Below are 53,630 nucleotides of genomic sequence, written 5' to 3'. Positions count from 1 at the left end.
AATTCGAAAGCGAATCATTTATGCATAAATATTAGAATCAAAATCCTCAACGAACATTATATTAATAAATAAAAGGGTTTTTCTTTAAAAAAAAAATATAACAAACTGTCAAAATATTTAAACAATAGATCTACACGTTCTTGTACTTCATATTAAATGACGATTTTCAAATTTAAACGATTGTGTAAATCATGATACATGATCTTGAGCATTAGTTGCAATGAGATGTCTCAGAAGGAAAGAATTCTACCTTCATCTCAGGTATACAATGCTTCAAGACTTCTTTGAATGAAATCATTCTTCCTTTAGTTATTGAATCTTGGGGTTTAGTGAAATCAAGATGGCCTCGGATGAAATAATTTTGCCTTTATTTTATTCTATCTTAGACATACATTGCCCTGAGATGCTCCGGGATGAAATACTTCTGTCTTTTATTCAATCTTAGGCCTTAGTGGCCTCGAGATGGTCTGGGACAAAAGAATTTTGTCTTTATTTTATTCAACCTCGGCGTATATTGTCTAGAGATACCTCAAGACGAAGGACTTTGACCTTTGGTTATTCAATCTTGGACCATAATTGCACCGAGGTGGTCCAGAATGAAAGAATTCTGCCTTTATTTTATTCGATCTTAGGCATACATTGTCCCAAGTAGGGTGTACGCGGGTTGGATTGAGGGACATTACCAACCCAACCCATCCCATATTTTTGGGTTGGTTAGGTTGGCAACCCGAATAACTCGAATAGTATTCCCAACCTAACCCTTAAAATATGGGATGAGTTGGGATTGGTTGTCGAGTTGTCATTCCTAAGTATCAACCAACATTTTCTTTTACCCTCATTTTCTTCAATTAATAATATATATATACAATATAATATAATATGAAATGAAACTATCAAAAACATCAAATTTGATAAAATATTTACAAAATATAGTAAAACTTCATATTCTATCAATAACAAACATTTGATAGACACTGATATCATTTTATTAGTTTCTATCATTGATAGAATTCAAAAATTTTGATATAACTTATACATATTTTAATTTATTTTGATATTTTTAAAAATGCCACTAAATATTTATTTTGGGTTGGATTGTGTTGTCGGGTTTCCATCCCTAAATATTTATTTTGCTATTATAAATATAGTTATAGATATATAAATAAAACAAAAATTTTCAACCCACCTTTTAAACTAACCCATCCCAACCTTTATATTATGGGTTGGGTAGTCTGGGTTGTTGGGTTATTCGGGTTATTCTTACACCCAAGCCTTGATATGCCCTTGGATGAAAAACTTCTACCTTTAGTTATTCGATCTCGAGCCTTAATTGCATTGAGATGGTTAAGGATTAATAAATTGCAAAAAATGTTTTTTTTTTAATTTACTTTAAATAAAAGTCCTACAAAGTTACAAACATAGATTAGATTAATTTGTATGACATACAAGTTTCAATTTCAAACATTGAAGTTTGAAAGTCCATCAAAATAATTCCTTCCTACAAAGTTACAAACATAGAAGTTTCAAAGTCCACCTAACATAAATAAAAGTCCTACAGTCATACAAACTTCATCAAGAAAACTTTTTCTTCACGTTCTTATTCTTATCATTCTTCTCCTTGATTTTTGCTTCTATACCCTCACTGAAGTCTAAAACAAATATCGTTATTAACATATTAATGACATAATCAATATATTTGAATTTTGAAGTATAAAAATTAGAAAGAATGCTCTACAGATACGAACCTTCTTCAATAGTTACAATGTCCCTCCAAATATTTTTTAAGATCAGCATATTCAATATTAATTGCTTTTGAACGAGCTAACGTGGAATGAAATGGATCAATCACTCTGTTACTAGTACTAAATGCAAACTCAGAAGCAAATGTGAATACCAGAATTGCTAAAATATCTCGTCTGATTTGACTAAGAACCTTATATCTTGAAGAATTTTCTTTCCATAACCAAGAACATGAACCATCTTAGCTAAAGACTACTATGGTGTCTTTCCACAATCATCAGCATCTCCTTGGATTTTTTTGGTTTGTTTCTCATTGCTCAGATCGCTAAGCTCAACACATTCCTCTCAACGTATTAGCTAGTTTTTCACCACCATGTGGTCATTTCACTCCATGGTTGCCTTGACTCATTATGTGCACATAATTAGCTAGATCATTTATAAGAAGATGACTAATTATTTACTCTCAATCATAGTATACAATCTTCATATATTACATAAGAACCCAACTTAAGAAACTTTATTTAGAAATCATTCAAAATTTCCTTAAAGACATTAACAAAGTATAACACATGCTATCTGTAAATTTTTAACAACTTAAAACACATGCTTCCAACACATAATGTGCACATGAAACATATAAATCACAAATCACTATAAACATGGGAAGAAAGCTTAAAATCAATCTTAAATTTCCCTCCAACTTTCTACTTCGCCGGAAAGCTTCTCCATAACACATCTCCTAACCCTTTCTTTTACTAAATCTCAGCTTAACCTTCTCTTTCTTCTAATTTTTTCCCCTTATTAATACTAATCCTAAGTTAAAATAATCATCTCTTACCTTCCCAAAACTCGTTAGCTCCTGCTTAGCTGAAAAATGCATGTAATCTTCTTAAAACACCTAAATTTCAACTTCACCGAACACTTAACTATTAATGATTCCGGACGAAATTAGCTTGAGGTCACGTTAAATCACCATTTAAACCCTTTTCTGTCCTTAGTCTCACACTTGACATAACCCCAAGTTTTTCTCAAGATTCTTCCATTACCCCTTTTACCTTCAATCTCGGTGGACTGGTGTCCGAGAGTTCTTTCTTGATGTATTAACAAATCTTTTTTTTGTCTATAAAATGATAGGTTTGTCCTAAATCTTATATGAATTCCACATTACTACCCGAGATTCAACTTTAAAACTCTTATGTTCTTTCAATCTCTGTCTGCCACGGCCCTGAGATGCATCTGGATTTGCTTTGTACCTTCCATCTTGCATGAGATTACTCCAAGTTGTCTTAAGATTCCCTTTCTTTTTTAGGCTTGGGTCTCACAATAACCGTCAATTATTAGTTTGAGATAGAACTTTATGTTTAAATATAGTTTTAATATTAAAATGAATGCAGAATCATATTCGAAAGCTTAGAACTGATGGAAATTATCAAAGTTCTAAAAAGTCAAACTTTGATTGGCTTTATGTTCAAATGAGATTTGAATTTCGAAAAAATGAATGTGGATTAATGCTCAAGTGATTGAAATTACTCAAGACGAACAAAATGGTAAAAAGTCAAAATGTCAACTTTTTTACTTCAAAAAGTCAAAGTTTGACTTTGATTCGAATGGTCAAATGACCATGTTGCCCTTGGAGTAAAATTAATGAAAAAATGCAACATTTTGTTGAATAATCCCACTAACACTTAGTGGAATAAGTAGCTACATTAGATGTAGACACCTAACCCACTAAGTTCCACTAATAGTTATGTTCAATGTTGATTTTATAAACTAATTACATGCATTTTTGCATGTAATTAAGTTATAAGTGGGCTCCATTTTATAAGAGAAAAGACTTTTGGTATTTTTTGGTATTGATTTGACTTTATAAATTATACCAAATTATTTCTCTTTCAAATCTTAACTCTAAACTTTATCTCCAATTTCCATCTTTCTCTCCTAATTTTCTACACTTATTGGGTCCCATCACTCGGTTCCAAGTTCAGAGAATAGGGGTCAACCTTAGTGGGGTCTCTAATTCGATTTCGTGACACTACAAGAAAACAGAGCTTTTGCGACGCCAGAAACGATGTCGGTGAAAGCAACGTCGGCGTTGCTGGACTTTTTGTGACGTCCGTGTTAACACGTTGCTAAATACCACTTTTCTCGACGTCTGGATAACGAACGTCGCGGAAAGTGTACTCATTAATTTATTGTATCAGCTTTTTGCGACGTCAGTAGCGGACACGTCGTGGAAAGCCGAACGATTCGTTTTGGTCAAGATTTTCCACGACGCACGTCTCCCCCACGTCACGATACATCAAACCCTAATTTCGTATGATAAACTTTCGACGATGCACTTCTTCAAGACGTTGCAGAAAGAGAAATGATCATTTGAAATCATAAACCTTTCCGTAACGTCTGTCCTTGCACGTCGTCGAAAGTAGAAACATGGAGCAGATTGAAACCAACTGTTAGACACCTAAAAGTGTTTGGGTACATTGCTTACTCTCATATTTCATATGAGAAAAGAGGTAAGTTAGATGATAAAACAGAAAAATGTATTTTTGTTGGTTTCAGTGAGAACTCCAAGGCTTACAGATTATACAACCTTGTAAGTAAGAAAGTTATTATTAGTTGAGATGTCAAGTTTGATGAAGCAAAATTCTAGCAATGGGATGCACCAAATGAAGGCTAGAATTTGTTACTTGTTGTCATGGGTGTGGCAAAGAAGATGCTCAAGACTTGGAACTTGAAGAGACTCAACCATTGACTTTACCTTCTTTATCATACTCCACAAGTGATGAAGAAACTACTCCAATGAAGATAAGAAATATTCAAGAGATCTATAATACTTCAAGAAGAATACTAGATGATGAACATGTTGATTTTGCTTTTTTTGGCAAATGTTAATCCCATATACTTTGAGAAAGCAATTCAAGATGGAAAATGAAAAGATGAAAATGGATCAAGAGATTGATGCAATCAAAAGAAACGAGACATGGGAGTTAGTCAAATTACCAGAAAATAGAAAAGCAATTGGATTCAAATGGATCTATAGAACAAAGCTAAATCAAAATGGAGAAGTGAAGAAATACAAGGTCAGACTCGTCGTAAACGGTTACAAAAAAGTTTGGTATGGATTATGAAGAAGTTTTTTCACCAGCAACTCGCTTGAAGACTATTCGTTTGTTGTTAGCTCTTGTAGCAAAAAAATGATTGGAAAGTTAGAAATTAATAAGCTAGATACATTTCTAATTTCAAGATACGTGCATTTCTAGATACATGTAATTGTTCAAGTACATGAATGGTATATATGCATCTACTTCATTTATTTTTTGTCTTTTAGGAAATTTTTCTTGAGTACTATATAAAGAGTTCATTTCCTTCATTAGTATACAAGAGAAAAGAATCAAATCAACCGAAGCATATTGAAGTTTAGAAAGAAAGTGAGTTTCAAGAGAACAATATTCTTCTCTTGTGTGTTCTTGAGTTTTCTAAGAGAACAAGTTTCTTCTCTTAAAAGTTTGTGAGATTTAGAGTGGGCTCATCAACGCTTCCAACAAAAAGTAAAAATATCAAAGCGGTGGAAGCTTGAAAACTCAATCTCCATCTCAGAAGGCAACTGGTTTTACCAAAACTTCATCCTTGTTTCATTCTATTTAGAGAAAGGAAGGAAGAAGAGAGCACCTACGAATTCATATGAAAATAGCGAAAACTAATGAACTCCTAACGACGACATATTAAAAGAATGGTCGACAAGTTAGACGAGTGGATGTTTGACAAGAGAGATAAGTGAAGGGTTTGCATGAAAGAGGAAGGGGGTTGTCTAAAAGAGGGGAAGGTTTGAGGGACTATTTTCAGAAATAATGTATTTTTTTAAGTAACGACAAAAATAAGGTAGGTTGAAAAGAAATTGTATAAAACAAAAACTTTCAAGTATCACGTCTTCCATGACATGTTATTGTAAATATTGGTGGTTCTACACATAATCATTAAAAGCTCCTTAGTTGGTCCTTATGATCTTGTATTAGAGATGTTTGTGAATTATTTATAAGAATTTTTTAGAGCCAACTCAATTGTTACATGTGATACTTGAAGGTAATATTTAATACTTGTGTATATTTCTCGACCATTTTTATTTTTAATACATGTTATACGACTTCTTTAAAACTAATTCATTAAAACATTTGGTTGTACATTTTAAGCTATTTGAGTTGAACAAATTTTGAAAAAATAATAAGTTTATATTTTTTTTCTTTAAACTTTCAAGGATTATTTTTTACCTTAAGTTTGTAATATGACCATAGTTTTGGTGCAAATAAAAATGCATTTTCATATAGTTGTATATTTAAAATTGAAATTTGTATGAATTAAAATTTTGATTTACAAACTAAGCATTATCCTAATCTTTCTCTGCAACATCATCGCCTTGCTGTCATCGTCTACATCGAATGTGTCTTTGATATGTGTCTACAACATAAAGTCTTCTGGTCTATTGAATAATATGTTCTATATTTTTCAAGGTTTTATCACACATTGAGCTCAAATCTTGTACATTTTATTACATCAAGTAAGCATGTACAATTTTAAACAAAATTATTCTGAACGATTACAAATAATATAATTAAATAAAGTGCATGTTATAAAATTGTAAAAAAAATCATATTAAAATGCTTACCATGCAATAATAGTAAGCTCCATCATGTGTGATAAATTGTCTTGTAATTGACGTGAATCAAGGAAAACAGTCGTTTGATACAGTTGGCTCATGTGTTGCTTCTCCTTGTGCACAAAGATCAAATCGTGAGTGCTACATTGTAATATATTCCACATGAATCCTATGTCAATCTTGATCATGTTTGCCTCTTAAATAAATTTGGTGTTGTGTCGAGTTTATAAGGCACAATAGTGGTTGGATTTGAAGCGTATTGAACTGTCGCAACACCATGATTTGGTAGGCGCAAATTAATCACGAAGCAATACCATTATATCGGGTGTGTAAGGCGTCCAACTAATTTGTTAAAAAAACCATAAGTAGGCAATAAAACGTAAGTAGACAACTTTCATATAATACTTTACTACCTAAGGGTGCATCAAGTAATCAAATATTTTTTTATACTTCAATAACATATTTTTTTATTATTTCGATGCAAATAGAACACCACTCTATCTAATTAGTGAAAAAAATTAAGTTATAGAGAGTGAAATTTTTATTAAAATATATATATAAAAAAAATAATACATAAAACTGCATTGTGTCTCTAATCCTTGCATAGTTACTAAATCCTCGTTTAGTACAAGTTTTTCTATCGTTTGTCCAAGTGTAAGTGAAACGATAAGTTTCCTAGGTGAGCCAAGGTCAAACACAGAGAATTGATATCAAATCTTAGTTATAAAGCGTACTCCTTCATCTAGGTGATATAACATAACTATACAGTATAAAGTAAATGTGTGTCTAAGTACTAAGTCTAATATCTACATTAGAGATTCTGTAAAAGGTGGTAAGAATGGTGAGAAGATAGGGAATGAACTAACTTGTATCGAGGAAAAATGTCAGAATGTCTCCGCGTTGTTAGTCGGTTAAGCCATGCGGCCATCCTTGATGCGATAAAGATCAATTAACTAGCTTTTAATTAAGGCGAGCACCTATCAGTGCCTTAAATGCCACACTTGCTCACCTCTTGGGAAGTAAATGAGTAAGCTTAATCATGCGATATCTATCTAGAAGTTGTTACTTACAAAACTTACATTACCTCTCTTCTAATGTGACAACATGTCGGCGTCAAATTATCACACTTGTACGTTCTCCTTTCAGGATACAAATGATGGAGGTTTAATCACCAGGATGGTGTTTGTCTCCAAACTCCTTCTTACACGTGTTAGCTATGTCCTTGCTACTTGTTCTCTTGTGCTTGTTTATTTTCTCTTCACGAAACTCACCCAAAAATGTGTTGGTTATGAAATTGAGATGTTCATGGGACTTTCTGTGTGATAAGTTGTGTTGTCTCTAAGAAAAAAAAACTTTCCTATAATCAAGGCACACATACTTATGTGTTAGTTAGGATATTTGTGGTGTGATGATGTCATTGATGCAAAATGCTTTTCACTATTCTCTTCATCATGCGAGTGGACATGATCACTGCATGCAAAATGCTCTTAATGTCCCCACCAACCATTTTCAAGTTCGTGTTGTGCAAGTTTTCCTATTGCTTGTCCAATTCTAAGTGAAACAATAGGTTTTCTCAGATGAATCAGGGTCGAACATAGGGAATTGATATCAAAGCTTAGTTATAGGGTCTACTTATCAACTAGGCGTTATGACAATTGAGTTAAAAGAATATAAAAAGAATCATAACTACTTATTTACACCTAAAGACTCATGCACAGAGGAATAAATTATGGCAAGATGGAGGAGTAAGCGAACTAACTTGTGTTAAGGAAGGAGGTGAAGGAAGATCTAAGGTTATCAGGCGAATAAGCTATACGACCACCTCAATGCGATATAACTCACATACTAGTGTATGATTAAGGCGTGTCCCTCTCAAAGTCATTTAGCGTCAGACTTGGTCTCCTTTCGTGATCCAAATGATCACTAAGCCTAGTTAAGCGAGATATATCTAGAAGTATTTGCATATATTACTTGTAGAGCTTCGCGTTTAAGATGGACAACCTCTCGATGCCTATTGTTCACACTTGTTCACCTTTTATGATACAAATGATGGAAGTCATCTCGTCAATGTCTAGAAAATTCTTTCTTGTACATGTTAGCCATGTCTTTGCTACTTACCCTCTTGAGCAGTTGGCGACATACACTGGCTAAGGGATGAATGTAGCTCGACTAATGCGATAAGTATTATAAGCAAAACTTCTTGTCAAGCATGAATCATAAAACCAAACTACAAATAACACAAAGACAAATGAACAGTAAAGAGATGAATGGATTGAAAGGTGAATAAATATACATTGTATTAAAGAATGAAGGTCTTCGGCCATTGTACAATATGAACACATACAATGTAAAGAAATAGAAAAATGGAAAGAAAAGAAAAGATAATAAAGTTAGGGAGGATTTGGAATGGGATCTTCTTCATTCAAACTACAAACTTCACTCCACAGACTAATTAGAGAAGATGAAGAAGTGTTTCACATATGGTTGTGGTAAGGCTAATCCTTGCCACTAACTCTTTAGGTTTTGATCCACTAAGACCTTTAAGACCCACACATGCCTTTTTTTTCTCGGTGGTGATGGAGCTTCTTATATAGACATCTTTTGGCGGGAAATCTAATATTCTGACATGTCAACATCGAAAGTTGTCCTTTTCGTCAAGTTACATCACTCCAACGATCACTTTTGTCTTCTAGCAAACCTTTTCTCACGTGGTGATTTGATCTTCTCGCCTTGCTTCTGCGCGAGTTCCTCTACAATTTGTTAGCTTATTCTTTTGTTAATAATCATGCATTTAGGCACTAAAAATAGAGTAAAGCAGACATGAAGCTTATGTAAAATGTATTTCTAAATAATTATATATTTACAACATAAGCTACATAGTTTGGCACACTTACCATGCGTTTTGGTCTCATTATTCTACCTAAAAAACCATAATAGCTTGTATTTCTACAAGTTATCACATCCTCGAATTTAGAATAATGCTTGTCCTCAGGCATCTCTTTAAATCATATTAAGACTTACCTTCCCCTTAGTATTTCTATAATAGATAAATGTTACAAACTTGACGGATATCCTCTTTTGGTAACATGTTTTTTATAACACCCATCTTTTGGTAACACTTGTCCAGTGATATTGAAACCACCAAAAGAGTTTTCAAGTCAAATCTAATAATTGTCCAAAGAAAGCGAGATACTATTTGTTAAACAGTTTGCAAGCGGACACGATTACAGGCATTGTGGTGGTTAATAATGCAAGCTCTATCATCCACAGTGGAACCAATTTTAACCGCACGTCGAAAATTCTTTGTAGACCATCATATATAATCATTCAAGCCTTTCAACTCTCTCAATTATTGTATTACAAAATAATTGTCAAGTTCAAGTTATTGCCATGGGATTTGTTTCGTAGACAATTCTATTATACTACAGAAACTTCTTTTTATTCCTGATTTCAATGCAGCGTTATGTACGTTGTTGCCCTACTTAAAGACGTGGATATTTCAGTGTATTGTCTTAGTGCTTCTGCTGTCAATTAGGATATATTCATCTGCTCTTCTATGTGTTTCTTTCCATTTACTTCCCTTTAGATTTAGCTTATGGCACATGTTTGTTACACCATTAAATTATTTAACTAAGACTTTACATTTTGATGTTGTTAGTTCGAAGTTGCCTTGTTTGTTCTTTACCACTTTTTTGTTTAAATAAATCATTTCTCTGCTAGTCCTTTTGAACTATTCATCTTCTTATTTGGGGCCCTTGCTTGATGTCTCCCATTCTACACATTGTTGCTTAATTTCTTACTCTTGTGGATGGCCGCACTAGATATACTTGGATAATATTTCTTTTACACAAGAAGGAAGCTTTGCTCATTAAGTTCTGCTGAGGTATTTGCCCTGAGTTGCTTTTTGACGACTTTTCTTTTATAGGAGTGTTGGACATGAATTATCATGTGTTTGTTTTCCATTAAATTCATTTTGGGGAGAGTATGTTCTTACAACTGTTCTTTTGTTTTTATTATTAATAGAACTCATTTGTTTTTTCAAGATGGTTGGTTGCACTATGCCTATGTTCCATAAAAGTTCCATCCTACAGCCATTGGATTCCTTTTTTGTTAGTTATATCCTCCTAATACAAAGGAATATGGGTTGTTCGATGTTGAGAAGAGAAGGTTCTTTCTCTCTAGTGATGTTTTTTTATGAGGCATGCTTTTCTTTTCATTCTATAAGTCCTGATATAGAACTTCCCTTTTCCAGATTTATTTTTCTCTACAAAGGGTTACTCCTCAATCTGTTTCATTAATTCATGCTACTTTTACTATTGAAGGAATATATATGTATACACAACATTGTTTAAAAAGAAAAACTAATAATAATACACACACAACATAAGAATAATGAAACAACTGAGACTACTCAGTTTTTTTTCTCTATAATTTAGCCTTCTTTATAAAATCATATTTCATTAAACTTTCCAACTTCTCATGAACTTCACCCCATTTGTACTTTGTCTTACTACTACTCTTAACATATTTTTCCACATTAGTTTATGATAAACGCAGTTTATATCCTTGATTAAAAAGCAAATCCCAACCAACAATTGAACCTAAATGTTGGGTAAGAAAAATGGTGTTTTTCCCCCCTACTTCAGAAATAGATTAATAGAAAACAAATCTAAATGGAGAAAATTTTTCCTTTACAGCAGGTGAGGAGTTGTAGTTGCAACATTAGGAAGGGCATATTAATGCGAGTATAATAATGTACAAAAAGGTAAGTGTTTTCATACAGACATGTAGTGTTTAATTATAAAAATTTAACTAAAGTATTGAGCATTTTAGAGGCAAATAGAGGAAGTGAGTTAGTCAGCCTCTAGTTCAGAACCAAACTGCTCCAAGCGAGCAGCATCTGCTTCAAGATCCCTCACCATGGCATGGTTCACTAAACCATCGTCCTCACTTGCATGAATTTGTTTTCCTCCAAACCTGTCCAAATCATTATTAACTGTAAGCCATCTTCAAAATATACTCCCTCTCCACCATCAAAGCAATTTTACTTTCCATTTTCGTTTCAGTTTACGAGCTTCTAAAATGTACAATATGATCTGAAACTTCTCTAGTCTTATTTAATTGTTATCCTAAGATTATTGAAAACGTTCATTTCAATCCTCCACTCTAAAAAACAAACTATTTGGGAATGTCATATCAAATGTTTAGCGTAAAAGTTCAAGGACTACAACACATTTTATAACCATTTGGTTTTGGTTTTTTGCTTGTAAAATAAAGTTCATAAATGTTACTAAACTGAGGAATTTCTTTATATGGTTCCAACTCCCTAAACTTTCAAAATCTAACCCAAGTTCGGAAACTTAAAAATAAAATTAAAAAAAAAAAGGGAAAAAACAATTATAAACTTGATTTTGTAATATTTGGTTTCAGAGGTCAAGCGTTTCTTCGAGACAATGAGATAAGAATTAAAGTAAAGAAGTTATGATCTCTTTATGTATCCTTGAACATTGTATCTCTTTTTATTAAAAGAAGAAAAAAAGAAACAGAATTTCCAAAATCATAAACTAAAATCAAAATCGTTGGCAATTAGAGTTTAAAAACCAAGATATTAAGCTCTTATTGGTATGGAAAAAAGAAAGAGATTTAAACCAAAAAGAATTAGCTTCTGAAAAAAGGAAAACTAAAGAAACAGCAAAATGTATTACCATCTGCCATTCATCAACTCTATACATTTCTGCGCATCCTTTCTATCCTTGAATCTTATTAGAACCACACCTTGTGGATGGTTTTCACATACCTGTATCCAACCAAAACCAAAGGAAAAAAAAATCAAATATTATCAACAAAGAACTCTTGTACCTTAAACCTAGGAGGCTACGTGTACTAAAAGGAGGTTAGCACGCATCCACGTGCAGTGTGAGTTGGAGGCCGACGCCCCGTGCTGAGGACAAGGTACATGTATGCGCAAGAGGCATATAAGAAGCATCGCCCTGTTGAGTTTCGGGCATAGAAAGCCTCGAAGCGGATGAAGAAGTGGGCAGATAAGAAGCATCGCCCCCTTGAGTTTCGGGCGGGAGATCGGGTCCTCATCAAATTACGATCGGAACAGATTCGATTGCGGGAACGCAAAGACCAACGCCTTGTGAGCAAATACAAGGGAGTGGAAGTGCCGAAAAGGGTAGGGAGTACATCTTACAAAGTAGCATTGCTCACATGGATGAAAATTCACCCACTAATTCATGTGAGTAACTTGAAGCTCTACCATCAAGATCCTGATGACATGCAGCGTAATGTCATAGTCCGACCAACCATCGACCTCAATTAGAAAGAGAATAAAGAAGTTTAAGAAATCTTGGCCGAGTGAGTGAGGAAGGGCCGAAGACCTACAAGAAGGATCCACAAGTACTTGGTAAGGTGGAAGAACCTTCCTGTGGAAGAAACTAGTTGGGAACGTGTCAAAGACCTAGAAGCCTGGACGCAGAAGATCGAAGAGTTCAAGTTTCACCAGTCGATAAGAATGTCAATTGTTTAAGTGGGGGAGAATGTAAGGAGCATACTTGTCCAGGGCGATGTTTGCCTATGGCCGTATGCTCAAATACCCTCGATTTATCTTATCTTTATGTCTTATGTTTAGTTTAACTAGTTGCTTTCCTTTTTATGTAATAAATCTATAGGATGACATTTCGGCTTTTTCATATGCAAGCCTACCCGAGCTAAAAAAGTCCAACACATACTATAGGAGAGACATAGTAGTTGAATCCCCACCCTTTGCAAGCAAACCTTTTTCCCTTGCAACTAACAGTCTTCATTGCATATTATAACGCTTATTTCAATGAATTGTTTTCTCTCACATTTTTTAAAAATATTTTCTGAAGAACACGATGGGAGGCTGAATCATACCGTGAGTTTGTCTGCGGTTTTTGGATTTCGATCAGCTGACTTGTTGACTGGGTCGAACAAGTGCCGCACAATCGCTCGTCCCGAATTTGAAAGTTTGCGATTGTGACAATGGACAAGACCCTTGCGCAAGCACAAGCAAGGCCCCAAGAGGGGCACAACACTGCACAGGATGGGCAATGTCGGCCACACGTGCACATGCCAGGCGAGCGTGCTGACACCTAACATACGCGCCAAGCATTCAAGCCATGGAGCATGCGCAAGGGAGATGATGCACCCAGAGCTCGAGTTGGCAGATGTGGGTTTTCCAAGCAATATGGCAATCCTATTCCTATGTCATTAAGCAATGAGGCACATTTGGAAACTTCCCTAGACCCTTTAACCATGATGGAAGGTGGAGCATGCAATTGAGGGAAGTTGGGTTTAAAAATAGTAAACGGAGCGGACGTGCTAAATTGAAGGAAGTAATGGACATGTTCCCTTCGCAAAAGGATGGAAATAGTGGGAACATGTTAAGTGGTCCTCAAGAAATGGGTTGTGAGCGGTTTTCACCCTACTAACTCCTAAAACCTAGCATCTTCCCCCATTATATAAGTGTGCTTTAGGGGTTATCCAAACACACACACATTCTTCATTTTCATGAGGAGGGTATGACTCTCCTACTGGTATAGTGCCAAGTGGTGTTTATATCAAATAAAAAGATACTATCACTATCAGCTTCTTCTCCTTCCTTAATTCTCAAAGTGTGATTGCCTTAACCAAACAACTCAATCTAGGAATTATGCTTACCATGAGGAACTTACCTGTAGAATGTTTTATTTTGGACAAGTTTGAATGTTGGTCAAGGCTTGCCTTGATGTCGCACGAGCCACAAGTGCCATCCGCACATCAACCAACGACGCTTCCACAAACCTCCTAAGCGTGCACACCCCACTCCATTGTGCCGCCTATGTACAGTGGTATCAAAGCCCACGTTATAAAGCTCTTTAACTCATTTGAGTGCCCTACTCACCTCACTGTTATAATGGCTGACAAAATCGAGATAATTATGTCCACAGTTACTCGAATGGAGGAATAACCACACAACTATGAAGAAGTGACAGTCCAAGATCTCTTCGCCGCCGAAGAGATGTGCACGAAGGACTACCTCTCCAACGGTTGGTCATATGAGTGTCATCATATAGCCTAGGTCCAAGAAATGAGGATCAACAAATTAAAAGTCATTAACGAGGTGGGCTTAGAGCTGTGAAGAAGAAAGTTCAAGCCATGGAGAGGCTCATGGGATACAAGACCAAATCTAGCACTTCTTCACAGTTGTGTGGTTCTTCCTCCATTCAAGGAACTGTGGATGAATTTGTCAACCGTTATAAGAGTGATGTGAGTAGGGCACTCAAATGAATAAAATAGTTTTATAACGTAGGCACTGATACCACTTTTAACAGGCAGCACAGCAAAGTGGGGTGCGAAACCCAAAGGGTGAGCGAGCTAAGGAGGTTTTCGGAAGCTTGCGCTGGTTGATGTGCAGTTGGCACTTGTGCCCCGTGCGACGTCAAGCCAAGCCTTGACCAACCTTCAAACTTACTTGGCCCAAAGAAACACTCCATGGGTACGTCCCTCACAGCAAGGCACAATCCCTAGATTGGATTGTTCGGATAAGGCATTCACACTATGGGAAAATTAAGGAAGGAGAAGAGGATAGTGAAATATCACTTTATTTGATATAAAAACCACTTAGCACTATACAAGACTTAAGTACAATAGGAGAGTCACACTCTCTTCTCTACTCGTGAAAATGATAGAATGTGTGTGTGTTTGGACATCCCCCCATAGCGACTTATAATATAGTGGGGAAGATGCTAGATTTTAGGAGCTAGGCCGCCCCAAAGCGGGAGCCAATGGCAGGCATGCCGATGCTCAAGAACTAAGGTTAAGACAAACTGGCCACAACTTTATTTTCTATATGCTAAATCCCTGCAAAGACTCACATTATCTTGATAGCATTTTTCTTTTCAGAATAATAGTAATTTATTAACAGAAAGACCAAAACGCGGAAAGGGGAAAAAAGTTTAATTACCTTAACTGAATCCACAGGACCAAATTTTGTGCTTTCCTCCTTGACATCTGTTTCGATTTCTGAAGCTAAATTCTCATCGGCCTAGAAAATACAATGTTCTACTTGTCATTCAAAATGCAAAACAAGAACCAATTGTTTCATCAATAATTACATTATATTACAAGGTTTTTACCCTTAGCTTCTGTCCAAATATATTCAGTCAAATTAGAAACTATTTAACTTGGAAATCATACACAACAATTAACCGATCTATATATGAACATACACATATACTGTTTATGTTCAGAAAATAATTTAAAAGGAAAGACTGACAGTAGACTAAGCTAACAGACAGGTTTCTGGTGTTCGTAAAAATGGGTAATAATAATATCAGGCTAAATGGTAGAACTAAAAGAAAAATGTCTTGGTTGTAGGTTTAGTTTCCATTTGGTTCTTAGTTTACAAAATGTTAAAATTTTTTATGTAGTTCTTTGGGAGCTTTTTTATGTAGTTTATTCTTTTAATAGTGTTGTGTTTTCTTCTCTTGCTGTAATTTTTTAGAGTTACCAGTTAGTAACTTTATTTCCTTTAAACTAAAGCAGCAGTGCTGCGTTAATTTTGCAAGTGTTGAAAAGTCCTAGTATAGATGCCTCTTTAGTTCAATGTTTTTCTTTTTCTGACTTATGGCATTATGCATTTTAGAATTTTTGTCTAAACACCACTTTTAGTGTTTAAGTTTTGAGTTTGATTTCAATTTAGCCCCTAAGATTCAAAATGTTACAATTTTACCTCAAGATTTGAGTTTTGTTTCATCTTGAACCCTAAATTTCAAGATTTACACTTCTAACCTCAATTACTAAAAATTCATTTCAACCTTTGGTGTTAATATTTATCAAATCATTCAAAATAATTAAGAAGTGAAATTTGAAAATTATTTTTAATGGAGATAAAAAGTAGTGAAAATTAATTATATTTATTTTAATTTTTAAAATCAATTAATAGGATCAACACTAAAAATCAGAGTTAAGAGTGAAGCTTGAAACTCATGGATCAAAATAATACTCAAATATAGTTGAAGTTAGAACATTTCTAGTGAGTAAATTGAAATAAACTCAGAACATAAAAGCTTTGGCATTACAATTTGAAACCTTACAACCAAATAGAAACTAGAACTTTGAACCAAATAGAAACTAGAACTTAGAACCAAATAGAAACTAGAACTTAGAACCAAATAAAACTAGACCCAAAATTTAAAGACCAAAAAGGTTTTTTCCCCAAAAATTAACATACACATGTATTCCTAATGATCTATAAATAAAATAAATAAACAGCATTTTAAATTTAAATTTTATGACTAAAAAAAATTTACAAAATATAGCCAAACTTCAAATTCTATTAGACGCCGCCTCTATCGGCATCTATTAATGTCAATAATTTTTATTAGTATCAATGTCAATGATAGACGCTAACAAAAGTCTATCAATGTGTAACCTTGATTGAATATGAGATTTTGCTATATTTCTTAAATATTTTTGTTCATTTTGTTAATCTTTCATGGTGTATGTTTCAGCTAAGGTTTTTATCAAAGGGTTGTGGCTGCACTAGAATTGGACAGATAAGCAAGGACCAAAGATATCCATCAACAGCAGCTTAGACAGCAGTGGCAGTGATCACAGCGGAAAAATCGACATCTCCAATGGCTGTGGTTCTGGTGGCAGCTGTGGCTGAAGCAAGACTGGTGCAGAAATAAGGTTATCTTGCACAATTTGGTTTTTGCCAATGGCAGCTAGGGTTTCGTCACCACACTCTAATACCATGTTAAATGGTAGAAAAGAGAACACAAGGTTTACATAAAAAAACACTAAACCAGGGAGAAAAAACAGCGATAGTCATTTATTATTTTCATGCACAATAAAAGTTACAAGAGAAGACAATTTTAAAGGTTAGCAAGCCTTAAAATAAATTTAGGGCAAAGTAAAATACGGGGCTATAAACTATCAACAAAGCTCCTTATTTCCAATAGAAAGGAATAAAATAACATACATCTATCATTATCTTATCACTTGTTGGAACGTAATTACTGGGAGAAAACAGAAAAGTTTATAGAACTAACCCTCATTTCAGCAGGTGTGAACATAAAACGAAGAATAACAGTTGCAGGAATTGAAACTTTTGCATCGTCTCGCCCACCTACACAAAATAAGAAGCAAAAGAAAAGCGAAATTATTCCCAACAGAAATTATTCCCAACAGACTTTTTTATGAGAAACTATTCCCAAAGAAACGGTTAGAAGGAAAGGAGGAGAAGCTGAGCCAGGGGGACGGGATGACTTAGGAAAATCCTTCTGTACTGGGTCAAATGGTAATGAATCCGTTCTCAATTTGTACCTACTTTATTCCATCCCGTTCCTTTTACACCCCTTTTGAACAAAGGATATATAATTCATCTATTGTCCGAATTCTAACAGTGGTCTCCTAAAATCCAGTCTAACTATCTTTATACCTTCTCATGAGGCTTATTATTAAAGCATGGATCCTATCCAAACACATGTAGATCAATATCCAAGGATTTAAACCCCAGCTCTCAATTATCAAAGTAAAGTGATGAAGCTGTTTAGAATCTGACGTATCTAGCACAACACTCACGGAACAGAAAAGAAACACTGATAGCCTAACTTACATGCTATGAATAAAAAAGTGCTATTATAAAAGTAAGAATAACAATATAAATAATCCAAATATAGAATGTTCTTTACATGTTCAATACTAGGAAAAAGTGAAAATCTTTTAGGAACTAAACACATACCCCAGCCAAGTATCTTATCTTCAACTTTTTTAAGCTTCTTTTTCTTCTTGTTGTCTACTTTTTTGGATACAAATTTATCCCCTGCTTGTAAAAGTTCATCAAATAAAATAAAATGTTAATAACAAGGCGCTTGGTTGTCACAACAATGAAGGCCAAAGATTTCTAGCAAGTAAAGAAAAAAAATGTGCGAGATGTTAAGAAATGAATAGTTAGGAAGTAAACAACACCTTTTTGTTCAAACTTAGCTTGAGTAACAGACATTAGCATTTTACCACCTGGACGAAGAGGTGTGCCATCCAAAATTTGCATAGCCAGCGCAACAGAAGGTTCCTATGCAAGCAAACACAGAGTATACCATTTGAGTCCAAAAGATAATATCACTTAGCAACTATACTAGGAGGACAGGAAATAAGAGACCAACGCATGACAAAATTACCTTCATATAGGAGACTAAAGCATCACCCTTCTTCTTCCCCGTCTCTCTATCAACATACAACTTAACACGAGGTTTTTTGGTTTCAGGATCCTGAAAAATAAATAAATAACCACATTTTAGAAGAACAGAACACATTTGTAAGAGAACCATATATTCAAAATACAAGACATGTTTCAATCAATAGCATACACCACTTGCACTGAAATAAAGAATCTTTGCTAACCAGTGCAACTCAAAACTTTTTCAAACGCCATTTCATATTGCGAATGATCTAATACTGATATACATTCATGAAGACACTGTTGGATATAGGAAATATTCTCCCATTAAATTCAGTAATTTTTACCTTTGAATTTTATCTTTCATGTAAAATGTTTTCCTTATTTTTTCTTTATGACCGTTATTCATCTTTCCTTGTATAATTCTTTTCCCCTCCTTAAATTGAGGGTAGTATATCTGTATAGAAAATAAGAAGAATTTTGTGTATTTAGAAAATACTATAGATAGCAGTAGGAACGCCATAGGGATGAGTCAAGATGAAGGATAAACACGCAGTCCCTGACCAATTACCATATATAAACTTTGTAATATTCCAAAAAATAAATTGACAAGATGAGTCCATGTCTCTTCATACTTTTGTGTTATAAGATGGGTGGCGAAAGAAACCTAGTGTAAGGATGAAAACTTCTTAAACAATGAAGATTGGTAGTTAAATCTAAAAAATGGATCAAACTTTTCAAAGAATCAAGATTGAATAGAAAAGCTAGAACTACATCAAATAATTTCTGGGTTGTTTCTGAAACAAGAAATTTAATTTTGGGACTACAATTAACGTGGAACTGTGGGAGCATGGGCTAGTTTTAATTTCAACCTCTACATTTTTGAGGATCTAAACATGCATAATGTCATAGCCATGGCCTGTAGCCAACCCATTCAAAGTGGTTTGGGTCAATATATTTGTATGATCCTTGCGATTTGACTCTATCAACACTCCAGACCTAATCCCATATAGGTCTTGTAGATTTAGCCGGACCCACTCATGATCAGGGCAAGAAGCTTGATTGGCAGAAGGGAAAAGGCACATATAGACATAATTTTGAATTTTGTTTATAATTTGGCTTCTTGAACTTATTGTGGAATGCTTTGATAGAAGACTGTCTGAATTCTCTCTTAAAGAATTGAATTGGTCTGGGTAAAAAAGGAGTGATATATAACTGTTATTAATTTAACATTGTAAAATTGATTTGTTGATATTTAAGCTTTTGTATTTGGATCTTTTAGGTATTTGGTTATTATTTAGATTTTGTTCCTAGTTTGTAGCTAACCCTAAATTGTATCTTTAAAAAAACCACATGGCTCTTGGAAAGGAGTAAGATGAAGATTATTATTATTCTCAGCCTTTAGGTGATCAGTGTAACAATCCATTTAAATGGTTAGTGTAGGTTTGATGTTTCAATGTAATGAAGTGGCAGGAGATTGAAACAGAGATCACCTGTGATCAATAAAAGCTAGGTGCTTGAGACAATGGTAAGCCCTGATATGGCATTCATGTCGCAATGGGGGATCAAAGGGAACATTTTGAGAAGAATAGTATTGAGAGGTATAGAGAGTAAAATTCTGGAGGGAATTTAGGTGAGCAAAATAGGTTAACAAACTTATCTTTAGTTTATGAAGCCAATGATACGAATTTTAATCTCTTTGGAAAAATAGTCCTGTTAATCCAAGACATTTTTTTCAGGTTTAAAGGTCAACATAGGTAATCATTAGGTACTTGGCATTAACTATGATGATGAGTAGAAGCTAAGTGTGAGGTGGTAACAAGTTTTTTAATAGTGTGTGTTTAGGGTCGAAATTGATAAAACTGGACAAGCTCAGGGCCAGAATTGAACTTTTCACTATAAGAAAATATGTATCAAATATGGAGTCAACACAACCAGGACACTACACGTTGAATTTATCCACTCATGTTAGCATAACATGTCAAACAATAAATACCTCTTTTATTATTCCACACTTCGAAAAAACTTCCACAACCTGCAACATAATAACAAAAAGTTACATCATACAATGAAAACAATGGTCGAAGATACAACTCTTAGTACACTCCTAAAACATACTTCATCAATAGTAACATCCTCTGGCAACCCTGTTACATAAACATGTGTATTTATTTTTAGTTCAAACCAACCATCAGGACCTTTATTTGCTTCCTGCAGAAGACATTCATTAAGCAGAAAAAAAACCAAGTTAGAATGGCAAACAATTTTTTTAAGATGGCCCCCCATCTACTCTCAAATAAATTATCGATACAATGCAAGGAAAAACCTTTTTTTCAACTTGATTGCCAGACAATTTTCTCTTCACATTCTTTTTGGTTTCAGTCTCCTCACTTTTTCCGTTAGTTTCTTTTGTGATATGATCTGCCTCAATGGAGGTGGAAGGAACAGAATCACCTTCTTCCTTGATGGAGGTGCATGGAGCATCTGCGTCAAGTTGTGGAAATACTTCTTCCTCTTGCATGAAAGTCATCTCTTCCGGCCGATATTGCTCGTGTTTAAAAAATGCATCATCCTGTTACAAAGTCAGGTCATTAAAAATTATATTGGTTTGATAATTGATACTACTCAAGCATTGAACAAATAAATGAATAGATCATTCAAAATTATTCAAAAGCCAGAACTACATGAAGTTATGTGCTCAAACTAATTGTTCTACACAAACCAAATAGACTACACAAGTTTTGCACTCCAGACTACAAATTTCTGTTTGGTTTCCTTAATTGTGCCTTTATCTTTCCTTCATAGTTCTTTATGTTTATGCTTTCTTGTAATTTTTGTTGCTGTACTTTTATTGCTTTTCTCACAAGTCCAAGTTTCGCACTCCAAACTACGAATTCTGTTAGGTTTCCTTAACCATACTTTCATCTGTCCATCATAGTCTTTTATTTTATGCTTTCCTATGATTCAGTTTGATGTTTTATTGCTTTCGTCCCACTTTGTGCGGGGTTTGTATCCTTCAGCATTAATCTCTTTTCATTTACTAGATGAAGAGTTTCATATCTCGTAAAAAAAAGTTTATGTTCTAGAAATAAGAACTTTCATGGAGAAAAAAATGAAAGAATACAAGGTCCAACAAAAAGCCAAGCCCACAAAAAGGAGAATCTCTCTAAAGACAGGAGCTCCAACTATACAAAATAGTGTCAATTGAATGATTACACAAGGTCTTTGAAATTTAAGCCCAAAGGAAAACATGAAATGTAACAGGGAACTAAATATCACTAGGGTCCCTTTCCACCCCCTCTAAACACCCGGCTACTCCACTCGCCCCACAAGACCCACAAAATGACCCACACTCTCACAGTCACCTTCCAACAAAGAATACAACAAAAAGGCAACACAAGTGAAGTCAACTTTCTCGCAAGCAGATTCGACATATTAGAATGGTCGTGAAGAACTTGTTAGGTAAAACACCTCACCGTCCTAGGTAAAGACCAACGCTCCTACGGGAGAAGATCAACCAAACATTGAAATAAGGACTTGCACGAAAACTAGAGGTCAAAGTTGATTTTGTAGTTTCTTGGACAAGGTGAGGGCACTAGGGGGGTGTCAACCTAGTTGAGATGTATCGGTGCACCTACGTTCTTATAGTTTTATTGCTCTTTGTATATCTCTCATGTACATAGTGCTTTATCTCTTTATTATTTTACTAATAAAGAGATCCATATCTTTTTCAAAAAAAGGAAAGAAAAGAAAAGAAAAAGACTGCTGTTTATGGTTGTATTTCTCATCATTCCACCTTATGCATAGAAGAAACAAAAATAAAAGAAAAATAGAAAGGCAAGAGAAGAAGACTTTGATCTATAGTGCCATGGCAACTGATTTCCCGTTTCAAACTTTTATGACTTTTGAGTTAAACATAAGACACTACAAACTCAAATCCCACATCATGAAGAAGGTTCCTAGGAATAATACCTGAGGCACCCAAGCCCTAAGAACCCTGTCCCACTTGTATGGAGTCCCATCATCATCAGTGAATTCCTCCTCACCCTCTGGTGGCGTAGTAGGTCTCTCAAGATCACCTTCCACCAGTCCAAAATTCCTGCCGCCAGAAGGACTAGACACTTTCGTTGTGGCTTCTGTTTCTCCAACTTCTTTCTGATATTTCTCAAGCTCATCATCGTCATTGTTGTTGGCAGGGACTAAAACAGTTAATGAGCATTACACAATTATTTGACTAGACCAGTTACACATAAAAAATTAATGAGACACAAACATGACTTCACCTGTAGTTGGCAAATTAGAGTCTTGTCCATATACTTCTGTTGTCAACCCAGGAATGGACGATAATGGCTGCCATTCACTTTGTCCTTCAGACCAGGCCAGTGTACTCTCCAGGAGATACCCATTTAGAAAATGCTCTGCCCAGGGCGAATAAATAACTAAATAGATGTTTCAATAGCTCTTATACCAATTGAACATGATACTGCGTGCAATTGTTTACTTGTACAACTGAAATTCAAGAAAGAAAGATTGGAAGTAAATTTGAGGAATAACCGGCAGTTTACAAGATATAAGGAAGAGTTGTCATGAATCGAGGTACCAAGGTATATTCCAATCCAATACGTTACTCATCTATTTCACCCACGAATAACAAAAACCACAAGTGATGCTTGGAACAATATCAATTGGCTACTATATACAGGTATGTTTTGTTCAGTTCTCATAACTCACCACGCAATTCAGAAAATGCATATGGACCAACATGTTGCTGATTTTCACCAAGAATATACCATCCAGCTTCAGTCACCATTTCTAAGTTCCCAACGGAATTGTTATCCATGCCTACAAAAAGAAATAGAGATAAGCACACAAACCCATTTCAGTAAAGCAACCCTACCGACAATTTAGACATTTGATCCTTTTAAAATAAAATGGATTTAAACGTGCAAGTTGAAATATCAGGAACAAAAAACAATTCACCAGAATAATACATATATCTAGAAACATATGTACGCACATATGTGAGTATCGGAATTGCTTGAGCTCATGCAGACAGTAGAACAGGAGTTGAACGAAATGAAGTTGTGAAGAATGTATACAAAAGGAACAATACGGAAGAAAAATAATCCGCATCATAGAAAACAGGTGATAGCTTCATTACCAATGGATTGAACGTCTACTCCTAATTAATAATTGAAAATTATGTCTGGCCACACGGTTTGAACTTCCCGCCCGCAGCAATTGATTCGCGTTCCAATCAGAAAGATTAATGGATTCATGCTCTTATTTCCATAAATTTAAAGTATAATTAGTTACTGTATTGATTAATTGAGGGAGAGAATTTCCATTTTAAAAGAGAAAAAAAATCGTATCCTCCCAAGTCCCAATTATAATAGACGAATATACAAATAGAAACAAAGTTGAAGAAGTTGGGTCAATCAATCAATAAAGGTAGGAATTACAAGAGAATTGGATGACTGATTAAAAATAAATTTGCCGTAAAGAATGTATTTTATGGTTGCTATTTAGCTATTGTTATAATATATGTGTATATATATATATATATATATATAATCAAAAGAACTCCTCCATTTGTTCATTAGACAAGTGACAATTGGTGTTTTTCAAGTGAGAAGGAAGACATAGATGGAGATTGAGAGAATACCCGTAACAAAAATGGAGTAGAAAATGAGAATACCAGTTTAACAAGTAGCAATTTGGGAAAGGGATGCTATGACGTCAAGAACCAAGAAAGACGGCAGTGGCAGTGGACGGGAGAGAGCGGCGGCGGCGACAATTAGTTGCTGAAACGGAGAACGAAGAAGATGGAGAAATGACGAAGTGGCGCCGTCGCAGACGAAGGAATTGTTTTATTTCCACGAACTGCTTAGGTTTTCTTTCCTTTTAATTTTATTTTACAAAGTGATTTCATTTTTATTTTATCCAAGTTTTGGGTAGAAAAACAATAGGAAAAAATTGCTTAAACTATCATGGCCTAAATGGTATATCTTCCAAATTTTTCAGAAATATTTGAAGTGGAATAACTTTTCTTTATTATTAATAATATATTAAAAAATATAAAAATGAAAGTTGATGGATGAAGATTTATATTTATTAGATATAAATATGATAATTTATTATAATAATATTATAATCAAAATTAGCTCTTAATTATTTTTCTTGCGGTGATTTCGTTAAAAAGTCATTCTCTCTTGATCTCCCACTCACTTTCCAATCTCTCTCTTCGTCCCTTCATTATTTTGTTTGGTATTTTTCTCATATATTTCACGTAATTATAGTATATATTAAATAACACAGTGTATATTTTATAAATGAAATGTTCTGATATCAAATTGTTTATGTATTTTATTTATAATATTCATATTTTACGTAGTAAATAATACATTATGTTTCAAACAATAGTGATTATGTATAAAAAGTTGTTTATATTTACAATAACATGAATGAGAAAAAATTATGATGAATATATATAATATACGTCATTAAAACATTAGTTGTTCTCGGGTCTATGTAACGTTGAAGAAAACTGAATATATATGCAATGTAGGGACTTCGACCAATTGAACGTTTTACATTCGGTGGGAGGATGACAACTTCAATTTTTGTATTATTGAATATATGCAGTAGTATATATGTAAGAAATTACATCATATAAATCTAAGTATATGTCTCACTATATACGTATTATTGTATATATACAAATGTATATACTAATAACATCATATGTGTATGTCGTGATATATAATAAAATCCAACTACAATTTATGGATTATTATGCAATAATATATATTATGTGTAACAAATCTCAAAACATAAATATAAATAAGATGTATATATCTGATAAATCACATAATAGAAGTAGATTAAACAGCAGTATATAAATGTATATATTGTTCACAAAAACTTTACTAAACAAAAATATGAATAAGATGACTCTAACATATCGTAATTAAACAAAATAAATATATGTAGTAATATATATGTAACAAATCTCATAATATAAATATATTAAGTGGTATACCATAGTATATACCAATGATGGGACATTTAATAAAAAAAAATATGTCAAACATGACTGCAAGATGAATTGAACAAGAAAAAAATTAAACAAGATATGACGAACATGACCGAAATATGCCGTAATTAAATAAAATATGCCAGACATGAAAGGAATGTATGATAAACATTATCGGAAGGTGCTGTAATTAAACAAAAAATGAAGAACATAATTTTAAGATGAAACCGATGGAAAAACTGCTACGAAATTTATGGACGAAATCAGAAACGGTAAAGAACGAAATATATATACTTGAGATTTATCAGCAAGATGTAACTCCGTTAACATGTTAGTTTTCTATTTCATTAGGATAACCTAGGTAACTTAATCTTGAGTGTATTATGAACTTCTGTTCGCGATGGATTGTCCTTTGATTTGTACGGGTGAGAGAGACCAGATTATCGACTCAATAAACTTATCATTTTGGGGACAAGACCGAGTGAGGAGTTGGGAATATAATTACACAAGATGAAATTCACTTTTTCCCTACTTTAGGGTAAGTAGATGAGTGTTCCCTTAAATGGTGTCTCTAGGACTTGAACAAAGGGTTCTACCCTCTCTATGACACAAAATGAGTTTTTATTTATTGGTAAGACTATAAATAGGTTGTTCATTAGAGAAGCACTGATATTTAAGGACTAGACGTAACCCATAGGTAAAACGGTAATTTGACCCAGCTGAGGTTACGAACACTTGTGAATGACTAACTTACTGTTATTGGTCTATATCCGTAGACACATAAATATATCTACAGTGAGAAGAGTTTAGCTGTGAGTCTTTAGTGGAGTGTACACATATTTAACGAATATTTATTAATGTGAATATGATTCAAAATTAATTTATGAGAGAGAAAATATTTGAATGAGTTCTAATATTAATTTAATATGAATTGCATTCATAATAAAATTTTTGGTAAGGAGAAACTTATATTTGAATATGATTCAAATTCAATTTAAGTTAAATATAAGATATTTAATTTAACTATTAATTAATTAGAGAATTAATTAATAGTTTAGTTTTATTTAATTTGATTTGATTTGATTTAATTAAATTGATATAAAAAATATAAGATATGAGAGATACTCATTAAATAATATTTAAATGAAAATTTAATGAAATATTATTTAATTAATTATTAACTAATTGATTAATGATTAATTAATTAATACATTTGAAATTGGAAAAATTTTAAAACTAGAAGAATTGACAAACTATTAATTTAATATTTTTTAAATTAATAGAATCTCATGATTCTTTCCTACTCCAAGAACGAAAGAGAGTTATAAATATCTAAAAGAAAATAATTTTCTTAAAGAAAAAAAAGAAGCCGACATTTTTGCTCTCTGCAAAAAGAAAATAGTATATCTCTAAACATTTTTTCCATCCAAATTGGTTCTCACAAATCAATCTTATCCCAAAAGATAGGAAAATCTGTCGATCTCATAGGATAGGAAGGTCTCAGACAGATGGAGTCCCAATTTGGAGAATTACTTTGTAGATTTAGAAACATAAACAAATAAGTTTTTCTTTCTCTAATCTATAATTAGAAAGCATGCTTAGCCTTTAAGTCTTAATAAGAAAGCTAGTTTCTTAATTATTTTTACCAATGTACTGATATTTTGAGATTCCCAAATTAAATTGAGGAATGATTATATAAAATTTTTTGCTGTCATAAGGCTTTTATCCCTTCATGAAGGTAGAAAGCTATGATCAAGCTAAACGATCGTGTAGGATGTTGTTAGGTAAACGATCGTATGAAAAGTTTGCCAATCAGGTAAGAAGTAAACGATTGTTTGAAGGTCAAAAGCTAAACTTGTTCGAATTTATGTCCTAAAACTCGTAGTTTGTAGTTTAAATTATGTTATATTCAATAAAGTGATTATTGAGGACTTATTAGTGAAAATAGAATACTATAACCTTGAATACTATAAACTAAGGTCCTGAGGCTATCTAATGTAGACTTAACTTTATGTAGAGACATAAACGTGGATCAAGTTCGAGTATATAGCTCAAATAGTCAATAGTGTATGAAAAAGGTCGGACACCTTATTCTGGAAACACTATGGATGCAACCCACTTTGTAGTTAGTAAAACGATGTGATCTTGAATCGTTCATGTAGAGACATGGAAGTGGAGGCATCATATGTAAAGAGTTTACATAAAATTGGAACCATGAAATAGTCACTTTTAAATTATAACATCTTTGACTATATAAAACTGACTATTTCGATTATTGATGACCTAGGTAACTTAATCTTAATCCATAACTAACTATGAACTTCTGTTCAAACAGAATTATCCTTAGATCTGCATAGGTGAGGGCATCTCAGTAGTGCTGGCCCAATAAGCCTTACATTTCAAGGATAAGACCGAGTGGATGATTAGGGACATAGGGTGCAAAATGAAATTCACTCATATCCATTTTAGGGTTAGTAGATAGGTTGTTCTCTTAAGGATTGAATCCAAGTCTGAACAAGGGGGCCCACCCTTTCATTGGCCCGAGAGGATTTCGATTTATAGGTTGGACCTTAAACCAATTGTTCAATAGTGAATTAGTGGAACTTAAGTAACAAGATGTAGTCTCGAGAGTAAAACAATATTTTGACCCAACCGGGGTTTCAAACAACCTGTGAATGATTAACTTACTGATCATGGTTATATCAAATTGACACAAATATATCTATAATGAGGGGAGTGCAACTACGAGACTTTAATGGAATGACCTGTTAGTTAACGAACGTTGATTAACTTGATTTAAAAGGGTTTAACCAGTTAATCTCGAATTGGAGCTCATGATCTATAGGTTCATTAGATTTCTCTGCTAGCTCATATGGAATCAACTTATTTTAAGGTCCAACCTTAAACTAGTATGTTGGAATAATTCGAATTGTTCGAATTAGGTAAATAAAGAGAAACCGACAAATATATGTGATATAGTTGTTGATTATAAGTTTGAGATAGATATTTATGTTTAACTATGATTTAAATATTAAAAATATGAATATGAATTCTTATTCCAAAGCTCGAAATTGATGTAAATGGTCAAAGTTGTAAAAAATCAAAATGTTGACTTTTGAATTTGAAAAGTCAAACTTTGCTTGGGTTTATATTCAAATGTGATTTGAATTTTAGAAAAATGAATGTGGATTCATGCTCAAGAGGTCGAAATTAGTCAAGATGGACAAAATGGTAAAAAGTCAAAATATTGACTTTTGACTTTGATTTAAAGATTTAAAAGGTCAAATGACCATATTGCCCTCGAACTAAGTTATTAGAAAAATCTAATATTTCATTGGATAATTCCACTGACACTTAGTGGGATAAGTGTCTACATTTCATGTAGACACCTAGTCAACTAAGTCCACTCATTAATAGAATGTTAGGTATTGAAATTTTATAAACAAATTACGTGTAATTTTCTTGTTAATAGATCTTTTTTCAAAATTAAAAAGAATTTTGCCATATTGATAATTTTTAATTACAAAATTATTCTTCAATGTTTTTCCCTCTTAAAAATTTCCCTCTCTTAAATTTCCACCTTAATGGTCTCCCACGAATGGTGGTCTCAACTTCATATTCTTGAGGAGATTATGTGGATGAAAAGACTTTGAAGTTAAGTTTTTCTTTCAACCTTAATTTAATTTAATTAGGGTATTTAATGCATGTTAATAATTAAATAGTTTAGTAGCAATTAGGGTAAAATAGATATGTAGTTCAACGTAATAAGGTAAACGATCGTTTAGAAAGCTAAACGATTGCATGTTGCAAAAATCTGATAGTATATATAACATCTTCATTAGAAAAAAATTAAACTTTACCGACATTATGAATAATAATAAAAAAAACAATACAACTCGACAACTCAACCCATATTTTACAGATTAGATTGAAAAATTAATTCGGACTATTCGAGTTGTCAACTTAACCTAACCCACCCAAAAGTATGGGTTGGATTGAAAATGTCTTCCAATCTGATCCAACTTAATTAATTTACGCTTTACAACACAAAACTCCAAAACATTAAAATCAGAAATCTCTCAACCAAAATTCCCACAGCGTCAGAAACAGAATTGAATATAGTGCTGCTCTAAACTTCTAACTCAATATTGAATTCTAAGTTCAGTTAGAGAAACCAACCAAAATGAAATCGAGAATATATACATTTCAGGTTGCATAAATGCAAAGGAAAAAACTGCAAGTACAGTTATTAAAATTTAAAACCCAAGTCATAATCACCAAGAGAAAAACTCTCAGCAACACTAATCGGCTTATACAAGCACTTTCATATGCTTGAATTTCCCTCAAATCCGACAGGTTGCATATGCATACAAGCACTCTCAGCAACCCAAGTCATAATCCAACAGACTGAAAAACAATCCAACCACCAAACATGATAAACATGGAATTATTCGCAAATTTGTTGAGTTAAAACAACAAGGCCTTTTCTCCCATATACAGCTCTTGCCTTCTCCGCCACACTCAGGCCCGTGTAATTATTTTGAAAGCGGCCAATTATGTTTTAATCACACGAGATGAACAGCATTGAAATACAAGTCAAGCACTTTCATATGCAACCATGGATCGGCTTGTACAAGCATTTTCATATGCAACCACGAGCAGTATTAAGTTAGACCTACACAAACTTTTGTTAACTTTCCCAAGGATCGGCTGTCTTAGTATCTTTACATGATACAACCGATTGGAAAAATGTTTCATCTCGTATGTGAAGTGCGCCGAAAGCCTGCAGAGGAAAACTTAGTGCTAGCCTGCATTCAACTTCATATCCACAATCGCATCAACACTGACTACCCTTTAGATCTCAGATATTTTGGCCAATCTTCTCCCACATATTCCAATGCCATTGTGTCTAAGGTCAAATCTCCACATTTCATAAGCTTTGAAGTTCCCTTCAAATTTGGGAGCTTCAAGCTATTGTGGCAGAAGTGAATTTAGTTGGTCCTTTCTCAAGGCGAAGTAGAATAACTTAAAAATCTTCTTCATTTACATTCATTCCAACAACAGAAGACAGAACCGAAACCCATGCCTGTAATCCGCTCTGAGCATCCTTTTTTGCTGTTACTTCTAGCTTGCTGACAGCCTGCTTTGAAACTCCACATTTTAACAGAACAACCCCTAGCGATTTATATGTGCATTCATCAGGTTGAACTGCAGCTTTCATCATCTCTTGGAATATACTAACAGCCTCCTTGAATCGTCCGTCCATTGCATATAAACTGATCATGTTATTGAAGCTCAACAAATCTGATAAAAGTCCTTGTTCCTTCATCTGTCTAGCAACACAAATGGCTTCCTGTATTCTTCCAATTTTCTTGTACATGCACAACATCATAGCAAAAGTGAACTCGTTTGCTTCTCCCTTTTTCTTCAAGCTCTCAAATATCTCTTCAGCTTCTTTAACCATTGATCGTTCACTATAAAGGTCGATCATACAATTTGAAGAATATATAGCTGGTCCATCATCTGTTTGTTCGAGCATTTTGTATGCTTCATGTGCTTCTTTGAGGTAGCCAACTTTGGTATAGAGTTTTATCAAGGAATTGTATATCACTGTGTTACCAGACAAACCATCACGTTTCATTGCATTGACATAATTAATAGCTTCTTTAACACTTCCAGCATCAGCAAAAGCATTTATCAAAACACCATAAACAATGATGTCAGGTTGCACACCATGTTTGACCATCTCTCTATATAATTTGTCCGCCATTTCCAAATGGCCCAATTTTGAAAAGCTCGATATAACCACTGAATATGGAATGCAATCACTTACTAATCCGGCTGACTGCATCTTCTTAAGATAAGCGAGTGCCATGGCTGGCATGTCAGCACCAGTCAATATCTGTATCAGAGAACTATAGCTACATTTGTCAGGAACGACACCATTACTCTTCATACTGTCAAATATTTTTTGTGCTTTGGCATAATCCTTTACCACACCATAGGCTTTAATCATCACATTAAACTCAAGGACGGTGCACTTCTTCTCTTCTTGGCAGCTAACGAAAACTCTTTCTGCTTCTAAAATGAACCCGCGCTCTCCATATGCATCAATATTGGCAGAATAGCACTCAGAGCTCATATGCCCTGCAAGATGAAACCTCCAGAACCATGACCACGACTCTTCAAGCATTCCTGCATCAATATACATGCGGGTCAATGCAGATTGGGTGAATTCGTCAATCTCAAGGCCCCTTTCATCCATTTCGGTTATGAGTTTTTCAGCCTCCGCCACCATATGCCTTATAGAGTAAGCATACAAAAGAGTACGGTAACTCACTATATCTGGCTGAAGACCAGCCTCCTCCATCTCTGCAAAATAGTTTGAAGCCAAGTCTATATTATCATGCTTAGCATAAAGGGAAATGAGGATATTGTATGTTCTTGTATCAGGTGGGCACTGAAGCTCTTCCATTTTCTGCATTAGAAATGTCACTTCTTTTAACTGGCCATGGTTACCACAAATGTGAATCATAGTATTGAAAGTCACAGTTGTTGGGGAAACTCCTTCCTTCAGCATATTTTCAAAAGTTGTAGAGGCTTCTTTTAGCTGTCCAGCCTTCCCATATGTGTCGATCAATGTATTATATGTATAGGTGCTCAAACTGACATGAGGAGGGTGCAGAGAACTCTCAACTTTAACAGAAGCTGCTTTCTTCTTGTTGGTAATCTCATATTTCATTGAGTTACATGATGACCACTTCTTGAAGAAACTTTCAGCCTTTTGAAACTCACCGGCCTTCTTATACAGTTGAACAACAATTCCCATGGTAACCTCATCAGGTTCCATTCCTTGTTCATTCATCCTCTCGAGCCAAACCAACGCTTCTTCTTTAAACCCTCCTTTGCTATAAACATCAATCAATGTTCCATAAGTTGAATTTATCGGTTTAATCCCCTTTTTATTCATTTCCACCCACAAACTCTCAACCAGCCTCCATTTTTGGGCCTTCCCAAGGGTCCCAAGTACAATATTATAGTGAATCACATTCACTTCATAGCAACCGGCCATATTAAACCACTCAAAAATCTCCAAAGCCCTCTCCCAACTGGTTTGCTCCTTCAAAATAATACTCCTTTCCTTATTATTAAGCTTATCTTTCCAAGGCTTCAGTGCTTCGTCCAGGTCACTTATCTCATCCAAGGCTTGCAAAATCGCCGGTATGCATCCACCGTATGATAGCCATTTCGTCGAACACTTGGCGTGCACTTTTTCCACTGACCCATTTCCATCTCCCCCTGCATCCTTTTTCCCCACAACTCTATGACCCACCAAATGGCGATTCCTTTTCTGGGTTTCTCGTTCCTCCATTTTATTAGCTTTTTTGAACCGAATTTCCTGCCGGCGACCACCATTATCATTGGTGGATTTTTGAACTCCACCCACCTTCTTTAACACTCTGTTCGGACATTCAGGAATCCACCAGTCATTGGGCTTCTTAGAAATGGGAACGAGATTATCAGGAGGAGAAACTGAGGCTCCAACGATGGGTGACCTAAGGGTGGAACCCAGCCCATGTACGCAGGGCGTATCCAAATACTGCATCTTCACGAACATTTTTTTAGAGATGAGTAGAAGATTAAGTTACTCCAACAGAACAGACAGCAACGGTAAAATTCAACTCCTTGGGTAGCTTGTGAAGTTGATTTAGTTCATGGACGGGATGATGAAGAAGGTCTCAGCGGACGAGGGTGGTTGTCTTTAAGAATACAGTAAGGATGGATAAAAGCGAGGGAAATGACAAACGAGAAGCAGATTTTTGTATAATTATAAAACGATACTGATTTGATGCAAATCTTACCCTTTAACAAATATTCTTCTTCCCACACTATTTATTAAGAGAAATGCAGTAGTTTTGGCTCTTTCTTCCATTTTTTCTTTCCTCTTCCAAAGCTTACCTTTCTCTTTTCTAATTTTTGATATACTAAACAAGTAAGACTTGAACTTTGGTTAAAAGGAAATGATCGATTAGCATAATTACCACGTAACAATCTACAAATATTAAACATTAACTGGTTTTTCTTATATACATTATACAAAGAAGATAGAGTTGAGGAGGGCTCGAATACCGAATCCACTAATGATTATAGATTTGGTAGTTTTAAAAAATTGAGACATTTTTAGTCTCTGGATTTATAAAAAATAGTCTCGGTCTCCTTCTCAATTTTTAAAAGTAGGTTTAAAGAGCCTCTCCAATAATCATTATATCCTCTCTAAAGCTATTTTTTAAAATTTTAAATATCATAGAATTGTTTTTTAAAAAATAAAACATAAAATACTTTTAGAATCCTGTAAACCTTATTTTTAAAACTCGTAAACTAAAAAGATAGATTATGAAAACTCAGATCAAATTAGTCTATGGGTATAAACCTTGAACTAAACAAGTCCAATTTTAAAACTCATAGACCAAAATCACATAATCATCAAATTTTGAAACTAAAAAGGTTCTTTTCCTCTTTCTTTATACGAAAATTTGTAGTTTCATTTAGGGTAGGTTTGGATTAACTTGTTTACATTTGTAAAATACTATTTTAGAAAAAATTTGAGGTGTTTATAACTTTTCAAAATGAATCTTTAGAAAATGAAATTGAAAAATAGTTCATTTTAAAGAAAACACTAAAAACAAAAATTTGACAAAATTATATATGTACATCTAACCAAATATGTAAATATTTAAATTTTAAAATCATTTTAAAGAAATCATTTAAAAGAAAATGTATTTTTGAAAAATATTTTCCAATGCTTTCATAGATCGTCTTCTAAAAAGTATTCTTCTCTAGAGATGAAAAGTATTCTAGTAATTAAATTATTAAATTAAAAGGTTAATATTCCACTATTTAATATACATAAGGTAACAAAATTTATTAGCAAAGTAAAAAATGATGGATTGCTTCATTGTATTAATCGTTACTTTCATTCAAGTAAATCTTTTGTTTTTTTTTTTTTTTTTGTAATGTTTCCTCCAAATTTTGGATCTCATTAATTAAATTGTTTTTTAAGAATATAAATATATATTTATTTTGTTTTTCTTTTACATGTTCATCTCACATCGACATTGAAAAAATCAACGTACTAATGTAACATATTTTCATCTCGAACATATGCATCCTATTTAGTTACATCCAATCAACATCAAATATACAAAGTAACCTAAGAGTAATATGAGAATTTATGATAAGTGTAGGGATAAAATGAGCATGTAAAAATTCTCCCTAGAAACCCTTTTAATATAACTAGTAAAAGACGCGTGCATGACACATACAATGTGTAGCTTTAGATGATAGTAAACATTGTATTTATATGTTTAGGTTGTGCTAAATTTAAAAGTTAATAGAATTATATGTACGTGGGAAGAAGCTACAATAAATAGATTAAAATTTAAAAATTTAAATGTAAGACTTCATCTATCACAAAAGTATTTCTTTATAAACAACAGTTTTTTTTTGTACGCAATTAAGGTAACTTATTGTCACCTATGTGCTTGATCCAAACTTTTGTTGTTTTAATTGAAATTCCTCTAAATAGTGCAACGTAAAGTTGTCAATGAGAAAACACATTTTCAGGGAGATACATTCCAACATTAGGAATTGTTTGTCTGTATTCTTTGTTAATTGTCATTGCAATGCGTAAACGAATGAGTAATTGTTTTTTGTTGAACTTGAAGAGATATCCATTATCATTTCCTAAGTGATCACTCATTGCTTGATTCTCGATGATTTGTTGAAAGACTTGAACTCTCTAATCAAACAATAGAATTCAAATGTTGACATTTTTTTAAACCAATAGACTTTCAAATATAGAAGTTTCGAAGATACACAAAAATGTTGTAGAAAAAAATCAAGTAAGCCTTTTATATACAAAAAAAAAAATGTTAATTTTTTTTTCAACTTTCAAGTCTTTAAATTTGTATTGTTAATTATAATTAATAGGATATTTAATTTTTAATTAATATCTAAAATGTAAATGAAAACCATTTGCATTCCAAGGGTATAATGGAGAAAAAAAAGTTTATCCACGTTGAGACTTTTATATATACTATAGATAAAAATAGTTGTACGTGGAAAAAAGAACTCTTAATAGGATAAAAAAAATAATGTAAATGACAAAACACTAAGAATATTTATAAATATAATTCTACTGATGAAAGACATTAATACTTTCTATCCATACCTATTAAAAACATTAGTAAAAACTATGGAATTAATAGAAACTAATAGAAACTAAACTTTCGCTATGTTTTAGGAATATTTTAGTTCATTTTGCTATATTTGAAAATGTCCCCTACGACAAGTGTATATATGTGACTCATTTTTATAAAGAGAGGAAGCAAAAAAGATATTGCAAACCAAAATAAATTTGGTTCATTTTGGTCTTCCTTTCCATTTTTATTTCCTTTCCAACGGATACAGATGGAAACATTTTAAAAGCTTAAGGACAAATTGAGAGTCCAATAACCAAATGAACATTTTAAAATTAGGACGAACTAAACTATGAATAAAAGTTAAAACCACAGTGAATTAAAACCAAAATTATAATGATCATTGAAGTTTTGTTTTTAATACATAGTAAAAAAGCCTAGTAGGACAATTATACAAAATTGAGGCTAAACATCCTAACTATGGGTGGCTTGAAGACCTCATTCCGGAGCTGCTAGAGGCTAAACTATAAGCATAGCTCACTTGGAATTTTTGGGGAAATGTAATTTAATCAGTGCAGGAAGTTCGGCTAGTTCAACCTTGGGCTTGCCCAGCAGTATACTCTTTAACTTCTCATCACAAATGACCACATTCTTGTTGGTGGGATCCTAGACAACAAATATACATATTTATAACATTTTATTTGAATAAAGAAATCCAGTGATGACATAGCAGAAACATATTTATAACACTAACTAATATAAGAAAATATATATATGATATATATAGATGCTCCTTCATTAAAGTTTCAAGTACTTCAAATTTCCTAAGATCATTTCGTAAGACATTAGTGGTAAAATATACCGCAAACTGGAGTATAAACCAAAAGCTATTGAATTTACACGTAAAATCAAGTATCATTCTCTTTTGGGGTGGTTGTGAATGTGCTTAACAGACTTAATTTGAGAGGCATGGATAATGGTTTGGTAGAAGGATAGCTAGCTTAGAGAAACAATCATCCATCATCTTACTCATTTACAGTTAATCTGTAGTAAGCCAGTCAAGCTTGAGAGACAGGGACATATGGTGTAGGTAGTGAGTTCCTATGTTGCCTGTGACCTACTTAAGACTTCCCTTGAGTAATAAATGAAGATCACATTCCTTTTGTGATCCTATGGTTGATAGCATCTCTTCTTCATTAGGAATGCAACAGGAATATTATTAGAGTATATAGCTGGGAGGATTAATAGGGTGACTGCTAAGGGATGAAAGTAGAGAATTGCTCAGATGGTTTTCGACTCATCAGGGACAACCTTCCAGGCTCTTTCAAGTCCCTTGAATGCTTAAAGTTATCTTGTAACTATTCTCTTTCACGTTTCAATATCATTCTCGTGCTATCTGGGTTCTACTTCTATCAGACTCTCTTTGTAACCTCCGAAGATAGTTTTAACTTTTATTAAGTGTACTTTGTCTGGACCTTGACCCTCCATTAGTTTCTCATAACTTTCATTTCAGGAGATTTTTTCTTTCCTCCTGAACCCTCAAACTTATGATTCTTCTTCTCCTATTTGATTGCTCTTCTCCTTTTCTCCATAAAATGTAGAATCTAAACTAAATATTTTAAAAGTTAATTAAACAAGAGAGGTCACTGTCAGGTTGAAAGCAGCATAATCATATGCATCTAAAACTGATTAAAAAAATCCATAAAAAATACTAAAAATAAAGAGACAAAAAAAGAACCTGAAGGTTGTTGGTTTTAATATATGACCACACACACTTGAAACAGCCAAGACGAGAAATTTGGGAATGTCCCACAAACTCCCTGAGAGTTGAAGGAAGGTTTACGAGATCAATCAAGTTTGCAAGCTTCTTTGGGTTATCTGTAATGGCCATCTTCATCCGTTTTGTTGCCATTTTTGTGCACAACAAGTTTGTTCCTCCACTGGTAACATACATAAAAAATTGTTTACTCAGCTGATGAATGAAGTTTTGAAAATATGAAAAACAGAAAGCCCTGCACAAGACCTGACCATTGATTCTTGGGAATTTTATCAAATGGATTATGTGCAATAAAGTTTCAGTCACAGAATTAAACAGAATACAAAAAGTCTCGGGAAATCAAGAGAAAAGAAATCAAGCTAATTCAAATCAAGAAGCCAGTTCAGAGAAGAAAAAAAATTAGAAGAAAGAAATCAGGCAGATGGACAGTGTTTAAAAAAGCCCTCCCGGGCACACGCCTAGGCTCAAAGCATAGGTATGGGGTCTTGCCTTGAAAAGGCGAGGTTCATAAAATAAGGCGCACCTTTTGTGAAGCCCAAGGCTCAAAATACTCCGTAAGTAACTCCACTACAAGGATGAGGTGATGCATTATGCCCAATGAATGCAATCATACTAGTGCAGCATGCATACATCAACGAATCATGGATGATTATCTCAGTGAATAATTAAACCTGGCCTACCGTAGGTGAGATGGATCCATAAATCTGGTGAATCCTGAAGGAAACACAAACCTATATTTAGTGAACCTAAAGAAACACAAACCTCTAGTGAACCCAGAGGAACACAACCTCTAGTGAAACCAGAGGAACACAACCTCTAGTGAACCGGAAGTAACACATCCTCTAGTGAACCTGAAGAACACAAACCTCAATGGGATACAGCTATGTGTAGGAAGGCAATTATCACTAACATATCTAACTTGCAACATAATCCAGAGTCCCACACATATAGATACAACGAGCCACATACAAATAATATCATGACCATACAACTTCTTAAACTATGTACATATCAATCCTTTCTATATCCTATTAGAAAAAGTCAATCCATATCATACTGTCTATGTCGTCTGGCTCAAGGGCAGTTTCAGGAGTAAGATTATCTCAAATTAGTCCAAATATACACAAGCAAACCAAACTCCTCTACATTCTACTACTTAGAATCAAATTACTGAATCAGGAATCAAAATTTAAATTAAACCTTTATGTCAAATTCTCAACATCCAATCATTCCAAAATCACCAACACAACTCACCCAATAGTGGTTTGATTCAAAACCACTCCAATTCTTCAATCCAAAATCCAACGAAATCCACAAAAGACAACGTTTGAAGGCTCAAACACTGTGAGCAACGTAAAATTAGGCCAGAACTCATTCGGCATCCAAAACCCATTGAAGAAAAATCCCAACAAAACCATTAAATCTTACCCAAAATTCAAAACTTCGGCAACCGGCAGCAGCTTCTGACGGCAACACAATTTGCACGCCGCAGACACCAGCGGCGGACCTGATTTGAAACGACAGCGACCGGATGGAGCTGACAGAACGGAACTTATTGAGATAAAGAAATAGGGAAAAGGACGCTTACCGACTGCAGCCCCTTGAAACGGCGCCGGAAAGGGACGAGCGGTGGCGTGGCTGGTTGCAGACAAGCCAATGAGTTACGAAAAGGAGAAGGTTTTTTCTTGGGGAGTGGCGGGGGGGGGTCGATAAATGAAAATATTATTTACTAAGTTGTATTGAAAATGTCCATTTGATTGATGATCATTCCAAAAATAATAATTAAAGATATAACAAAATTTTAAAAAAATTATAAATATAGTAAAATTATCGTTAATAGAATTTGACAAATTTTATTATATTTATAAATTTTTTAAAATGTTGCTATATACTTTATTATTTTGAATCTAATTGCTAAATTTGCAACTATCCATTTTATCAATGATAGACTTTTATCACCATATCATATCAACGACTATCAGCGATATAATTTGCTATATGTTCTAAATATTTTGTAAAATTTGCTATTTTTTAAAATTTTCTTTTTTCTTTTTACCTGAAAAATCAATTAAAATCTAATCAAACCATAATATATATGCTCTAGAAAATAAATTATCCATTAAATATGTTTTAGTATTTTAATTATCGTGGTGATGTATATTTGTTGTTTAGAAAAAGAGCATTTTTTAAAATAACAAAATAAATCAAAATATTTACCAGTTATACCAAAATTTTAGATTATATCAATTATAGTCTTCTATCGTTATTATGGAGTGTGTAATTTTTTATTTAGAAAAAGTGGTAAGAGTGGTAAATTTTCAATATATAAACAAAAGAACAAGTATGTTTGTTGAATAAGGAATTTTATAATCACACCAAATTAATAACGAAAATATATACATGATCGACTTTGAGACTAATAAAAAGTTAGACAGTGTCCCAAATTGGAAACATAAATTGACCAATTCTGACGATGTTATCATGACGGTTGAATCAAGTTACTTATTTTAGTTTAATTAAATATTAGAAAAATTAAAAAAAAAAACATATTTTACACGTTAGATTACACAAATGAGTCAAAATCTCACTAATTTTCTTATATAAGATTTCAATTTTTTTTAATTTTATTTTACCCCTCCCATTAATTATAAATATTATTTATTTTCATAAATAATCACATTTATGATGTATCTAAAAACTTGCCTATTCAATGTATTAAATAAAAAATAAAATAATTTTCATTTACTTATAGTATATCATTTATTAGTGTTTCAATTTAATTATGGTATATATTTGAGTCAAATATGGTAATAATATATTGAATATCCATTTTATCTTAATTGCACATTTAACAAAAGTTTTGTAACTTTCGGCATTTCCTTCAATAACAATTTCATATACTTATGGACGTCTTTCACCCAATAAATTGACTCTCCCATTTATCTCTCACCAATCAATCTTTCTTATTCCGCTCATCTTTTCAACTTATCCGGTGAGTGCATATTTCGATTTAATTTTTCATTGAAGTTTTCAATCAAAATACGCTTTGAACTTTTCAATCAAAATACGCTATGAACTTTCTGATCATCTCCTCAACTAATTGTTTTATGTTATTTTTTTTTCTTAAATTGTATAATATAATACACAGTATATAATGAACTTCTTTTTCCTTTCTTATTTAATACTACCGTGCGGTTAATGAACTTCTTTTTTAAGTCTTTAGACTCTGGACCATTTATTCCTTTGAGGATCAATGGTACACCTTGTTAACGTACAACATCAAAGATATCATATAGCTGGCAGTATCATATAACTTACAGTATATATCATATATCATTAAGCGTTAAGCATCACACACATAATATATAATTAAGCAGCAGACACATAATATTTCATATATGTTACCGTATATGTTAAATATCAAAAGAATTAAGAACTAATCATTAATCATCACACAGAGAATATATCATTAAGGAGGAGACATATAATATATCATATATTATACAATATATATAAAATATCATTAGCAATACCTCATACACATCCTTCCCTGCATACAAAAAATATGCTTTCCCAATCTTTCTTCTTCATTTTAGCTTTTTAAATAATACATGCATATATTTTTAATATTACAAGCATATCTATGAGTATGATATGCATAATACATTTTAATCTCACATTCCATTCTTCTTTTATTGATATTAAAATTTTATAACTTGTGAAAAACAAGTTTAAATTCATTTTTCAATTCTTGAAGATTGAATTGTTTTAGTAAGAAAATTGGAACAAATTTAGTATAGAAGAAGGTTTCACAATTTTATTAAGTATTTGAAAAGAATGAAGATAAGGGCAAAAAGTGAGTTTAGTTTGAAGTGAGGGGCGGTGTGGAAGTTTGCAATATATTATTAGTTTTTTTAAAAAAGAGAGAAAATATGGATTCTTCTTCTTCTTTTTCATGAACCCGACACACCAACCTTTCCTCCTCTCTCTCTTAAAATTCCTCATGCATGAAATTTGACTATTATTTAGTATACGATTGTTTAGATTTGGGACTCAAATCTAAACGATTCTTTCAAGATTCTTTTGTACACGATCGTTTAGGCCTATAGGATCATTTAAATTTTTCAAGGTTATTTGGTACACGACGATTTTTTTTCAAGATTATTTGGTACGCATCGTTTAGATTTGACGTCAAATCTAAACGATTATGTACCAATATCCCAACGAATTTTTTTCAAGATCTTTTATATATTTGTTAGATTTGGTTGTAGCCAAATCTAAACGTGTACCAATATCTCGATCGTTTTTGTTAAAGACTATGTACCAAATATAAAAGATCTTGCTATATGATCTTGAACAACCTAATAACAGTTTGACAAAAAAAAATCTTTCATATTTGGTACACTATCTTGAACCAAATAACAGTTTGAAAAAAAAAATTGCAGAAGAAGAAGAGAAAAATATCATGTTGCTTTTAAGGTATGGGTTACCAATTTTTCTTTCCATCCTTGTCTCATTTTCATTATAATGATCATATAATAATAATAATATTAGCAAGTGGATTAAGATTTGGGTAATGAGTGTAGCTAATTATCAAATTTATAGTTATCAAATTTGGTACTGAGACATTGATTTGGAATTGTCTTCATTTTTATAGCTCCATGTGGATACAATGGTGTGTTGGGTTGATTTGGTCAGAGATCCTACGTTTTGTTTCTATTTCATGAACATACTTCTATTATCAAAGTTACGTTCTTATAATTAGAAGTTAAAGTTCTTAGCTTTAATGCTATTCTTATTCTGTTTGTAGATTTCAAGGAGTTGAGGATAACAATCGGTGAGACTTTGATAAGTTTGGAGTTATCTACGAGTGTTGTGGTGCTTGGAGGAGGGTGATGTCTGTGTTTCTTGTTATTAAATATGCTTTAATTTGTGTTTTATGATTAAGAACGATGTTCATAACTCGTTTTTGTAATATGAATAAGAATGATATGTTTCTATGTTGTAAGTACATAATGACCAACTATCTGTATATGTTCAATGGTACTTTAGCACATTTGTACATACTCTCTTGCTTTACATACGTTCGACATTGTTGAATTTCAAAACAGGTGCAAGATAAATTATGGAGATATTTTAAAATAATAAAAAAAAACTTGACATGCAAAATGTGTCAAGAGTAAACAAATTCTTGACATGTAGAAAATGACAACAAATCTTATATACTTACGTATATAAACTGTCAAGTATAATTTTACTTGATGCGTAAAAACTGTCACACAAAAACTCTCTTATTCTTGACACTGGATTACTTGATGTGTAAAAAGCGTCAAGTAATCTCATATACTTGACGCTTTTTACCTATAAAGTAAACTGGATTTACTTGACGCTTAAAAACTGTCAAGTAAACCTCCCTTTATTCTTGACACTGGATTACTTGACGCATTGAAAAACATTAAGTAAACAGATACTTGACAATTTTTAAGCGTCGAGTAAAGTCAGTTTTGTAGTAGTGATGCGTCGGGAAAAATCCCTTCCCCCAACGTGCATTAAGCGTAAGGGAACCAGCTTCTACCAACGTTCGTTTTTCCAACGATTTGTCCTGCATCGACAAAGTTTCAATTTCTTGTAGTGCTAGGTTATCCTAATGACATAGAAACCTAACTAGTCAATAGAGTTACATCTAGTGGTTACTATTTTGCGGTCCGGTCTTATGCAAACTAATTGCATAGAATACCCTCACTCGCATGTTAACTACACGAACGCGTTGGATCGTTATCGAGTACACAACCGCGTTGGATCATTGCATTTGTATCAAATACAAAGTGAGTCATATCCATATTGTTATGAGGATAAGGTACCCAACCTTATCCCTATATTATAGACCCTTTAAGTTGATATCGAACATTGATCCTTGTATGTCTCTACCTACTGTTCAAGACTCATTAAACAACTTAGGATGTTAGTTTATTGGATTTGGGTTATTAAAACAAAACTAATAAAATAATTCAATAACAATTATTACAATAATAACACTTTATTAATAACTGTCAATTAATTATATGTACAATTTTAGGACATAAATCTCAACAATTTTGTATATATTTTAAATTTTATAGGAATGACAGGATTTTTGTTTGGCATTCCATTAAGAACTTTTCACCTTCTGATGTGTTATTCGTTCAAAATGGTTCACACCTATAGGGTAAATTACTAAGGTTCATCTGTTAATACTAAAGAACCCAGCGTACAGATCAACATGCATGGTGTTCGCATGCATGGAAATAGAATCAAAAGCACTCTAGCTTGACGTCCGTATGCTCGTTCTGCTAATAGTCATAAGTTTCCTCTTCCTATTAGTTCTAATACCTCTGAGTTGGTTCATGTTGCTTGCCCTTCTCCTTCGCAAGTTCACTCTACTTTGGAGTCTGATTTTGACTCTCGTGATGATGTACCGTTGGCTGATGTTCTCAAGAAAAGGTTGTCTTAAAAACCCCTCTTGTCTGGTGCAAAGCGTACAACTTCTGAATTGTCTTTGCCTAAAGGAAAGGGTTATGCTCCTCTGTGTCTCATTTGTCTAGTTCTACCAGTAGTTCCTTTGAGAATCGATTTCATCCTAGTCAGGGAGTCTCTACCTTTATGCCTTTCAATCACGAATCTGAGACTGCTCCTGATGCTCATACATTTGTCGGTCATTCCTCCCTTTTACGAGCATCGTATCTTTCTCCTAATCATCATGAAATTGTTTCTCCTCCTCCTGTGTCCCTGAGAAGTGTGCCAAACCATCTCAGTCACAACCTAATCTTTCCAACGGTCCACAAGTTGTTACCACCAAGACAGGTCGCAAGAAGCTACCTCTTAATGTTGCTTCAGTGCCTATTGATGGGATTTCTTTTCACCATGAGGAAAATGTTAAACGTTGGAAATATGTTGTCCAACAACGATTAACAGATGAGGTAAATGTATCCAACAAGCACTAATCCTGTAACACTGTTATGAACCGTATTGAGCTATCTGGTTTGACCCGGACGATTATGAATGTGGGACTATTCTACCCTAAGCTTATTTAGGAGTTTATAGCGAATCTTCCTTCTGAGTTTGATGATCCTAACAGTTCTGATTACCAGACCATTCACATTCGCAGATCCCGTTTTGTCATTTCTCCATATGTGATAAATTCATTTCTCGGTGTTACTGCTCCTGCCAGCCCATCCTTGTCATCTCTATCAAATGAAGAATTGGTGTCTGTCTTAACTTGTGGGATGACTTTCACTATTTGGTCCGTTAATGGAATTCTTGCTGCTTCTCTGAGAATTAAGTATGAGATTTTGCACAAGATTGGGATTGCAAATTGGTTCCCTTCGTTTGATGCTTCCAGTGTGTCTGCTGCTTTGGCTATGCTTCTTTATCGAATTGGTACTGGGTCTTCAGTTGATTCAAGTTTGTTCAATCACACATAGTTATTGCAGCACGTCTTGGCACGTTTTGGGTCAAAGTTCCCATTGCTCTACCTCATTTCCTCTCTAGTCTCTTACTTCATCTACAATCGGGCATTCTCACCGACTCTAATGCACCTAGGCCAAGTGGTTGCACTTTATCTTTGAGCTACATATTGTTTCTGGGAGTTCATGTTCCAAATATTGAGCATAGTGTTCATTTTGTCAAGATCTCCTCAGGCATTCGACTCTGCAGATGTGCTTGTTACTTCTTTTGGATTCCTATGTCTGCCACTAATGTTTCCACGATTATAAACTCCCTTACTGCTAATTCTCGTGCTCTTGGTACCTATATTTCCTTAATGACTGATAGACGTGTTGAGATTGATAGCCTTCTTCGCTTCATGAAACTCTTCTGTCATCCTCCGGTGAGGCTGGTCCCTCTTAGTCTTAAGTTATTTTTCTGCTCAAGGGGGAGTATTTGGTGTTGCTATGTTGAAGCTGTTGTTTTCTTTTGTTACTAGTTTTTTTTATGATCCAGTTATTGTTGCTTTTGAGTAGTCTTTTATGTTGTTTTTGTGACTACAAATGGAAAGGTCTCGTGTAAGGTACACTGTATAGTTGTTATTTTTAGCTTTTGAAATGACTATATGGGTTTCATTCAATCTATCCTGTAAATTAAAGATGATCTCTAGTATTGTTCCTCATGAATATGTGACAGTTTTCCAGCAAGTGCAAATAGTACTGTTTGATCACAAAAAGAAGTCTTATCTGTTTGACAAGAAGGGGGAGTTTGTTGACGTATTTTGTCAAAAGGACTTAGTTTGTTGAGATTATTATAGTTCCAAATATATATGGTTTTCGGGGTGTTTTCACGTGTGTGAAAACGACTAATCTGGACTCCATTAAGAAGAATTTTCTGTTTCATCAAGAATGTCTGTTGAAGATACGGTGGTTGCCTTTTGATATATAAATAGACACTGAACCTATAGAGTGAAAAATGAGTGATAAGAAATATGAATGAAAACCACATGATTGAGGAGTCAATCCATTGATTTAGGGGGAGCCTGAACTTGTCTTCGAAGAGATTCATCGAGCCTGAATTTATACATTTAAGTTCTAGAGGTAACTTATTATTGTAGTTTTGATATTTAAATTACAAACTTATAATCTAAATAATATTTCTTATCTAAGCAAATAGCTATATCTAAAGTAGTACTAGCTAAGAGTTATTTTGATTATATTACTTTTTCATGCTGTAAATAATTTGTCGATTTGTTATATTTATAAAAATTAAACTTTTTTTTAATGAGACCAAAATCTACAAATTTGATTTACAAATAAATATATCAAAATCTACAGGACGAAAAATGGCAAAATTATAAATTAAAAAAAACATTTAGTTTCCAAATAAAAGTTACAAAAAATTAATAAAGATAAGTAATAAAAAGTTATTTCTTTTTCGCACGAGCACAAATACCCGAACCTCGACCGCCCCTCCACAACGGACATAGCACATGTTTGTACATATACCTTCTCGACATTGCCAAATTTTGTAACGCGGAACAAAAGTTGTCATTTGTTTATAGATCTTTTGTGTTTCCTCATAACCCAAAGCCTCGATCAATCCTAAGTCTCCACAGTAACACTTTTAAGTGCTTTTCACTTCTTACAAATAAATAAAGTAAATAAGAGTTAGGATTATTAACAACTAATTGCACGGTAGATTTTGTTTTTGTAATGTGTGATGGTAGTTTTGACATCAAATTTAGTTTCACTATTTTCATGGGTCACATAAGAGCATTCGCTTTATATTAAGAAAGCTTGAATGAACACAACTATCACATAAAACCGAAAAGAAGGACATGCATTCAATAATAGCCTCAAGACAGATGAGGTCAATTCATTCACACATTTGATTTTGATTATCATCAATAAAACCCAACGCCACATACACATATACTAACAATTCAAAAGGGGTAACCCTAAATGAACCCAAACCCACAAACATCATATCAGAGCATGCAGTTAACGAGGAAAACCCTAAAACAAAATGAAATCTTGGCAAGCTAATTCAAAAAGAAAAACAATAAAGTTCGGATAACAGAAAACAAATTAAATTAAAGCAAGTTTGACGAACAACATCCACCATAATCTAAATAGTTAAAGGGATCTCACCCTAAGTTAACCCGATCATAAAGTTAAATATGTAACCAAACAAACGATAACGTAATACAAAACCCAATCCTAGAAAGACTCAACAATAATATTTTTATACGTTATTCAATGTCATGGTCCAAAGTCCAAGCTCTATGTGTGTTCGAGGCCGGCAGATATGGATGAGCATATCTCGATATGCAAATAATTGTTTTAAGAAAAATAAAGCTTTTTATTGCATTACCATCAAAATGTTAGCACATGCCCCAAATCTTCACGAAACTCATCGTTCTGGATTTGGTTTTGGTTTGGGTTTTGCTGAGTAAATTCCAAATTCTGGTCATTGACGGATTGGTTTTGCTCATCATGCTCATCAACTCCAAAATTCTCGTTCCAATAATTACCATCATTGGCCTATTTTTTTTTTTAATCAGATAATAATAATATTAATAATATGAACCTTTTATATTCTCAACATTTTAATAAGAAAGGGAAAGAAAAAAAAAAAAAAAAGAGAAAACCTGACGAAAGTGTAGAACATGAGCAGTAGCTCGAGGATCATCACATTCCATAGCATGCTTAATGATCTTATCCCATTTGTTATCTGCACTTTTTATTCCTAGAATCTACACAGACAAGTTACAAGTAAGAACATACTTACAAAAAACAAATATCAGAAAATATTTAATTAAATTCATGATACGGAAAAAGGGTACCTGTTTGAGACCCATAGCACCCATTCCATAATCATGTGCCACAAGAAAATCACCCACAGTATTTATTGGATGTGGTTGCAGTGATAAGATATTTTTATACTTATCACCTACCCCTTCCAATCGATGTACGCCATCATCCCACTTAGGCGGATGGTGTTTTTCCTTCCCTAATTAATATAATAAATATATATAAAAAAATTTAGTTCATTAGAGATAGAAAATAGTTATTTATATTATTAATTACCTTGCATTCGTTCACTGAAAACTCTGAAAGCTTGGGAAATCGCTTTTTCATTGACACAGAAGTTAGATAAAATCTTTTTATCTGTAATTCTGACACCCAAATAGAATTTCTTGAACTTGAACCGGTAGGACGAGTCAGTTACAGTAAGATGTTTAACCTCACAAATTCCATTTTGTAGGTTAAGTTGGAGATCACCAAACATTAAAAATTTCCCATTATCGGACTTGCTTATTTCTTTGTGCTCTCCATCCTGAAGGAATAACTCAACTGGAGCAGATGACAATATATCCGTGGAGACGGGAATCTTCAAGTTGGCCGCATTGAATATTGCAATTTTCAATGTCTCACCACTTTCAGATTTTATCTCCTTGTTTGCATACATTACAGCTGCAATTTGATTGTAGAAACATAACACGTATTGCGGTGCTTCGGATCCACTTCCAATGATTTCACTGCTTACTTCTTTTCCACTCTCATGTTGTTCCCTATTTTCAATTTTTAAAATTTGACAAAGAAAAAATAATGAAGATATTTGTTAAATTTATGTAAGAAACACACAAGATGTGTTACATGAATACACATGCTAAAAGTTGAATAGCAAAACTCATGAATACACATGCTAAAAGTTTATAAATGAAAACACCCATAACACACTTGAATAGCAAAACTCTAATGAGTATAATTTTACACTTTTATAATTGATCTGGTAGAACTATATCACAGCCCATGCTAAAAGTTTGGTTTGAAGTTGTTGGTGAATTTTTTTTTTAAAAGGACCAGGTGAGGAAAAAGGAAAAAAGAAAATAATTTCTTATTTAAAAAATTATTTGGCTAAAAATAAAAATATTAATTTAATTTTCATTTGATTTGGTTTCCTTAGGAATTGGTCCCCATGTGTCAATGCTTTATCAAGTTGATTCCCAACTTGTGTTTGAGATATATGAGGTGTATCTTTGAAACCTTGGTGAGTTAATGTTGCACAGGGTCTTGCTTCTATCTTTGGAAATTTCTTAAGAAGGGACTGTTACATGGTGATGTCTCATTTATGGGAAACTTGCTCTGGTATTAGTAGAACGATCCAAAGGGAGTTAAAAATGTAAAACGGCTTGGATTGTACAAGATTAATATAATACCTTGATGATGTTAGCGTAGATGACTAAAATCTTGTACTCATGAACTACTTCGCACTAGGCAATATATGATCTCCTCCTCCTCGTATGGGTGTGAGAGACGCCACACATATAGATGTTGTGGTATCGAACGTTTATCAATTTTCTTGTAACACTGTTATTCTTGTTTAGTTAGTTATTGACTTTGATGTGTTAATGTAAGTCTCTATGAATGCCAAATGGATATATATCTTGAAAAAAACTCTTACAACAACTTAACCACAGCCGCTATCCTCCTCAAAAAGTGCATTTAATAGAAGTTCTTTAAAAAGAAAAAAAGTACTACTCAAAGTAACAAATTGAAAACAACAGTAAGGAACTCCTAATCATTAAGAATATGTGTACCCTAAAAACCTAAAATTAGCTAATTTCTAACATAATAAAAGGATATGAATATATATATAAAAGTTGTTACGCCATTAAAAACACAGACCTCATCTGTGGAAAATAAGATGAAAGCACAGACAGTAGCTTCTTCTCTGCACCCTTGCTGACCTGAGAAATTAAAGCATTGGATTATTGGATGTGTTTTATTTTTTTGTTCAAACATTAAACAACTTAATTTAAATTAATAAACCCTAAAAGAAGATTACAAAATGTCGAGCTAAAGCTTCAACTTTAGCCAAGTTTTCTTCATCAGAATCTTCATTTTTGGCGGCAAATCCATCTTCAGAACTGGGAAAATAAAATAAAATAAAATTGTTAAGAAACAAGTAAGAATTAAAAAGAAAAAGAAACTAAATGAAAAGAAAGCAAACCCTAGAGGACAATTTCTCTTGGACTTGTGTTGAAAATCTTTGTCTTCTTCAGAAGAGACTCTCTTCTTGTTGCTTTCATTTTCGGGGGCGGCGTCGCTGCTTCGATCCATGGAATTCTCTAAAACCTCGAGATCGAGCAACTGTGATTTTCAACGATCTGGGTCGATCTAGGGTTTTCATCAAACTCTCGTGGTTCATCCAAAACGATATAACCTGTAAAGAAAGTTTGTGCATGTTAAGAGAAATTGTAGAGAAATTTCTATGGAGTACGTCAACTCTTGTGTTTGGTATCACTTCCAAAACATTGTCATTTCCATTTTTTCCACTTTTTTTTCCCTTTTTTTTTTACCTCTAGTTAACTATTTGATTATTTGTTTTCATAAAAAAAATTGTTGGGCTACACATTTAACTTCTTGGAAGTAAAAGAAATTATACATTTTCTTGTCTCTTATTATGAACACCATATGCGTTTATTTTAATCACTTCTCCCCATACCCTAATTTGCTTTACATCAATTCAAAAAGGAATAACCCGCAAACATAGGTGTAAATAATTGATTAAACTTTAGTTTATTTGAAAAAAATTAATAAATACAGTACTACGCACACAATTGCTTGTTTTAGCTTTATAAGTTTTTATTAAATGTTAAATCTATTGCCTTGATTTTGTCAAGGTCTTCATATGTTGTGTATTTGATTATTTGTGAGAAGTTTGATTTTGTTTGACGTGACATATTTTTATTTTAAGAAAATTGCATCGTATGATAAAAAATTTAGAAAAAACAGTTTGTAGTACATTTTTTTTTTGTATATTGCAATATGACAAGTAATTAGATATATCATTGGGTTATCAAAGGGCTATCAGTTTTTAAATTTGTTACTTTTGTAATTTAGAAAATGTAGTGACATGTGACCTATTATCATAAAGATTTTTGCTATTTTTGCAAACACTCCTTTATTTTACTTCATTGTGTCGACTATGTGGACTATGTGGAGTGAAAGTTAAAAAATGATAGCAAGAATTGTTGCAATTTATCACAATTAAATTAAACCTCAATCCTCAATTCAAATTTACTAGAAAAGAGATTCAATTTCATTTCAAATTAATTTTTTTTGGCCATATTCCAAATATTATTTTAAAAAAGGTTAAGAATTAAATTCAAAATTCACTACAAATTAACATTCGGTTGTATTCCAAGTTTCATCTAACATTTTAATCAAACGTACGTTCAAATGCATAGTCTAATTAGTTTGGCATATTAACCGGAGCCAAAACCAAGGGTAAATTACTTGTATTTTGCTTTCAGCTTAACATTTTCAAGATTCACCCCATCCCTACACGTGTATGAATTCAAAAAAGGAAAATTGTTATTGAGCAATAAATTTTATTTGGACAATTAAATCCCTCCATGTCATCGCAACAAAATTAGTTATAATTATAATTTGATTTTGTTTTGGTAATTAATTAAATTTTCTTATATTCAACTCAGTTCATGCCTTTTACAATAAAAATTGGGCCAAATAAGATAATAGGCCCAAACCTAAGCCCACTGAGTAAATGGGTTTAAGTCCAAGTCTAACAAGCACATGTGTCCAAGCCCAACAAGCAAATGAGCTTAAGCCTAACTAAAGTCCATGAAAATTCTCTATAAATGAAAACCTTATCATTCATTTGAAGGGATCTTTTGGTTGAAGAAAGAATTGATGCTTTGAAGAATTGAAGAATCGAACTACTAAAACTCTCCAAACGTGAAAGTTCTTATTGACCTCAAGATTATAGCATTTTCTGAAAGATTGAAAACTTGGAAGATTAAACCTTCCTTGAATTCTAAAAGATTAAAGCTCAAGTTGATTTCCTACTATAATATTCTAAAGATCGAGGAATAAGAAGTTTTAGGTTTTAATTTGTATTCAAGAGAAAGCATCAAATAGGTAAATATTAGATATTGTATCCATTAGAATTAATATAAAGTTCAAGTTCCACGAGTTACATTTTCTTTGGAAATCTCCTATAAACAATTTGACACACCCAATTGGACCATCTCTACCTTTCATCTCTCTCTCTCTCTTTCTGTTTTTTTGACAAAGAATATCAAAAGAAGTCGTGACGTCTAAAGGCAACACTTCCAAAGCTCTAAGCGACATTAGCAGAAGGCCAAACAGTCATAGCTGCTCAAAGAAGACTTAGTCATCTGATGATATGTCACTCTTTAATGCCATAAAGAACATTTGGGAACAACTATCAAACCCACAAAAAAGTGAAATCATAATGAAGGAGAATCTTGTAATCGACGAACACATTTTATCCTCTGAACACTAAAGTGAGGAGACGTCTTACCCAAATATAATGCCAGTTATGGTAGCTGACATGGATACAAGTGAAGATTAGAATGACTGAGTTCGAAAGAAGGTTAACATGCTCATGAAGGCAATTAAAAAAAGAGATTATGAGATTGCATCTTCCAAGAATCACATTGAGAGTTGTCATGCAACTAAATCAAGTCATACACATATTAATCAAGAATAATGAATAATGGTAGGTAGTTTTTCAAGAAAGTCAACCATAAAATTCAACCTCAATTGCATGACTATTTGTTCAGCAGTTGTAGGAGATGATAAAAAATTTCATCAAAACTCAATATTGTGGACTTACTAAGACTTTCCTTTTGTATTCCAAGCCATATACAAGACCTATTAATACATGTATCTTCTATCCTAATTGCTTGATAAAGTTGAGAAAAGTTAAGAAATTTTCTTAGGAGTTTTTGGGTCAAGTTTGAGGGACTTGAGAAGTCAAAGTGGTATTTTAGAAAGAAATTGAAGTGAGTTTACAAAGGGCTCTCGGAGCAAAAGTGTGAAATCTCGATCTTACTCGAGTGAGAGAAGAGGCAAAGAAAAGCAAAATGTAAATCTTAGGCCATCTCAAGCATGTGGCAGCGCGAGATGGAAAATAGAAAAGTCTAAAGGCGTGCTCTCGGTGCATCTCGAGTCTATGGTAATCTAAGATTAAAAGACAAAACAGGGTAAAGAGCCAATCTCAAGCCATCTCGGGTCGTGTTCGGCTGAGATTGGATGTAGGAGAAAGTGTAAGTAGAATTCTCGGTAGAGATCACTTGAAGCAATACACGTGACAAACTTTCAAAAATTCATTTCTCGCATGCGGTCAGTGTTTTTCGGACGCTAAACTCCTCTTTAAGTTCAAAAGGCTCTTATTTCTCTCATTTCTCACAATTTTTCACTCAAAGAGCAAGTAGAGAGAAGAGAAAGAGAGAAGTTGAAGTTCCTTGCAAGATTTGAAGCCAAAGCAAGAGAGTAGCTCGACCAAGCTTCAGTTTGGGTGTTCGACCAAGAAGCCACTTAAGAGTTGTAGTGTTTAGCGAGACCAAGCTAAGGAAGAAGAGGTAGAACGTGAGATTTAGATCTAATTGGGAGCTCATATTGAGCTAGGGCAAGCTTGAAGAACCGACCTTGAGCAAGTTAAGGCCACCCAAGGAGTTCATAGAAATCAAGGGCAATAGGAAATAGGGCAGTGTAGAAACCAAGATTCTAGCCTAAAGA

The 53,630-nt window shown here is 33.4% G+C and overlaps 4 protein-coding genes across 12 annotated transcripts; all 4 read right to left on the bottom strand.

The window, feature by feature from the left end:
* Window positions 1-10,986: 10,986 nt before the first annotated feature.
* On the bottom strand, window positions 10,987-24,494 carry LOC101203497 (splicing factor U2AF-associated protein 2). 4 transcript variants are annotated; one of them, XM_031884639.1, is made up of 14 exons: window positions 24,247-24,494; window positions 23,313-23,423; window positions 22,865-23,020; window positions 22,554-22,780; window positions 20,908-21,153; window positions 20,700-20,792; window positions 20,578-20,616; window positions 18,583-18,672; window positions 18,374-18,476; window positions 18,147-18,227; window positions 17,455-17,531; window positions 15,363-15,443; window positions 12,097-12,188; window positions 10,987-11,368 (listed from the first exon to the last, which is right to left on the bottom strand). In XM_031884639.1, the coding sequence occupies exons 2-14, from the start codon at window positions 23,419-23,421 to the stop codon at window positions 11,245-11,247; spliced, it is 1,518 nt and encodes a 505-aa protein (XP_031740499.1). In that variant the 5' UTR covers window positions 23,422-23,423; window positions 24,247-24,494; the 3' UTR covers window positions 10,987-11,244. The 4 variants fall into 4 exon arrangements, with proteins under 4 accessions (XP_031740499.1, XP_031740498.1, XP_011653887.1 ...); XM_031884638.1 differs by having other exon boundaries at window positions 24,280-24,494; XM_011655585.2 differs by having other exon boundaries at window positions 22,865-22,999; window positions 24,247-24,493.
* A 5,242-nt stretch (window positions 24,495-29,736) lies between these two features.
* LOC101203255 (pentatricopeptide repeat-containing protein At3g23020) lies at window positions 29,737-33,504 on the bottom strand. Its single transcript, XM_031884786.1, has one exon. It carries the CDS (start codon window positions 33,233-33,235, stop codon window positions 30,644-30,646), a length of 2,592 nt encoding a protein of 863 aa, XP_031740646.1. The 5' UTR covers window positions 33,236-33,504; the 3' UTR covers window positions 29,737-30,643.
* Window positions 33,505-36,225: 2,721 nt separating this feature from the next.
* On the bottom strand, window positions 36,226-39,292 carry LOC101203020 (upstream activation factor subunit spp27). Of its 3 annotated transcripts, XM_031883727.1 has the most exons (5): window positions 39,182-39,292; window positions 39,022-39,100; window positions 38,848-38,935; window positions 37,555-37,756; window positions 36,226-36,482 (listed from the first exon to the last, which is right to left on the bottom strand). In XM_031883727.1, exons 4-5 carry the CDS (start codon window positions 37,726-37,728, stop codon window positions 36,354-36,356), a joined length of 303 nt encoding a protein of 100 aa, XP_031739587.1. In that variant the 5' UTR covers window positions 37,729-37,756; window positions 38,848-38,935; window positions 39,022-39,100; window positions 39,182-39,292; the 3' UTR covers window positions 36,226-36,353. The 3 variants fall into 3 exon arrangements, with proteins under 3 accessions (XP_031739587.1, XP_031739586.1, XP_031739588.1); XM_031883726.1 differs by lacking the exon at window positions 38,848-38,935; XM_031883728.1 differs by lacking the exons at window positions 38,848-38,935; window positions 39,022-39,100; window positions 39,182-39,292 and adding an exon at window positions 38,117-38,285.
* Window positions 39,293-46,442: 7,150 nt separating this feature from the next.
* Window positions 46,443-50,526, bottom strand: LOC101202783 (calmodulin-binding protein 60 A). Of its 4 annotated transcripts, none has more exons than XM_031883882.1 (8): window positions 50,074-50,387; window positions 49,909-49,990; window positions 49,749-49,810; window positions 48,147-48,631; window positions 47,903-48,069; window positions 47,708-47,812; window positions 47,431-47,600; window positions 46,443-46,697 (listed from the first exon to the last, which is right to left on the bottom strand). In XM_031883882.1, the coding sequence occupies exons 1-7, from the start codon at window positions 50,181-50,183 to the stop codon at window positions 47,433-47,435; spliced, it is 1,179 nt and encodes a 392-aa protein (XP_031739742.1). In that variant the 5' UTR covers window positions 50,184-50,387; the 3' UTR covers window positions 46,443-46,697; window positions 47,431-47,432. The 4 variants fall into 4 exon arrangements, with proteins under 4 accessions (XP_031739742.1, XP_004146415.3, XP_031739741.1 ...); XM_004146367.3 differs by having other exon boundaries at window positions 46,443-46,694; XM_031883881.1 differs by lacking the exon at window positions 46,443-46,697 and adding an exon at window positions 50,509-50,526 and having other exon boundaries at window positions 47,125-47,600; window positions 50,074-50,286.
* Between the last annotated feature and the right edge of the window lie 3,104 nt (window positions 50,527-53,630).

The sequence above is a fragment of the Cucumis sativus genome, chromosome 4 (assembly GCF_000004075.3).
Source record: "Cucumis sativus cultivar 9930 chromosome 4, Cucumber_9930_V3, whole genome shotgun sequence".
Taxonomy (NCBI): Eukaryota; Viridiplantae; Streptophyta; class Magnoliopsida; order Cucurbitales; family Cucurbitaceae; genus Cucumis; species Cucumis sativus.
The sequence above is the reverse complement of the archived record's forward strand: the minus strand, read 5'-3'. Positions and strand labels throughout refer to the sequence as shown.

Excerpts from the sequence above, each read along its gene's own strand:
- LOC101203020 (XM_031883727.1), bottom strand. The coding sequence starts at position 37,728 with ATGGCAACAAAACGGATGAAGATGGCCATTACAGATAACCCAAAGAAG. Across the intron at positions 36,483-37,554 it reads TTAAAACCAACAACCTTCAG|GATCCCACCAACAAGAATGT; the intron begins GTTCTTTTTTTG and ends TTTGTTGTCTAG.
- LOC101203497 (XM_031884639.1), bottom strand. The coding sequence starts at position 23,421 with ATGGATAACAATTCCGTTGGGAACTTAGAAATGGTGACTGAAGCTGGA. Across the intron at positions 18,477-18,582 it reads CTTTAGTCTCCTATATGAAG|GAACCTTCTGTTGCGCTGGC; the intron begins GTAATTTTGTCA and ends TTGCTTGCATAG. Across the intron at positions 18,228-18,373 it reads AGCTAAGTTTGAACAAAAAG|GGGATAAATTTGTATCCAAA; the intron begins GTGTTGTTTACT and ends TTTTACAAGCAG.
- LOC101203255 (XM_031884786.1), bottom strand. The coding sequence starts at position 33,235 with ATGTTCGTGAAGATGCAGTATTTGGATACGCCCTGCGTACATGGGCTG.
- LOC101202783 (XM_031883881.1), bottom strand. The coding sequence starts at position 50,183 with ATGGATCGAAGCAGCGACGCCGCCCCCGAAAATGAAAGCAACAAGAAG. Across the intron at positions 47,813-47,902 it reads GTGCTATGGGTCTCAAACAG|ATTCTAGGAATAAAAAGTGC; the intron begins GTACCCTTTTTC and ends TTGTCTGTGTAG. Across the intron at positions 47,601-47,707 it reads ATGTTCTACACTTTCGTCAG|GCCAATGATGGTAATTATTG; the intron begins GTTTTCTCTTTT and ends AAAAAAAAATAG.